Below are 60,948 nucleotides of genomic sequence, written 5' to 3' on the forward strand. Positions count from 1 at the left end.
TTTAGGGCAAGATAGATCTGAGTGTGTGATAATGAGAGAGTAAAAGGTAATAGTTTGCCTGTATTCCTATGAGATGGGGAGATCCAAAGCCAGGTGAGGTAGCCTAAAGCCATTTACAGGTCCTAATCTGGGTGGAATGAGCCGTGAGAGGAAGAAGGAACTAAAGTACGCTGACGAACAGGTCTCCCCTGACCCCTCTCCAACTCCCACTCTCCCACCTCTACTTTTCCTCTCCCTCGTTTCCTCTCTCCTTCCAACCCCGCTTTCCACCACTTCCATCTACAAAACAAAGTTGCCTGGCATTGACGGGACCCTAGAGGCAGTCAGCGAGGAAAGGTGGAAGTCACCCTTATCCAAGAGAAAGAGGTAAGAAAGGGAATAAGGGAGAGAGGAAGAATGGTAAGGGGGGAGTGAGGAGATTGAAGCGTTTCTAATTTAAATAAACCCTTTGGCAGACTGAAACTGGCAGTGAGCTTCCCCTTTGCTCGCAAGGAAAAGAGGGAGAAGAAAGGAAAAGGGGAAAAGAGGGAAGGCAAAAGGAAAGGAGATAGATAGATGGATATAGAGACGTCTCCATGCTGGTTTACTTATCCGCATGGGAGAGTTAGAGGCCAGAGGATGGGGAATGGGGGGGATATAGAGTGAAGTGGAATAAAAAAAGATAGGGAGCTAGATGGAGGAGAAAGAGAGGGGACCCAAATAATTGGTGAAAAACATTGACAATATACAGGGGTTACGGGAGGGGAAAATAGGAAAGACCTGTGAAAGTTAGGTAATAGAGAATTGTGTGTGTGAATAGATAGAAGTGTGATCCATCTATTGGGGAGAGTTCACACACACACACACACACACACACACACAAAGAGAGAAAGTCAAACAGGGTCTCTCGGCAGTGGGTCCGATCTGTCTCATCTCATCAAAACTTGGCTAAAGTTTTTTGGATGGATCCCAGCTCCAATCTACTTGAGCCGCCACACTCTTCTCCGTCACACTATCTCCCCCTGTCTGTCCCTTTGGCTCGTCACAGCAGCAGCCTGCTCACCGGTCCATGCACTCCTAATGGGCTGCCTTGAAGAGAGGAGCTGCAGCAATACAGGCTGTAATCTTAAGTCTCACTACTGAACGCCAGAGGATGCCCATTTTGTTTGTCTGCTGTTAGTTATGTTGGATGGGTAAGAGGTGACAACAGGCAAACCATACAGCTCGGAGATTCAGAGTGGAGAAGTTGCTTAGGACGGCCCCCCAAAACACAAAAAAACTACAAATCACAAATCAAAATACATGATCTAATAATAAGGGTTGTCATGTGATTTTTATCAGGAGATAAGTTGATTGGCATCAAACTAATGAAAATGGACTAATATAGGGTTTATGTTGTGTGAAGGTCATCTAGAGCCTTCTTTTTTATTTCCTACCATATTACTTAACATAATGTTTGATTAAGTACCGTATCATATGCATATAGACCGGCTATTCCGGTATAGAGGGAGTCAACAAAAGTATCAGGGTTAGACACGCCTGTTTACAAGAAATGACAAAATGTGATTACATAGTCTCTGGATTAAAGGTGCGTGCGTGTGTGTGAGTGAGTAAAGGCGGACACGCATGTTGTGTATAGGCACACAGGTAGGGGCAAAGTCTATAGGATGGAGAGAGAGAGAGAGAGAGAAAGAGAGAGAGAGAGAGAGAGAGAGACACTCCCGACCCCCTCCTTCAAACATACGCACCAAGAACTGGCTCCGGCTTCGCTGGAGTGGGGAACCATAAATCTTCATATAGCGGCTGTTTTGATTAATGCAGCCGAGTCGAGCTAGGGGGCTGGACCTATCCCATTACGGCCTAATGGAAGATGGAGCGGCGCTGTCTCCACCACTAGGCCCCTGTCATTTGTTCCACTTTGCAGTCCATTTGGCCGAGAGACTACAAGCCACTCCATCAAAAATATTTTCAGAGTTAATTTCCGCCCGCTTAATTCGCCTTGATTCGGATTGCGTATCGAATGGCAGGATCGATTTTCGCCTGGCGTCTAAATTAAATAAAAGAGAGGGGGGTATACTTTAAGTCTGCGTTTTCTTTCTTTTCTCTTTTCCATTCCATTCTTCCACCTATTTTCCAGACATCCTTTACCGTGGGCGCACTTATTCTTTTTTTTACGATGCATCTCATTTCCTCCTTTCTCTCAGATTTTGATAGACCAATGTTTGCAGGGGAGGAGGAGTAGGCACAAATCTGATAGTAGTTACAGAAGAAGGAAAACCTATTGAAGAGGAGCTGATGTAGATGGATTAATGGATTTTGTCATAACTTAGAAACAGAAACATAAAGACTTGGAAATGGAGGAAACACTTTTTATGACAGGTAGGTTAGAAAAGAAAGAAAGTAAAAGATCACATGACAACACCACAACAGCCCCACAATGTGTAGATCCTGAAGAATAGATTTGGAAAACATGAGTGAAGAAGAATTGGACATGCCTACATGAGAAAAGTGGGTTAAATTAGGGGCATCGGGGTATTGAGGGGGTGAAAAATAATAGGGGGGAAAGTAGCAAAAAAAGAAATGAAAAGAGGCAAAAAGCACAATGACAAATTGGTCGAGTGTGTCGCGAATTCCCTTTTAGATTTAAAGCCGCGTGTAGCCTATCGTCATATCTTTCCAGAGTAATTTATTTTCTCATTTCTCTCTTTCTCTCTCCCCTCACTAGCCTTCTCTCTCTCTCTCTCTCTCTCTCTCTCTCTCTGTGTGAATTTATCTGGTAGTCACATGGACAGAGAAGCGGGGAAAAAGTCAATAAAAGTCTCTGGCGACAACTGTTTCCCCCATCAGTCTCTTGTCTCCTTCTTGCATTATCTCTCCTGCTTTGCTTTCCATTTGTTTATTCGCTGAAGCTGATTTGCTCCTCCCTATTTCCTCCTCCATCCCTGTGTTTCCTGTTTCAGAACCTCTCTCATATCATAGGACTACAAGCTATACCTACTCCTCTCCAGAGAGGCCTATTGATTTTATTCTCCCACTAACAGCAAGCCCCACGCTTTGAAATTACTAGATCAGGAAGCTGTAGGATCTATCTCTTGTATCCACCTCAGAAATGCTTCAATAAGTGTCAGAAAGTTCTCAGAGGCTTACAAGTTGGAGATGAAGGCCGGCAAGCTTTGGCCCGGAGACATGAAGCCACTTGTAAATTGCACAAATCAACAAAAAAATGAAATTTGAATCAATAAAGTTTTATTACACTCTGCCAAATCTATACGTCCATCTACAGCCCTAACAGGCACGTAGATCATCCAACACATGAGTACTTAGGAAGATCTGACTGAGGAACAAATCCTGAAACCTGCTCTCCACTCAGCACAACCAGTTTCCTCTCCGGTTCAAAACCACACACGATATACTGTAACCCTCACAATCTAGAGCCGGACAGATGCTGTATTAAAAAAAACACGATGATTTTTGGCAATATTTTGATATTTGACAATATTATTCTTGCTCAGATAGTCTTAATATTTCAGAAAATTGTATCTACAACCTTTAACACCACAAAAGTAAACAACATTTATACTCTCAAGTATATTACAATGACCAAAATACTAATTGAAATACTTTCATACAATGGTGGGAGACATATTCAGATCCTTTAGGAAAAGAAGCACTACAAGTGAAAGTATTGCATTCAAACTTATACCTGAGTAAAAGTGCATTATGTACTCAAAGTATTAAAAGTAAAAGTGCTCATTATGCAGGCAGAAAGGCTCCAGACGTTGCTTTTTTCTTATACCAATCGGTTTGTTGTATATTGATACAAATGCAGTAACTGATAATCCCCTCGCAATTGCAAAAGTGTGAGGACTATTAAATGCCAACTTTTTAGATTGACCAGTTTATTTTCCCACAAGTAACATCAATGTTTAGAAAAATTTCACTGCTCATATATCACAAAATTATTTAGTACTTGTGTGCAGCGATACATCTAATTTTTCAATCAATATCAACCTCAAAAATCCAGTGTCAGTCAGGCTACATATTTATGAACAATGCATCTTATAATCAAATAGGTTTTTAAAGTCTTAAAGCCCTCATTACTACATGTCAAATAAATTAAGTGGAGTTAAAAGTACAATATTTGCTCTGAAAGTAGAACTCTATAGTAGAAACAAATTAAAGTACAAATAGATTAGACTTAACTACATAGTTCCATACACATATGTGTGCCAACACTATGTACAGCAGCTTCTAAGACATGCTACTGAAGGGGTTGATACAGTTGAAGGGTCTCTGGGTATCCTTGGGGGGTTCTCACTTCCACAGCAAACAGGACTGATGGCCAACCCACCCGGCAATATGACTTATTCACTCAGCCCCTCCAATATCAGTGTCTCTATTTCAGTCGCCACATCTGTTATTGTCTGATTCTTAAGAAAAAAGTGGCTGAGCAGAGGATAACGAAATCAAAGCCCAACACACACAGTCAACAAGCCCCTGGTAAGAAACACACTGTGTCAATATTAATCTCCCTGACAGAAAGTCGAAATATGGCATCTGTCACACATCATCTTCCCTCTCTCCTGTCTTTCTTCAGAGTGGAAAAGGATGGCGAGGAGGTGGTTTTGGTGGGAGTGAAGAGGGGGAAGTTGTTGGAAATTGAGCACATGGACCGGAAAGGGCAAAAGGACTTTGGGATTTTCAAGAAATAGTTTGTTGTTGTTTTTGTCTCCTTTATTTGGTATTGCATGCATTTGGAACATTTAGGCCTTTAGTAAAATAAAAGATATAGTCAAGGACAGCTGTAAGAGATGGCATGTCAGGGGAACTTCTAACAAAACAAAGTACTTGACAGGGCGACACTGAAAAAAAGTAGCGACCGTTTTCATTAGTGTTTGAGCAGATATCAGAGAACTGGAATAACAGTAAGTATGTAAAAGCTCAAAAACCATAAGTTGCAGGTTTTACGTCCATCTTTGTGACAGATCTCTTCGACTAAGACTCCGAAAAGCTAAATTGATTTGCTTGCCACTGGGGTGAGTCAATAATCAATATGCAGTAACTACTGTATGTCTCTCAATAATCAAATACATCTTGTGCATTGCCATCGGCTGCAGCTTCAGTTTTGATACAAAAAAAAAAAATCTGCCATTTTATTTGTGGACATCTGTAAAACATGAAAACAATAGATGCAACATTATTGATTTATTTAATTGCAAAGGATATATATGCATTTTCTTTATTGTCAGAAATCTTGTGCATTTGTTTCACATATGTTTTGAAATTTCTCTAGTATAACTGTACAGTGTTTTGTTAATACTGACATTTTTAAATGCACACAATTCAAGGATAGGTCTGGTGATATTCTATATTCTTATTATCAACAAATCCCATGAAAAGACTAAAACCAACAATAAATTATTTAACAATTATTCCCTGTGCAGCCAAAGTCTGGTATAGTTTGTTCCTCAGTGCCATAGAACTCAATTCTTGTACAAAACTATTAAAGTAAAATAGTGAGCCACGCCGTTGTACTGGGTGACATGTTCCTTTATTACAATGGACATGGGCACTATAAGTTATTTTGAACCACTCCCCATATGCACCAAATTGGTGTCCTGAATACTCACTAGAGCACCAAATTCATCGCTGAAAATAGTTTACTTGAGTTTGAGTATCGTTTGCTAATAATTACAAATGTAATCTTTAGTAAGAATGAATGGGCTCTTCGTCATTGTGTTCGACTCTCAGCCTGAAGGTTTTTTAGAGGCTAGCACATTGGTGGTTTTAGACCTTCCATGGGTTCATGAATAACTCTTACATAGCATGTAATGCTAATTTAAGTTTAGAAAGCAAATACATTTTCTCACCTCATGCCTAACTGGAACTTAAACTCTGATGTGAACAACTGAGTCTGAAGTAATGATACATAACCTCCAGATCCAAACACATATCCATATTTTATGTATGTGTGATATATGTATGTGTGGTGTAAGTGTGTGTTCTGAGGTCTATAAGAGTAGATCTGAGTACATGAAAGGTGTGAATATGACCTTTTCTTATATTTTATTTATTTGGTCAATGTAAATTTTACTATTCATGTATGTATGATGTATTGTGTATTTTAGTTAAGATCAGCCTGCCCAGGGACTACGGGTGAAAATTAGCTCTTGAGCTAAAACCTGGTACACATCTCTCCCCTTGGGGTTAATGGTTATTGTACGCTGTCCCTGTTTCTTTAAATAAATAAACTAAACTAAACTATCCTATAGTGCATATTCAAGGTCAAAATGTGAAAAGCAACAAGTCAAAGTCAGACATGAGCTTCCTGACCGTAGGGCAGCAAAACTAATGTTGCTCTCATAACAAGATGCTTAAGGGCAGCGATCACAACACAAGATCTCTTGGTGATGAGATAAAAATTGTCCTCGGACATTTTATCAGTTTTCCCATGCTTGAGGTTTCTCCTTCCCATGCACATCTGCTATCCTTTATTTATCCTTCAATCATCCAGGACTCTCTTCCCCTTTTCAGCCTGTTATCTCTTTCTCCCACTCATTTCACCCAGAACACTTTCCTTTCTTTCATCCTCTTTCCATCTGCTTCCTATTCCTCCCACCTCTCTTCTTCCTACTCTTCCTCTCTCCTTCTCCTTCTTTTGGACATTTCTCTTAGTCCTTTTTGTATCCCTCCACCATGCCTCTCCACCCTCTTTCCCCCTCTCTTTCCCCTGTGATGAATGAGTCTGTCTGCTGGGTGCAGTTCATATTTACTGAGCAGGGGAGCGCACACTGTCAGTCTCTCTCGCCCTCCACATCTCTATCCCTCCACTAAAGAGACAGAGAGAGCAAGAGGTTACAGTGGGATGGAAGGAGGAGGGAGGCTATGGTCAAGAGATCCACTCCAGGAGTCACCACGATAACAGCTGGCTTGGTGGGGAACATGTTAGTCTTGACCAGCAGTGCAAACATTAGAGGTGGTTGAGGAAAGAGAGAACTCTTCCTCAACCTGTCAATGTGGTGATACTAATAGGGAATAAACAGCGTCTTTCCATCCCTTTATGTGCAACTCGGCAGACCACTCTCGGCACTCAATGCAACACAATGTAATGGCGTTTTCTCGCTCCTTCCTTTGTGTGAGCCATGCTTTTAGGCACATTTGGCTTAAGAGGGAGAGAAGTAAGAGCCGCTACCAGCTGCAGCTTACCAAAGGCCCACGAAATACCCGGTTTCATCTACGCCCACACACACCAGTGTGTTGCGGGGAGTCAAACGGTGTGTTTTGACCCGTGTGTTGACCCCTTCATGAATAAGAGTAGTAGATGTGGGCCTGCCGAAGCCCAAAGGGACAGGCCAAGAGCCGCTGCAAAGCCCTGCAGAGCCACCATCTCTTCCCACACACTGACCTCTGAGGCCAGCCAACACCAAAACCACCGTAGCGTGACGACACCAGTGACACCCAGCGCCAACGCACACAATGTGTTCCTCTGCTAAATTGACAAAATATAGACAGTAAATACAGGGAAAATTGGATAGCTCAAATTACATCACAAAAAGAAAATCCCCTCAACTGGACTTTTATAAGATTCAATATGGGGTAATTCAATTCTCAGACTGCAACCTAAAACACTACAGACTGTCTGTCAAAGGGGGCAGATTGAAAATGTTTTTGCAATTTGGTTCTGCGACAGGGAAGGCTGAATAAATGTAAGGTTTTAGGTTTCGATTTGTGGCTGATTCGCAGTAGACTCTCAGCCATTGTAGTGCATTTATATCTGCGCTGATTAAACATTGTCACTTTAAACATTCATATCATGTAGCTGTATGTCAGACTCTAAGGAGGAGAGTGAAAGAGTATCGGGGAAAATAGGAGCAGCAGAGGAAAAGACTAGAACGCTGAAAGAAGGGAAGGAAAGCATCATGCCATAATCATCTGAATATTAGGGAAAATTGGACACAGGAAAGGCAAAAATTGGATATGGGAAATTTCTGAGGAGGAGAGAAAAGCCTGAATGCATCAAATGTGAAAACAATGACCAATATCAAAACGGATGGATACAAATGTAGGCCCCTCTGGATAAATCACTGCTGTAAAATATCCTTTTGGAGGTTCTAAAAGCCATCGTCTGCAGACAAATGACAGGGTCAGAGGTCAGAGCACTATCAGCTGGAACAACACTATTTATGATGGAGGAGGAGGTATGACATGATACTTTACAAAGGGACAAAACATTTTTTTTCTATATGCAATGCTGACCACAGGCTCATTCCATATCATAGTTCTAACAAATTGTCCGAACTTCTGAGTGAGAGACATTTCCTGAGCTCTCATATTCCCCGAAGCATCCTTTCCACAGCTATCCATTTCCCCCTGGTGCCTCAAGAGAGGAACTACTGCTGTTTCACTGCGGCCTTTCAGGGAGAATTCACCGGCCAACTCATCTGCTTTACAGCTGATGTAGGCCTCAAACTGTGATGTATCCGGCTATCACACCCCAGACGATGAGATACACGCATATTGCACGAAAAGGGTAAACAGTAACACCTTTATTTGTCAGGATGCATTTTCTGCTGCCCTGTGTTTGTGTGCTGCAGCGTCCACCCCCCTTTTCAACCTCCTCATCCCCGGATCATATTTGTCCATCTGGCTGCCACGCCGATGGAACATTCCAAAAACGGCTGCTGTGCAATCTATCTCAATTTTCCAAATCTATTAACTTTCTTTGTGTGGCCTGCCTCTCCTCGAGACCGATCTTTAAAAACCGTGGTTGTTCAACAATTATGATAACTGCAACAGGGGGAATTAGAGAATCCAACCATTCATCTCTCTGCCCCTCCTCCACACAGACATGACGCGGCTAAATGAAAAATGGACACGCTTTAAGAAGTATTGATTCCAGCTTTAAACAAAGGTACGGTCAATATTATTTACTCCTAAATATATCTTTGTTATCTGCTCTGGAGTCGTAGTTACTGCTCTGTCCTCGTAATTGCGGACATAAAAATAATAGACCAATTCCCACCGAATTGACCGAGACAGGTATGGTTGTGGCCCTTGTCCTAGTGATGCATATCCTGGGTGTAAATAAATGTGTGAGCAAGGTTTTCCTCTGATGACTGCCCTACTAGAGGCATATATATATATATATCCAGATCCGAAGAGGAAATAAAATGTAAAAGACATGGTGAGATTAAAGGAAAAAAAAAAATGACAATGCATTTCAAAGGTAATCTAAAACACAAAAAAATGCATTCATTTTCTTCTATAACAATTGTGTTTCCCCCCTCAGAGTATTGCCATCTATCTAGTTTTAGATTTATTTTTTTTTTTTTTTTTTTTAAAAGGTGTTTCTTTTGAGAAGACTCCTAGGATTTCTTTTCTCATGTGGAAAATCACACGTTTTTTTTTTTTATAACAGTAACAGTATTTAGTATTTTCGCACTGGTCACATTTGTACAGCCTCTTAGTGGGTCTGGTGGTTGGACAACTTGAATCAAGATGTTTTTCTGAACTTAATTAATTAGTGTTGGTAACTAAACATAACCAAGTAGTTTTTGTGTCTAAACCTAACCAAACTGAGATTATTTCACAATGCTAACGACGTGTTTAAAACTGGTTTAGATATAAGGTCATATTTCAAGCCACCGCTAGGGGCTCTAATTTAAAAAACTGCTGCCGTGGGATGTATTAGAGGATAGTAATAAACGACCGATATCCTCACATGGTTTGGAGGACTTGTTGAGACAGTTAAGTACTAGGGTACTTTGAGGACTGATAACTAGAGGGCACATTTTAGTTCTTTATTTTAATAAAACATGAGAAAGAAATACACAATATAAAAAAAATGCACAGGTGGGATGAAGACAAAAACATGAAGGCTTGTCAAAGGAACCCAATTAACACTGAAATGAAAGACAGCTATATGCTTGTCAACAATTTACAAACAAATATTTTCAAAATGTCTAAAAGAAAGAAAACAATACAATTTTCAGCAAGAAATACTAGAGATAAAAAAAGAAGAAATAAATAAAAACAAGGATTGCAATAACATATTTGCACAGCTTTTATACACTGTATCATTCCTCATTTACATAGTACTGTACCCAGTCAAGATTGTTGAATTGTGAAGTTGTTTAAGATCTGTTTTTTTTTTTTTAATCAGAAATGAGGAGCGACTGCGAAGTGAAGCAGAAAAGCGGTTTCATATAAGTGGACCTCTGTACCTAATTGAAAACTGGCCTACTGAACACTTGTCTAACTATACTATAGTGCTAATCCCAGTGATCATACTTGACATGCTGCTGCAGGAAACCAGACTCCGTGAATAAGATTGTGCAATACAATTTTATTAGTAGTATGGCATACTGCATATTCTTACTATTTCATATTATTATGCATATTTATATGCCTGTCAGGACTAATGTCAGTGCACTTGTATGTGCCAATGAAAGCATGTTGAAGTGTTATCTACAATATATAACAGCAACACTTGCAAACTTGTTCTGGTGTAAAATAGCTATTTACAAAAGAAAGCAAAGTTCATTTTCCATTTGAAAAAACTGGGCAAAGTTGCTTACCTGTTTTTTATCCAGTTGTAACATTTAAAAAAACCTTGGGATAGTAAAGTGATCATGAGGAGGTGCTTAAACCCTAATAATTCAGTTCTGATTTTTAATACGGTGCAACAATGGGAGCAGTAGGAGTTTTCTCCTCATGCAGGTTTTTTTTGCACTGATCACTTTTAAGGACACCATAACCCAACATCTCTGTCTAGCAAACATATTTACATGAGGTCTTGTAAAGACCTTGTGCTTTCCTTTAGGATTTTTTTTTTTTTTTTTAAATAAAGATGAACACCCATATATAATAATAAAAAAATTGTTAACAACAACGGCATCCTCAAAAAATCTGTACTGGTCCGAGGAATAAATGTATATTCTAATGGGTAAGAAAATAAGCTTAACAACTTCTTCAATTAAGCATCTAGCTGCACTGTAGAGGATTAGTAAAAAATGAGATGTGAGCTGGCTTACTTGTGTTGCTTTCCACTGCCTCTGCTGGTGGTGTCTCCTCATAGTGTCCAGTTAAGCATGGCTCAGTCCCTCCCTTAACAAATGCCTCCAGGCCTTCAAATTCCCAATTCCCAAACTTTGTTACATGGCAGATTTCATGTGTCTCAGGGTCTGCTGGCTCCTCTTCGACTTGTTTACAGTTGCTCATTACTCTCCTGTTCATTTTTCAACTCTTCTCTGCTTTGTGCAGTGCAGCATTTAAAGCGTCCTTGTCTTCTTTTTGCAGACCTGATCATGTTGTTAATAATGGACAATTCATTTTGTTTTTCAGGGGACATTCCTCCATAGTAATGCTTTGGTTTTGGGGCGTCCTCTTCTCTTTCTGATAATTGACATGTGGGAGAGTCAATTATAGTTTGTAGTTTGGTTTGTGGGCTGACCAGATGACTTGGGAAAACAGATTATTCTACTGGCCAAAGATAGTGGTTTCTCATCCCCTGATATGGTTTCAGTCTTTTTAGGGCGACCTGGTCCCTATTCGAATGAGCGGATCTTTATCTTACCAACCTCAGTTCTGTCCTCCGTGCGTGCAGCTGTTTGAGGATGCTCATCTTACCTGCTGCCCTCCTCTTCAGTGTAGAGGAAATCTATAGACCTATAAATAGAGAAAGCAGAGGCAAATGAAAGCTTGTCTGTCATTGTAATGGCATTGGTAAATATTTACATTGCTGAAAATGTTTGACTAACATTTTGTGCAAACACACCAAGGCTGTTATCAGCACTTGAAACAATTTTAAACCAAAAATCGTTTGGGAATAAAAAATAAACTGTATTTCTGTGATTAAAGGTCTATCTTCTCCTTGATGTATCTTTTTTGCCTAAACAGCACTAGAGGTCTCTATCTTTTAGCGTGATGAAGAGTTACTATTGTAACTATACAAGACAATATGCCAAATCATGCATGCAGTTATGAAGGCCACTCTGGTGAATTGTGGAAAAGTGCAAATTAAATGTATTACTATTTTGTCCGAATGTGTCGCATCCCCTCAATTCATTTTAAATACACAGAGAAAGATATTGATTATATGACAACTACAGTGGCAAATTCACTGTAAACATGTGATGCACGTCCACATACTAGGACATACAAAGAGAGAACCTTAGACTTGTTTGTAATGTATATAGTGGAATGTATAGATAACAGTCATGTATTATGATTGAAAAGAATTTAAGTAATATCTAGCCTAATATAATGTAGAGGGGTAAACTGTTTTGAAAATAAGATTTGAATAAGAAGTGTAAGAGGTAAGCACTGTACATTTGACATACTGACTTCCCTAAGCCATAAAACAAACTGTGTACAGTCTATTATAAAGTGAAACCAACCACTTGTCAACTGTATAATTTGCCGAAGGATATGAGAAAACTAAACTTACTTACGAACCATGTTTTTGGCGTTCCTTGAAGAAGGGTGCTTCATGCAGTGCTTTCGGCGTGCCTTCACTTTTAAATTGAATTTAAAACTTGGCCCCGAAGAGCCCCCCATGTTCAGCTTGTCAATACGGTATGACAGCGCTGCTTAAACTAGTTTTGTTGTTAGCTACGTTAGCTAGTGTTGGCGCTGCATCAGCCTTTCAGCCCAAGTAACGTTACATGAGCTTAATCTCAGTTCCAAACAGTCGCTATGGTCCAGTCGCGTGTGCCTGTGAAGTTATACATGTTTAAACGTCTCCGAACACAACACTCACTTGTTTTAACCCTTGTGTTGTCTTCGGGTCAAATTGACCAGTTTTCAATTTTTGTTTTATATCTGAAAATATGGGACGTAGAAATAAGCGCTGAAAATGTGTAGAAGAAAAATTTAACAATTTAAAACGTGTCAAAAACGTCGGAAAAAAAAGGTTGACGGGAAGACAACACAATGGTTAAGATTAAAAAAAGTGACAATTTGACAAATGTTGGACTGTGTTGACTGTCTTCGTGGCTACACACACAAAAAAAAAAAAAATCACCTAAATGAATGTGCGACTGCGCATATGGCAAAGTTTCACGTGCATCCTCTGCCCGCTTAAAAAAAAATGTTAGGCAGGTTTTCACATCCGCCTGGAGCTTATATGTTAAACACAATGCTACGAAAGGGTGATCCGCCCCCCCCCCCCGGAATACACCGTGCCATGCATCAACGCTCAGTTGACTACAGTGTAAACAAATAGAGCAGCATGCAACATTTTTCTTCCCGCAATTCTCATTCCTCCTGCAATTAAAAAAAACACAATTCATAATATGAGCGTTTCATGAAGCAGAGGTTGACTAAATAAATCCTCAACAGCTCTTTTTACCTAAGTCTCCATTCCAAAGTTCTACTCTTCACTGTTTCCAAGCTAAATGTATCAACCCTGCTCTTCAAAGCTGCCCCAGGTCTGTCTTTAACACCTATTCATTTTTTTTTTTAAGCATTTCTACAAGCCATTTCTCGTTTTCAGTTTCTGGTGAAATATGGCCATCCTCATTGTGGGCATTTAACACTTGTGCACAAATGCTTCAAATAATCTGGTCTCTCCCAGTGACATAACACACAGACACAGCATCATCACACACACAGAGTTTATAAATTCATCAAATAATAATTTATTAATTTGTTTTTACAAATAATACAGCAATGATCTGTGGAAAAAGAAAATCAATTATCTGCATGTCCAACTAAGCACTGCCTCTATCCTATAGCCTACATTATAGAGAGCTACTCTGCACAAAAATGATACAAGGACTGGGATAGTGCTTTAAAAATTTTTTTTTCCATGCAATAACAAACATGACACATGTCATGTGTTCAATTCACTTTTCATAATAAGTTAAAACAGTCATTTTAGTCAAGAGGGTTACAGAAAGTTCATATAAATATTTGTACACAGATGAGTTTGGATTTTATAGTCTCGTGAGACCGTCCTGATCTCACGAGCTCCAGTTTTCCACTCGCAGATCAGTCTGGCATCTTGAGGCAGAGAAAATTTGGAGCCGTTAGCCAAACGACCGGGCCAATCAGCGTTGGTTTTGAGGTGGGTTAGGTGGTGATAGACCGATGGTTTATCCAATCAGCTAACCAGTATTATCAGCCAGCGGTAGCCCTAATTCTGTTAGCCGCTCGCTAATGCTTTTTTTCTCTTGGATCCTTCTTTTGGAATATGGTCCGGGAACCTGAAATGGTGCCTTTTCTTCCTAAATTCTCGTTACACAAACGGCAAATCTCCTTTACTGACATGTTGCTTGCATGCTGAGCTTACGAGCTATGCTTTGCCTGCAGCAGCAGGGGCGGGCTTGTGGTTGTATTTTCATACGCTTCGTGGATCTGATTTGTTGATTTGGCCCGTCTATCACCAACATAGGTGATAGACAGATGGTTCATCCAATCAAATAACCAGTATTCCGCCCCTTCCCAAAAGTTCTCCAACGGAAAGTTCCCAGATGGATATGCCGAGCAAATGCGAAGCAATCCATCTGGCGGAGTCAGGTTAAGGGATTTTACCCCTCCATTGAAAAACCTAGCAGAACACTAGCCGGGAAATCCAGACCCAAATCCGAAAGATTAAGGTAATGAGTAATGAAAATGGCCCAATTTGAGGGGCGGCATCAAGCATGCATTTGAAAATCTCACTGCACGCAATTGGATAACACTACGACCAATCACAACAATACATGGCGTGACGTATCCAGAGCGTACCCATATGCTTAGCTACCAGCGGAGCTAACTGGTAGATTAAACTATTGCCGTAAAAAAAAAACATTTAAGCGCTGTCTTCTGTTCCTTTTTTAGATAAAAAAAGCCAAGTGTAACTCGTTCATTGTAGCAGCCAAAGCCTTTTCAAACAACTGGTGTTCATCCATAGCCATCTTGCAATGTTTACTAATGATTTCGATGTTGCAGCGCTGTCGTCATCTGTTTTGTTCGCCTCTGGCCCGCCTATATCAGATACACCGATGTGATTGGTGCAGCTCGGCTACAAGGGCATAGTTAATGAGCATCATTACTGAATGCCTGAGTGACTCGCTGAGCAAATTCAAATTGTGCTCTTGCGAGAACTCTGGATTTCCAGGGTAGCAGAACACTATATACAGCTCCCATAGTTACCACTTCAAAATCAGCATGACTATTTACAGTCCTCTCATTAAAAGGCTCAGCGACATTTAGCCACATGCCCAGAGAGATGGTGAGAGCGAGCAAACCGGCGGAGGCAGTTGGGGCAGGAATATGGCTTCTCCCCCGTGTGAGTTAACATGTGAGTTTTCAAATGGCCTGACAAGCGAAAGCTTTTGCCACATTCTTGACATGTGTAGGGACGCAGGTTGGTGTGACTCCTCCTGTGCTTGCCAAGATCACCAGACGAAGTGTAACGATTGTGGCAGTCTGGGCATTCAAAGGGCTTTTCTCCAGAGTGTATCCTCTTATGCTTCACCAGGTCGCCAGACTGAGTGAAACTCTTGTCGCATTCAGTGCATTTGTAGGGTCTCTCACCAGTGTGGGTGCGTTGGTGGTTTCGCAGATGTGCAAGACGAATAAACCTATTGCCGCAGACCGTGCAGTGGTAAGGCCTTTCTCCAGTGTGTGTCCGCAAATGTATTTTCAAAGCCCCGAGATCTCCGATCTTCAGGCCACAGTCCCCACACTGGTGAGCTTTTTCATTGGTGTGGAGTTTGGTGTGAACCCTCAGGTTTCTCTTTGTGTTAAAGTTCTTCCCGCACACATTGCAGTGGAAGGGTTTCTCACTGGAGTGCGTTCTCACGTGGAGATCCAGACTTGACTTGAATCCAAACTCCTTTCCACATTCAGAGCAAGAATATTCCTTCTTGCCGGAGTGTGTGGTTAAGTGGCACTTGAGGTGGTGGGATCTTAAAAAGGCCTTCCCGCACACCTGACATTTGTACGTCTTCTCCCCTGTGTGTATTTTCATGTGTTGCCGCCAACCGCTGCGCTCCACGAATCTCCTGCCACAATCCTTGCAGACAAACGGTCGGTCACCTGTGTGGGTGCGCATGTGATCCTCCAGGCTTTGAGGTGTGCCCATCTTCTTGCCACATTCTGGACACTGCACACCAATGTCCAGACAGATTGGCTTATCCTCCGATTCTGTGTTATGCGGTTCATGACACAAATGAGGCCCTTGGCCCCAAGTAGCTTTGAAACTCTTCCCACAGTCTGCGCAGCTGAGATGTCCTCCTCTGGTAACTACAGACATGGTGTGCCAGCGCTGACAGTGATTCTTCAGATTCTTCAGGTACTGGAAGCTGCGTGCACAGGTTGGGCAGGGGTAAAGCCTGCGGGGAGGTGCAGAAGGGTGGGCTTCACGTACATGGACCCTAAGGTGTACTTTAGATTTAAAGGTGCTGCTGCAGACAGTGCAGGCGTGTTTAGGGATGAGGTTAAGTGTGCGGCTTGAGAGGCAATTTTTCAGCTTGGCAAGATACTGTTTCTGATGGACCCATTTGACATGTTTCTCCAAGAAGTCCAAGTCAGTAAATGAGACAGTGCAGTGAGGACATGGATAGACATCAGACGATGACTCTAAGTAGGAGAGGAAGACACACACACACACACACACACACACACAATTTGTTAAGATGTTAGTTGTTTAATTTAATCTAATGACTTAAATATATTTAAATATTTGTAATTGGAATGAAATTAAACGGCAAGTTCCATAAACTACTTTAACTGCAGTGCTTGAAAGTGTCACTTACAAGGTTTTTGACTGTAGAAGCATCACATCAGGTGGTGTAACTGGTTTGTGTCAAATGGGGTAACCACTATTTTTCTTGAAAATATGATAATGTGCAGATAAATTAATGTTTGATAAAATGTAATACTCTACTCCACTGTAAAAACAAGATTTGTCCAAGATTTAGAAAACAGAAGTTGTTTCCAGCACGTCTACCACTTGATATTGCAATAACAAATATCATTTAAATGTAGAAGTAATCCTAACAAAATCTATTTTTCTGTAAAATTTTGAAATAGGAGATATATTTGTATTCAAATAATGTAGTGGATGAAATATTAATCATTCCTTTGTGGTTACACCACTTGACGTGGTGAAAATTATTACTATTTCAAATGAAATAAAATGTACAATAACACAAAATATACATTTTAACCAAACTCAAGGATGCCTTTAAAAAAGCTTTTTCAAAGTTTTTGAATGTTCTCATCTTGCCAACCCTTTTTCGTCATTGACCCAAATACAAATGCAGGTGCAAAACAGCAAATGAAAAAAAAAAAAACACTAGATATGCTTTTTAAAGCTGAAAATTGGCTAAAACCTTGCTGGTGTATTAGTGCAACCAATACAAACACTTAGTAAAAACAAAAAGCACCCAGGGATTGTATGTTTTTCACAAACTACTTGCTCCTACCTGTGCAGACCTCTTCTCCATTTTCTTCCTGGATGTTGCCTGATGCCTCCTGCTCACTGTCTCTCTCTTCTTTAATCCAACTGTCTCTCTCTTCTTTAATCCAACTGTCTCTCTCTTCTTTAACCCACAACTCGGACTCCTCCTTGACAGCAGCTTCAGTAAAATCATATTCTGGCGGAGGGTCAGAGTCACACTCGTCCTTTATGGGTCCCTGTTGATGGTGAGCATCTGAACTGGATGCCACAGTCTCAGGCTTAGTGTCTAAACAACTTGATGAGTCGACGTTGTGCTCCTCACTAATCTCCTGTGAATGTGGTTCCTCCTTGATTTGGATGTTAAGACCACCTCTGTTAGTGTACACTTCCTCTACTGCACCCTGCAGCTCTAATTCAGATTCAGTTTTAACTCTGACCACATCGTGTTGTTTCCCTCCTCTCTTTGCTTTGCTTAGCAAAGACTTCTTGGCAGATTTAATCTTCATGTTGACACCATAAGGAGTTCGTCTCTTTAGTGTGCTGCGGACCAGAGGAGCACATTGTTGAGGCAAATATCTTGAAAGGCAAAGGCAGCTACATACAAGTCAATGCAAGCAATACAATATAAAAACATCTAGCGTCAGCATCATAGCTAAGCTACACCAACGGCAACGTTAGCCTAGCAGCAGCGTTAGCACTGAGGATTATTTACTGCCGTTTTCTTGTGGCTATGCAGAGGTCAGTCTCATCCAGCTTTGTCTGCTATAAAGAAAAGACTTACCGTTGAAAATTACGCAATTCAGCCAAAGACTCCTTTCAAATATTTAAGCTAACGTGTACTAACTGGCTACATCGGACTGTGGGTGTACACCATAGACAGTATAAGAGGTGTACACAGGAAGAGTACCACACACTTCCTCGTTCTGGCCAGATCAGTGATGTCCAGGTTACATCCGGTTACATGCGACAATGTAATTAAAGTGACAGCAACAAAATAACAAAGAATCAATTGACTAATATGTTACTTTTATTTTATTAGGAATAGCTGAAATAAATATTTGTTTGAAAAGAATTTGGAAGCAGATCTTGAGAAGCTAAACCTTTTACTTCAAAATACGTAGGCTTATTAAAGGTCCCATGACATGGTGCTCTTTGGATGCTTTTATATAGACCTTAGTGGTCCCCTAATGGCGCTTTTCCATTACATGGTACCTACTCGCCTCGCCTCGACTCTACTCGCCTTTTTTGGTTTTCCATTACGAAAAAAAGTACCTGGTACCTGCTAACAGGTACTTTTTTTAGTACCTGCTCAGTCAAGGTTCCAAGCGAGCTGAGGCGAGCCGAGAAGGTGACGTGAAACCCTGCAGGCTGCTGATTGGTCGGAAAGAAGCGTCACTGATCACTGCATTGCTAGCGAGAGACGGCATTTTTAAATAGTTTAGCCAGCGGTGTTTTTTTGCTGCCGGAGGCTCCACGCAGAGCTTTCTCTGTAGCATACAAGTGGCCTGATGGTTATACTGGTGCGCTGGTGTGTGCATGTGTGATGTGTGTGTGTCGAGTCGCCGTATGTGTGTGTGTGGGGAGCTAGTGAACGAGGGAGAAGTGAGAGAGTGACGGCGATATCTGTGAGAGAAACAAAGCGAGTAGCGACTCTAGAGTCATATATATGTGACCACGGTGGGAAATCTGGAGCAGTAAATGTTAACTATCTCTTTGATATCATGTTGTTTACAGAGACGGAGAACCAGGAAATGCGTCGGGGATATGTCAATGGGAAAGCAAGCTACTAAGCCACGCCCATGGCAGTCGCTATGACGACCAGCCACGCTGAGGCGATACTAAAATCTGCAATGGAAAACGAACGCACAGCGAGTCGAGGCGAGTCGAGCAGGTACCATGTAATGGAAAAACGCCATAATACTGTATCTGAAGTCTCTTTCCCGAAATTCAGCTTTGGTGCAGAATTACAGCCACTAGAGCCAGTCCCACAATGAGCTTTCCTTAGTATGTGCCATTTCTGTGTCTGAAGCTATTGAGGAGGAGAGTGGGAGGGGCAAGGTGGAGGGTAAAGGTGTGGCCTTGACCAACTGCCACTTTTCTCATTTGAAAGCCATGATGTCTCTCTCTCATGGGTTGGCCAAATTCTCTGGGCGGGCAAAGCAGAGAAAGGGGAGGTAACCTTGCTTGTTATGACCTCATAACAAGCAGATTCCAAAACGGCCCATCTGAGCTTTTATTTTCTCAAAGGCAGAGCAGGATACCCAGGGCTCGGTTTACACCTATCGCCATTTCTAGCCACTGGAGGACCATAGGCAGGCTGGGGGAACTCACATTAATGTTAAAAAACCTCATAAAGTGAAATTTTCATGCCATGGGACCTTTAATGTAACTGTTCCACATACACACCTCTGACTTCTTTAAACGTAGTTACCAATAAGACATCCAAACATCACATAAAAATCCACTGAGCCTTATTCTATTTTTTTAATTTACCTTTTTATATTTAGTTTTTTATCATAATCACTTTTTTGTCATGTTTATCTATTTTTTAAAACAATTCAATTCCCCTAACCGTTGTTCAAGCTGTGATGTCTGATTAATATTTATGTGCATTGGATTTGTTCATAAAGATTAAAAAACATAACAAACAATAAACTGCCACAAGCCATTACAAATGCTCTTCAAAGACATACATCTTTGTATTTTACGATCTGTTTAGTAGCAAACTGTCAGATTCAATTGATACTCGTAATTAGTGTTCAATAAGAAACTGGTGCACTATGGAGAAGCAGCATCAAAGGTTTGGACAATACAGGCCTACAGTACTTGAGTTCTGTTGTCTGCGCCAGGTGATACCAATTAATGAGTAATTAAGATGTAAGCTTTTTTTCTTCTTCAAATAGACCTTTTTTCACAGCAGACATGTTGACATAAAAGCACAGGTGTATTCAAAACCATTAATGATGGCTGCATTCCACTTAGGCGAGGCCCTGGTATTGTGCATGCTGACTCACTGAGATAGCTTACTGGGACACTTAATGGAATTGAGCCATCGTTAAGGTTATCAATTTCAGCTGTGCTTTTCCTACTATGACAAGTGGAAATGTCCGCTGTGAAAAAGGGCCATAGAGTAAATCTAGGTTAGTCTCAATAAAAAAGAAATTCAGAATTTTAACCCAATTATCTAACATTAAATTATTTTTAATTAAATATTTTTTGTCAAAAATGAAATATTGAAGTTATGGCAGCATACTTTGTATTAACACCATTATCTTATAGGTCTCATGTCCTAATTTTCTAGTCTGGCTATCACCAGACCTTGAACTGCAGGGCGAAATCAAATCGCCGGCAGATCGGGCTGGGTTTACCCAATCAACTAATTTTCCTTTTTTAATCAAGAAATAGTATTAATACTACTAATTGCATGTTTTTTTCCCTTCTGTACAAAACACACTCACAATCATGTTCATCAGACTTTATTTCAGCCGGCTCCGGACCGAAAATCTTGACGCAATCTTCTGTACAACACTGTTCCCTTCTTCAAAAACAAAACAATTAACAACAAAAGTTATGTACAAACATGTTAAAAAAGAACACACAAGGATACAAGACAAAAAACAATAGTAATGCTTGTTTGTGGAGGGCGGTTATAAATAGTGCCAGCATTTATTTGAGCTTTAGTTGGCTTAACTATGCTGCCATTATTCAGTTCATTTTGTTCATTCGATTAGAAGCCAGTAGCATCATTCTGAGTTCATCCATGACACTGTGTGCCATCTGAGAATGGATGACATCCCCTCTTAGTGTTTCACATGAATAATGGGGCTCATTGCCTCCATGCAGTGCAAAAAAGGAAAACAAAGAGAAAACAAAGAATAATAACATCAACACCAACCAGTGAACAAGTAATTCAGTCTCACTGAAAATAAAAATGGTGTCAAATGTTCTTGAAATATCTCACCAGGAGAACTCTTTCCATTATCATTGTAATTTCAATAGAGTAACATTTTCCAACCATACTGTATTTTTTTTTTCTTTTCGCATCCAATATTTTTATATATCAAATTGCAGCTATGATTGGCTAATACAATCACCTAAGCAGACAAGTTGCCTGAAAAAAGCAGTCCAGCAAAACTAGCCAAACACCAACATACATTTCATCAAATTAAAATCATTCAACAAAATGTAATGAAATGTTTTAAATGGACACAATTTCTTCACTTTTTATGGACGAGTTCTGTTAAATTATCATAGTGTTAAGAAGTGAAGACTAATATTGAAAACATTATCCTTCTTTTTTTTTTTTTTTTTACAAAAACAACTCATGAAACCAAAAGGAGAATATGTTATTGTTATTAAGTGTAAGTAAGCCAGTCGACTCACACACAAGGCAAGAAGTGAAGGCCGATCAGAAGCACAGAAAAACAAATAAAGGTGTAACAGAGCAGGTGAATGAATATGCAAAGACATACTCAGGAGTCTGTTTAACATAAACCTGTAGCTTAGTAGCCTGCCATATACTGAGTTACAATTATAAATCACTTAAATTGACTATGATATAAAAAAAAAAAAAAAAAAAACATCTCACAAGCAACTTTGACTTTTTTACCTGCGCTGAGCTGACAATCAAAATCTTGCACATTATGCTGAACCAATTTAAGTCTTTGTTCTCAATGGCAAGTTTGATTGTCACTTTTTGGGGTATAAAGCACATGTTGGTTCCAAAGAGAGCGGTTGTATTTTTAAAACCTCTGTTGATCAGTGAGAAGAATTTTGGCAACAGTCCAGCTTCAGTCTTTGTATGAGACTGACTGTCGAGTGTGCTCATACCTCTTTAGTGATCACAGACAGGATGCAACATTGTTTTGTTGATACGTATAGCAGTTGTAGTGCATTCTAGACACAGCTCGCTTGGTCACGTGAAGCACTGAATTACAGTACAGCAAAACATAATACAATAAAAGACACTAAATAATTCATTATACAGTGTATGTACAACTCTGTTCAAAATGCTCATGTTAACTGACTGTATCATAACTCTTTATTTTGGACTTTGCTTTTGTCTTGCAGCTTTCAGAAAATTAATTCATCAAATATCAAACACTTAACAGATATATCCCATCTCTTTTATCCCTGTCCTCTTTAAATTCTATTGTTTCTTCCCTACATAGCCATAGTGGTCAGGTGTTGATGCCCTAGCAGCCCTTTGCGCCCTGCTCCCGCCCCTGGGTGCCCCCCTCCATTGCCATGGCCACAGTATTCTTGCAGGTTCTGACGCAAAGTAACCAGTGCAGAGCCCAGACAGGCACGATTTGGAGCCAAGACACCCCCAGGCAGCTGGAAGAGGACAGTGGCCACCCCAGCCATGCCGTCATCTGTGGGCTCTAGGGTGATGGGCCCTACTTTAAAGGTGGAATAAGAAAAGCCCATGAGCTGAGAGAGGAAGGGGTCAGAGCGGCAAAAGTGCTGGTAGCCGCTGTATGTTGATGGGTGGTGATGGTGTGAGGCCGGGGTGCCAGATGTGGTGCTGGCATAGTGGTGGGTGTTCAAGTAGTGCAGCGGCAGGTGCTGGCTACCGTTGCCCCCTCCACCCAGGGTGAGGTGATGGTGGGCTGTGGGTCCAGAGCCTGGGTCATGTTTGTAGGAGACAGCTCCTGCCCTGCCCCGCTGGCCCACCACCACTCCTCCTAACTTGCTTGTGCGGGCATGAGCAAGCGATACAGTGGTGCCCCCCACCCCTCCACCAGCTGAAGGCAGGTAGATGAGCTGAGGCTCCTCCGGCTCAAGGTATATGGTGAGTTTAGCAAAGGGCCTTGACGCCATCTTGGTCATCTCCTGGATGTGGCGACGCTGCTCCCGACGGAAGTCCAGAAACTGCTTAACCTTCCATAGGAGGACGCAGACCGACAGGAAGAGGAAAAAGCAGGAGAAGAAAACTGAGAAGAAGACAAAAAGATCGATGTGGGCTTGGTCCTGTCGCAGAAACAGCAGGCCCTGGGACTCTCCCTGTCTCTCGGCAGTCCCCACACCTCTCAGAGCGATGTAGAAGCGGCTGGATTTCAGAGAGTGCACCTCATGGGGGAAGGTGATGACCACACGATCTCGAACACCACGGACAATCAACACCGTCTGTGGTTTCCACACAGTGATGTAGGTGATGAGTCCTTCAGCCCGCGCCTCCGTAATTTCTCTCTCTGCCCCTGTGGGTTTTGCTTGCAGCTGCAGGGGGTTTTGGGAGAGCACGGGACCCCCGAGACCGGATGAGGCATTGGCAAGCACCTTTATAGGGGACGGAGGTGAATCCTTATCTACACCGGTCGTTGTCCCCCGAGTTACTGCTTCTTCCTCAATCCTGATGGTGTGAATCCCTGTGTATCGGTCTACATCCACAATGAAGATGTCATGAGAGTTGGACACATACACTTCCACCTCACCAAAGGTAACATCAATGGTGACCCGAATGTCCACATTGGTGAACTTTGGCTGTGCAGAGAAAAACACAGTGCGCCCCTTGGGCAGGTTGCGAATGGTGGGATCGTGGAAGCAGTTGGTCTGGGATGTGGGGTCAAAGCAGCACTCTGTGTCAACGTTGAACTGACGATAGCACTGACGCCCATTCACCGGTGTGCCATTGAAGGAGTCTTTGCACTTGGCACACTGAATAGAAGAGCACAACAAATACAACTTGAGCAAAACCCGGCAATGGATAGGACAGGGTCACAAATGTTTCTCTCAATTCTAAATTTTGCTTTTATCAATGCAGAGAAAGAAAATCAAACATTATATTGTGACCAGGGCCACCTTCTGTGTGGAATATAACTTTGCAAAGTGAAACCCTTCTTCCATAATTGAAGTGCATGTGCATACCTGTTGCCTGTAGCAGTCTTTCCGGTCACTCTGAGGGCTGCTGAGACAGGAGGAGGTCTCGGTGTTGTTTTGGCAAGGGCAACCTGTACCATCGTGTTCATTACATGTGTCTGCATGGCCATTACACTGACACCTGCAAGGAAGAGGAGAAAATACACTAAAAAGGAGAAATACAAATACTAAAGAGGAGAAGAGAGAGCTTATTGAGCTAATAAGTCTGTTGCTTCTAGAAGCATTTATACTGATTGTCTTTTTTGCAACGTTTGCACATCTTATTTATCTAACTTATAGGAAGGGGTGGGGGATTTTCATCTCATGACTAGCATTTTTTTTTTGTTGCTGTAAAAAAAAAAAAAAAAATTCCCTCTGATGGCATGGTTAGTTTAAAGAAGCATCAGCATTTAGTTGCATCAATATACAGTAAGCACTGTATATTGATGCAGATTATATCTGAAAGGCCTGGCATTGTGTCAACCCAAAATAATGGTAATTGTGGACACTGCCAAAACATTCAGTATAAAGTAGGGGTGCACCAATCCGATATTAAGATCGGATATCGGTCCCGATATTGACAAAATAGCTGGATCAGGGATCGGAAAAATTAACAGATCCACGGGCCGATCCAGTTTTGTTAGGTTTTTTTCCCCTCTGTCGCACGTGTGTCGCATGCTGGAAGAGTTGAGTGTACAAATAAATAATAATTCAATACATTACATCCATGTTATTTTGTCCAAGTTAGGAAAGTAATGTTTAGTTAGGAAAGTCTGGTGCTGTTAGTCTCTTCCACATGGTGGAAGGAAGGTATAAGGTGAAAGGTATACAGTGTATTATTAATTCAACAATGGTATCGGATCGCTATCGGGTATCGACAGATACACAAAGCCCAGGCATTGGTATCGATATTGGGACTGAAAAAGTCGGATCGGTGCATCCCTATTATAAAGCCCATTTTTAAAACATTTAAAAGCTTGGCATATAACATATAAATGCTTTGTAATGTTGGTCACGTCATGAGAATCCATTGACTGCTGAGCAGCAAACATTACTCACTTTTCACATTTCCCCGGCAGCAGGAAGAAGCCGCTGAGGCAGGTATCACACTTGTCCCCCACGCTGTTGTTTTTGCAATTCACACAGACAGCATGCTCTTCTGTGGGACCCTCAGACACCCAGTTCTGAATCTGATAAAGGGACAAAGAGAGATACAAGAGTAAGCACAACTGGTGGATTTGTTTTTAACATATAATGAAGGAGAAGGCCACAAGGACAGCAGACACTTACGCTGTTGGGGTCCAGAGGGAAGAGCCGTGGATTCTCAAGGGCCTTCTTAAGTTCATCTCCGGATAAACACACAGCACTGTTTCCCCTGCAGAACTCCCGACATGGACGACAAGTGCCGCCCCCCTTGGCAGAGCCCACAAACAGGGGCTTACACTTCTCACAGTGCTTTCCCTGAAATTTTATGAAAAATTAATCATCCCCAGTGGGCATGGAAAAACTGTGTTCACAGTATGTGCATGTGTTTTACTATGAGCACTTACTATGGTGTTATTGTGGCACTCAAGGCAAACATCTGGTTTGCTGACACCAGCGCAGTTGCTGTGTTTGTTGCAGCTGCACTGAGAGGAGCAGTTTTCTCCCACAAATCCAAAGTGACACTGGCAAACTCCTGGGGACACACACGTCCCGTTCACACAACCTTGTGCACAAACTGGCTCACACTGACCAGAAACCCTGTACAGCAAAAAAACAAAAAAAGAGAAGAATTTAGTAAACCTGTACAGTTACTATGTAACGCAATACATTATTTCTTTGTAAATATCCTTGTGTATTCTGCGCCTGAGTCATAAACGCTAACTCCTGATCCTACCTGCTGAGTATGTAACCCTGTTTGCAGGTGCAGTGATATCCCTGGGGTTGGTCGTGGCAGTCCTGGGTGCTGTTGCAGTGGTGATGGCCGTTGGCACACTCATCCTCCTCTGGACAGTGGAGGAAGGACCAGCTGCTGTTTCTCAGGGGGCAAACGCCCTCACTCACACCTGGCAGACAAGAATAGAGGAAGGTGAGTGAACCAGACATGAGAAAAGCAGAAATTATGATTAAGTGATAAATGTAACGCTGGACTGGTTACACTCCACAATGCTGAATTTCTTGAACGCATCAACTGAAGATATTTCTCACCATCAAGTCCTCCTTGTAAGCAGCGTCCAGCCCCATTGCCCCCCCGAGTAGCACACCAGCCACACTGAGGCCTGGAAATGCACTGGGAGCACTGTGTGAGCTGGGAGCACTGGGGAGAGCAAGAGTCCCCCCCAGAGAGCAGACGACCGCACTGACCTGCCTCACATCGCAAGGGCACGAAAGACGGGCTCATGCACTAGCGGAAGGGGAGAAAGGTTAGCTGTATATGAACATGATCTTATTTAAAAAAAAAAAAAAAAAATCTCATACAAAATACACTGTAAAGTTCTGTAAAGTCTTACCTGCTGCAAAGCCATGCTCCACACACAGTGCTGCCAGCCCCCATCAGAGCCTCTGGAGCCCAGACAGAGGCTGCAATTATTGAGACTGTGGCAGGGTGGAGGGCACGGCATAGGGGGAGAAGACTCCACCTGCATTGGGGAGACGTTGAGCAGGGCGTAGCTGAAACACGTCCAGTCATAGGTGGGGTTCACACTCAGGATGCGCCTTGTCTCACCTGAAATGATCACAACTCAGTCAACATGTTCTAGTGGAACACAGCCAACATTTAATTTATGATCTCCAAAATATTCATTCATCCATACGGGTGTGATAATCATAATTACTAAATTACAATTTCTAGTGTATTTGATGTTTTTTCGTACATTGACATCTTATTTATTTTCAGGTTTAGACTGAAAATTTAAACAAAAAAGCCTATAGGAAATTCATAATTTCCTCAACGCTCTTCAACACTATATTGCCCATACCTGTGCGTTTGAATTGGCGAGTCCACATGCATTTTCCAGAGGCAGTACACTTGGGGCAGTCAGAAGCCTCACAGCTGGTCTCAGTGCAGTTGCTGGACAGGAAGATCTCTCTCTGGTTGATCCGACAGTCATGTTCAGACGTACAGCTAACAGAACTGCTGATACATGCCCCCTCTGGACAGTTTGTGCACCACTTACACTGAAGAGTAGGCTGGGAAATTCAGTAAGGAACAGATTTTAGTTGATAGAAAGTAGTCATCTCTGTTTGAGCTAGTGATTGTGTTACAGTAGGGGTGTTGTATATTACCTGTGATGTACTGGAGAATGTTTTAGGGTGTCGGGCGAGGCATTCACTGCAGGTCTTCAGTCTGCGACACTGGTCTGGCTGACGAGGGGTCGGGGAACAGGGAGACTGGCCAGTGAAGCAGCCCATTCTGACAGAAAGGGAGGTGGAGAATTGAAAGTTTGACACATTTTATTTAGTAGCTGCACATAACTTCAAGCTCAAGAACAGAGTGCTATTTATTTAGAGTTGCTTCTAGCCAATGTGTTACCTCTCAGCAGTATCAGAAGAAGCACAGGTTCCCCTACACCAGACGCAGCTGCCTGTGGTGGTGTTGCAGGCCTCTGGTGTTGGCAGCAGTGCACAGGGGTCAGAGGGCACAGACAGGGTTAGGAGTCTGCCCAGTGTGACACCATTGAAGCCCCCTGACAGGAAGAGACGGCCACTCAAGCTTGTCATGGCAAGGGACACTGAACTATTTACTGGATCTCCTACAACTGAGACTGAAGGAAAGAAAAAAGTGATTAGGTTTTGGTATGGAAAATTTAGGATTTAACCATAAATGAATCTGCAGAATGACACTAAGATGGTCACCTGGTTGTATCCAGGTGTTACAGTTGATCTGGTATAGAGACACAGAGTTACTGTAGTCTTCAGCTTCTGTCCTTCCCCCGACAATGACCATGGTGTCTTTGATCATGGCTGCTGCGTGGAAGAAACGGGACAGGGGCTGCAAAGCAAAGAGATGACACAGCAAGAATAGATAGGTTATTTATATGCAGTGGACTGATAGAAGATAAATGCTTGGCTTGTCTAATTTACTGGCCTGTCACAGGAGGGTAGAGACTAGATGAGGTCGGCCTCTTACCTTATTACCCTGTGAGGGCACCAGCAGAGACCAGGTGAGGTTGGGGTAGTACAGGCTGTAGAGCTCGCCTGAGGGCTCCACAGTCTCCACGTGGAAGCGGTAGCCACCAAAGACATAGATGGCATCAGTCTGCTCATGGTAGACTGCTGAGTGGCCATATAACCCTGATTGAAGAACACATAAGGAGAAACAGGTTAAAGTGCAAAATTAAAAAGTGCATTTTCAAAATGCAATAGTAATGCAATTATCTTTGAGGTTGACCAATACATTAATTATGTTTGTACTTTAGGGGTGTGACGAAACGCTTACTCCACGAGACGAGACACATCACAAGATTGGGTTCACGAGAACGAGACAAGATTTCTCGTCGAGGTGAAAAGTTGTCTCATGAGGCGATGTGATGTCAGCGTGATGGAGCGTGGAATTACTATTGAAGATCCCCCTGCCACTTTTAAATCATTTGTGTGGCAACATTTTGGTTTTCCTGCGGAAATAATAATTACGGCTAACACGAGCACTATGCAAAAACACTTACAGCACCACCACAGCTCTCTACTAACTACTGCACCCGTGACTCGCGGGTGCAGTAGTTAGTAGTACGGCATTTTTTTCTTACAATGTTTACATATTGCGTTCGTCTTGTCTGTCACTCTTTCGCCGTTTATTATTTCCGCAGGAAAACCAACGTGTTGCCACACAAATGATTTAAAAGTGGCAGGGGGATCTTCAATAGTAATTTCACGCTCCATCACGCTGACATCACATCGCCTCACAAGACAACTTTTCACCTCGACGAGAAATCTCGTCACGTTTTAATCTCGCGCACACCCGTCACACTCTCGTCACACCCCTAATAAATAAATATATATATATATATATATATATAAATATAATATATATATATATATATATATATATATATATATATATATATATATATATAAAGTGGTGCATAAGTGGTGCATCAGTCAATAAGTTATTGACCAAGTAAGAACTATGTTACAACACATAACAAAAACAAAAGGCCTTAAAAACCTGTAGGTGGTGTGCCAGTGTGGGGGGCAATGGTCCAGTTTCCCGTATGAGGGCTGAACTCCAGCAGATGGTGGTTGAAGCCGTTGTCTGGAGAGTAACCTCCAATCAACAGCACAGAGGAGTCTCGACGTACAGTTAAAGTGTGGCCCGACACCGGGGGCAGCACTGTGCTCTGTCAGAGATGGAAGAAAATGTCATTTACTAGGAGGTATAAAAACACTTATACACACACAATATTTTGTATTTCCACAATAAATCTAATCCTAACCTTGTGTTCTCGCCAGACCAAACTGCTGAGATTAAGACTCCAGGTATCCATGGCAACACCGTTTTCAATGACACCGCCCACCACCAACATGAAGTCGTGACTGGCTCTGTGGCTTCCAGAGCCAGACTCATGACTGGTCAGCAGTGCAGAGGCGTGGTGATAGCGAGGACTCGGAGTCGAGCCTTCTTCCACAGAGCTTGTCAACATTTGGGTCCAACGGTGCTCTGACACAGAATATCTAAACAAACCAGGAACAAAATGCATTATTACACATATATAGACATTACTTATACTTATACACACAGTAGAACATCAAAAATGTTTTGTGAAATTCATACTACTCAGAACACCCTACCTGTAGACATTTCCCAGAATGCCCTCTGACAGAGAGAGTCCACCATACATCCAGAGGTTGCCCTGTGGTCCAGACACCAGAGTGTGGCCCATCCTGTGGAGAAACCTGTGGGCCTGGTTCTGTGAAGCAACAAAAATGAATGTGTGTTTGTGTGTGCTGGATGTGTAAGATTCATGAATTGTGCAGATAGATTTTTTTTTTACGGTTTATGTTCTGCCCCTACCACTGTCAGTTGTGTGTCCAGCAGTGTTTCCCAGACCAGACTGTTGGAGTCCCGAGAAACAGAGCAGTCTGAGCCAGCCCAACTATCTGAGCACACACACACTCCCAGAGACTGAGACAAAAAAATATGTTGGTTAGCAATCTAGGAACATTTGTAACATGACTTTTATTAGACACAATATCTCATTTCAGATTATCATGAACACATCACAAGAAATCTAATTTAATAATTCCCAAACACGTCTATTCCTAGAAATAAGTGATCCCTGTGCCCAAATCAAAAGTAAAAATTCTAAATATAAATTGTCACAACTCTTACTATATTACAAGCCCCTCTTCCTTCTGCTATTCCACAATCCTGAGGGCATATGGGCCGGTTGCACTGGGGTCCACCATATCCCTGAGGGCACTGACAAAGCCCCCCATGGCACTGGGCTCCAGCTGGACACACAGGTGACCCCTCTTCACCCTCATCAGAGCTCTGGTGACACCGCCGCACCCAGAAAGATGCATTGAAGCCTTGAGGTTTGTTTGAGGAGACGTTGGCCTCAAAGTAGACAGAGATCACACCTGGTAGTAAAAGAGAAAATAGAATATAGTGAGAGTGACATGGTGATTTTCGAGTCTGTGTGTGTTAAATGCCAACTATAACTCCATTACTTCAAATAAGTAGATGTGAGTAAGAGTTTGTATACATGTTTCAATGGTTGACAGCAAAATGACTTACCCAATGCCATGAGGTGAAGTAATCTGCTAGGTAATTAGTGGTTAATGTGTTCAGAGGAAATACCATTTTAATAGCTCAACTTTTGCTGTCTGCCTGTAATGGACAAGCAGATTTATCCAGGCAAAAACATGTTCATTATTGAATGAATATATGGATGGATACCTGAGGTGGCCTCCACAGTGATAGGTTGAGTCCTTGTGGTGCCACAAAATGCCCCAATCAGGTTGTGATCTGAATGTACAACTCCATTGGCCAGGAAACGAGGGAGGCCGTCAAACACATAGACAAAGGAGCTCTGCAAAACAAAACAAAGGAAATTTAAGGGCGATAGTTATACAGGTAGGAATACGGACAATGGTTGATGCTACAGCACAGCTAACATGTTCATTTGATTGTGTGTATTATCGTGTCATGTTTGTACTCACTTTACAACGTGTATGGGAGTCTGGGTGTAGAGTGAGGGCTACAGGGGGACACAGCTGTCTGGGCAGACAAGGTGCCAGGTTCTCAGTCACAGACAGGACCCACAGGCAATGAGAAAGTCCTCCGTTCCCTTCTGTGCCACTTCGCCAACCCAGAGAAGAGGAGAGAGGCATGGCAGAGGTAGAGGAGAGCAGTACAGAACGACCCTGGCACTGGCGGTAGCATGTGCCATTGTTCCTGTTGGAAAGAGAAAGATATCAGGATAGATGAGTCAAGATGAAAGAATCAGAAGAAAAAAAAAAAATCATAAATCACTTTTTGCTTTTATCAATACCTTCTTGTAATCTCCACTCCTTGATTTCAGATAGTTTTCAATCAGTACATACACAAAGAAATAATAAGTGTGCGTTACACTCAAGTTCTAAGACGAAGATCTTCTTACCTGGGGTCTCCGTAGTAACCTGGAAGGCAGGACTCACAATGTGGTCCCTGAGTGTTGTGGGTGCAGTAGCACTGGCCTGTCTGGTTGTGACAGTATCCTCGGAGAGGGTCGCCATGGCCGTTACACTCACATTGCACACAGCCGCCGCCACCAGCCAGTGCTGAACCAAAGCTACCTGGACGGCAGTGCTCACAGTGGGGTCCTGTAGTCCAATCTAAAAGACAAATTTTAACAAATGCAGTTCGACTTTACCGCGTAAATTGGCCTTGTTCAGTATGAGTTTAATACAAAAGATGACTGAGAACAAGCTATTGAAACAAGCCATATATACAAGTCTCACCCTGGCATTCGTCACATATCCCTGGTGCAGTAATACAGGTGGAATGGAAGTTGCAGCCACAGTCAACGTCGCATTCAACACCACTGAGAACCAGAGTGGCGGGGTCAGACGTCCAGCCAAGGGAACATTCACACTCAAACCGCGGGCTGCCACTACATTGGCCCTCACGGCACTCATTATAGCACCTGTGGAAATAGGAACAATTATGTTTGGGTGAAAATGTCCTTTAAAAAAATTATGACTAAATGGAAAATATGAAGATTTTTTACTCAAGAGAGTTGAAGGATGAATAAACAGAGGAAGATCTTACGTCTGGTTGCAGTGCAGCGTGCCATCCCCTGTGTATCCTCTCTCACAGTGGCACTCATAGGAGGTGGGAGTGTTGATGCAGGTGGCGAAGGGGTGACAGTTGTGGAGACCCAGCCTGCATTCCTCTACATCAGGGCAGGTGGGGTAGGACCAGATTGCATCTTGCTCTTCGTTATCCAAGAGCTCCAGCTCCATCTCCATTTCCAGGGGTCGTGGCGGGGCCGAGGTCTGGGGCTCGGGGCTGGAAGAGTAGGACAAGGAGAACTGAGGTTGGACAGGTATACTATATCCATCTATATGTCCAGCCACTGTGATATGCATCTATTATGTAGAAGTTCTGTTTGAGTTTGGCGGGCATTCTACGGTATGTGAAGGTTTCAGAAAGTAAAGATCGTAAAGAAACAAAAAGCCATTCAATCATTTTTTCTCAAATGGATATAACTGATAACATTGAAATGTTTTCTTTTAATACATAGACTGGGACAAGTGGATTTTATAAGTCTTGCAAATACATTTTGTCCTATCCAACTTGGAGTAATTGTATTGTAAAAAAAAAACAAGTTATGGACCCCTTCCTCTTCAAAAAAGTGAACCACCACAAATACATTTACAACCTGTGAAAAACACTCCATCCATAATATTTCATTTTAAATTACCAATATAACAAAAGCCCTTACTTACAAGAAAAAGGCACTTACTTACTGCATCAAGTCATGAAAGTGTAATAAGAGATATCTTACTTTGCAGCCTGCGCTTCAGCCACAGCCACACTACAGTTATACACCAAGGGGTCGTCCATTCCTGCCCAGTCTCCCCTCAAACATCTGAAAAGATGAGTAGAAACCATGAATGAATACAAGAAGACAATGACTATTAACATACCAGACATTTTATAACAAAAGAGAATTATCAATAAGTACATCAATCTGTACAGAGTAATTGTCAAAGTATTTGTTAGTTAAATGTGTGCCATACTTACTTTCCAATTGTGGGATTGTTATAGTCACCACACCAGCCACACTGGAATGTCCGCAGGCAGTCTGTGCACGTGTTTAAAGCTGAACATTGCTTACACTGGGGAACCGAATGAACACTGACAAGTAAGAGAATAAGAAAAGAGAATATTAGATTAATGATTTAGGTTAAATTCAACTCACTGACAAAATATAACTAATTGCACTCAAAAGACGTTATATTTAAAAGTTCTGTCAGTTCTTTGTCTTATTTTTGGTTTACATAATGGGAGTATAACAGGAAAGCAGTTAACTGTATGTGCAACTGCAAATAGTTATGTGTATCAACTGTCAGCTGAAAATAAAACAAAACAAGTCTTAAAAATGTCTTTGTTTTACCTGTCGTACCAGTCCCTGCACTCTCCATAGGGGTATTTTGTGAGGTAGGCAGCAAAATAGAAGCAGGCCTGGGCTGACTCACACCATGCACACTGGCTGGAGTTAGAAAGGCACTCACCACACGTCCTTCTCCTTTGCAAAAAAAAAAGATGCCAGTTAAGGTTCTTGTTACACACAAAAATATAAACAACATATGAAAATATAGTTTTTCAACTTACTGGTTGCAAACTTTAGGACAACCCCTTGAGTCACGTATGGATCCGTCTAGTCTTCCCCGTCGACTGCATTGATAGTCGCCTTTCTTGCTGGAGTTTATTTGCCACTCGCAAAAAGGGTCCTGCAGGCCAAATTGAGCTTTGCATGAGTCAGGAATACAGCAGCTCCAAATTAAGTTATATAATAACATCAACAGCATAGTGACACTTTGTTAAAATGAGGACGTGTTATCTGTGATGTACTTGAGTACAAGCAGAGCAGTCTCTGTACTCTTCACACAAGGTGCAGTGCTGGGGTGCCAACAGCAGATGGCGCTGACCATCTCCCTTGCCTTCCCTGTTCTCTCCCTCAGGGCAGGGCTCGAGGTCTGGGTTGTCCCGCAGCAGGCAGCGGGACAAAGACGGGCACCAACCACAAGACTGATCGGACAGACAGGCCAGACAGGACATGTATGCTAAGCAGGAACCTGAGCGGTAAGGCTCCAGGAACAGGAAGGAGATCTCCTAAAGGGAGAGCAAGTTATGAGGAAAAGGGCATATTAGGTAAGAGTTTAGCTTTTCTTTTATTACTGAATGAAACCCATTGTTTGGAAAAATTACAGAACCACAAGCTACAGTTTCTTTTACTTTCACTGCTTATGCAGGTTAAATCTCTTCATCTCTTCTAAAAGCACAGGTTTAACTGTGCCAGTACTCACACTGCCTCCAGGCAATGTTCTGTTCCATATCAGGGCCATCTCACTGGTCTGTCCTGAGCCAGAGTTGTTAAGGTAGCCCTCAGCCTGAACAAGGTAATGGTTGCCCCTGGTTAGGTTAGAGAACAGTCTACTCCCATCTGTGCGAGCCAGCAGCTTCAACTCCTTCTCCTGCTGGGCTGCCCAATGACCCACCACCTCCTGCTCCGATAGGTTAAAGATACATAGAGAATTAGAGAGAAAGAAAAAGTGGAAAAGAGTTAAGTAAGGCTGGCAATAAATAAGTGCTGCTAATTTAAAAATCTCTCAGTCATTAATATACAACAGGATATTTAAATTAAATTAGCATTCCGTAAATGTACATAATGTAATATTCCATTATGAGTCAGTGCATTTAAATAGAAAATGTACACATCACAATCTAATGCAATATTTTTCCACATTCCAATACACTATTGTGGGTGTTTAATTATTAGGAAACTTCAGCAGCAAAACTGTCAAAAAACATACATAGATTTGTCAAGTAAGGTAAATGTAATTTCTAGCAAGACAAGGTCCTGCACTTATTACTCCTGTGGGGATGCCTGCCTTTCCAACAGTCACAATGTTATTCAACATGGGGCTAAAATTACTACATTATGTCTAGTGAAAATAATATTATAAGACACGTGTTACATTCTCGCATTGACAGTGCTCTGGTTTATTGCCATTTTTTTAAACCAATCACAATCATCAAGGGCGACGCTAAGCTCTGCACGGAGCCGCTGCAAAATAGCCGTTAGACGTTCAAAAGTTGTTTTAGTCGTGCAACAGAAAACTCAGATTGGACAGATAGTCTAGCTAGCTGTCTCAATTTACCCTGAAGAGATCTGAGGAACAGTTAACCATAGTCTTCATAAATCAACGGAGTTCAAAATTCCAAAACAAAGAAAGCAGAAGGAAAAGGACATTGGCGAAAAGACGGCAGAATTTCATGCGGCACCAGAGCAATCGCGGAGGTGGAACGTCGTGGATATAGACTACTTCTAGAACAAGCCTGTCAATACTTCCCAATTTCAAATTTATTTTAAAATAATTTATTGAATTTATAAAAACACAAAAAGTGTTGACATGCACTTTCCCTCACCAGTTGGCTGGAGTTGGGCCCTGAAGCCATTCGGGCCTCAAAGTGGAGCCTTTGGATGCGAGCCCACATGGAGACAGACTCGGTGGGAGGGGGTGCAGGTGGAGGGGCCCCCCACAACGGGTGGATGAAGCCCCTGAACTGTAGGGCTACATCCATTTCTGTGGTGGGACTAAGGATGATGGTGGTGCTGCGTAGGATGGACACCTGGCGAAGGGGTGAGGAGGATGGAGGATAGGGGGAGGACGGATGGAAGTGGAAACACATCAACAGATGGACTATTCTCTACAAACTGCTTCTTAAGTTTGACAAACTACTTAAAAAAGGAATGTTCTCTGTGAGCGCAATAAAACACAACAGTGGAAAAAGAACAAAAAAAGTGAGCATTGAAGCCAAGAGGTTGAAAAGCCAAAAGCACAAGGTAGAAATTCACAATAAAACAGAAACGCTCATAATATTCAAGTTGGACAACTACAGTGCAGTCAAAGTGTCAAAGCAATGTTGGAGGAAGGAAGGAAGGAGGGATAAATATAAGCAGAAAAGGGAAGTAATTACAACCAGTACAGTTAGCACTTGAGATTTGGACTCCGTACCTTGTCAGGCTGGGAGTCGTTGCGGGGGTGCTGGAAGGTGAGCAGGTGCAGTCCCGGGACATAGTTCTCGGTGCGACAGGAGTGGAGGGAGGTTAGGAAAAGGGTACGCTCCCCCCACCAGCCGTACGCCCCTGAGATCTGGTCCACACGGCACGCACTTCGCTCTGTGAGACCGAGAGGGAGAGGTCAGCATACAAAGAACACATCTGACCTCCACAAATATCGTAATACAGCCGATTTCTAAAGTGTTCTACTGTACTGACACAAATCTGATCTGTGACTTTTGTGTGACGTGTGTTCAAAAAGAGTAAAATGACATGACCTCACTGCACCAAAGGAAGGATGTGATTGGACAGGCAAGTCAAATCATGGTCTGACTAGCCTGTACAATCTCAGCTGGGTGTTGTCACATCACTGTGCTCCATCTCTGAAACACGCCCAACATAAGTCCCTCCCCATGTCATATTTTTTTCAGTCTGAGGCTTAGCCCTTATCTTTTGCCCTCCTTCCTCCCTCATTGGGTCTCACCTGACACTGGTAGGCAGGACTCATTCTGAACACACCAGCCAAATTCACCAGGGGCACGGGCCAGAGAAGCTAGAGTGCCACTGAACACCAGGCAGGACTGGCAATCAGACAGGAAGCGAGCCAGGCCCAGGCAACCAGTACTGCCACACTGTGAACACAAAAGAGGGGTTATAAAATTGCACTGGTAATCCTGACAAATATTCATACAGGAACTTCAAAGTGAAAGAAATATTTTAGGTGTCACAATGTAGTAATGGATATACAGTACCAATAATATTTGTATGCTACATTTCTATGAATAAGTCAAAGAGAGTAAACCACAAGGCTTGCTGAGGAAAGTGTTACCGGATTAGTTGGCTGGTACTCTCGACAGCGGCCTTCACACCAGCTGCACTCTGGGTTCTTAAGGCACATACTTTCGTCTAGCGCCTCAGCACAAACAGCGTCCTAATAATGCAACACACACACATACATAGAGTTTCACAACAATTTAGTTATTCCTAGCTGCTCTTACTCAAAAAAAAAATGTTCAGCCTTTCCAATGATAGGACTTCCAGTTTTCTTGTTTTATGGCACTTTCACTCACCCTGTCACCTTGATCGCTACTGACGAACAGTGGAACTTTGTAAGCCACCAGGTCTCCACGGGCAACGCCACTGTAACCCCCAGCAACCAGTAGCACTCGTCCCTCCATCACAGCAGCAACATGCGAGTAACGCCCCCTCACAGAATCCCCTCCTTAGAAAAAAATGAAAGTTTTGTAGGCAATGTACGTGTAGATGCTTAAAAACCAAAAAAGAATCAAGCTGTAAATGAAACTGGACTGTGTGTGAGAGTCTACGGGAACTCACTAAGTGACCATCTCTCCCCAGCAGACACCCATTGGTGACAGCCCAGATGGTAAAAGAAGATCTCCTGATCAAAGCACTTCTCCTCTTGGTAATGAATATGTACATTCCCCCCTGAGAGAGAAAGGCAGGAAGAAAATAGATAAATATACACAGGACAGCTCTGATTAAAGAGAATAATGTTAATTTACTTCATGCTTACCGTAGACCACCATGTAGTTTCCAATGACGGTGGCTGAGTGGAAAGCTCTCTCTCTGGGGCCGGTTGCTGGGAAACGGGAACGGAAGGATGTCCAAAACCGCCTGTCCACGTGGAACACGTCTGTGTTGTTCACCCTCACACTAAACCTTAAAAACAATATACAACAACAAGTGTACTTTCAGAATCTATAAAAGATGCTGTACTGTATATATATATATATATTGGTATTCAAAATGTTGGGTAACTAACTTGTTTCATCATTTCAAACTACTTCTACTATTCTTATCTTAACTTATATTTTTTCTGGAGTGCCTTAATTTAACAAGTTTTAAAACAGAAATCACGTTTTATCTAATCACAAAAGGACAAAAATAGTTTACAAGTAACTTGATGTGTATGTGTACAGGAATAAACAAAAATATGACATGTGCAATCCCCAAACAAAAAAAGATACATTCCAAAACTAGACAGCAAACTGTTCCACTTCCTCATTAGCAACCACAAATAGAAAAGTGTGTACAAAATGTTTCTACCGGCTGTGTGTGTGTGTGTGTGTGTGTGTGTGTGTGTGTGTGTGTGTGTGTGTGTGTGTGTGTGTGTGTGTGTGTGTGCGTGTGTCTGTGTCTTACTGTATGCCTTATGCTAACACAAAAGAGGGTGTGTACCTGGCAGTAGTAGGCCTGTGGCCTCCGTAGACCAGCAGTGTCCTGGATGGGCTGTGGAACACCATGGAATGGCCGGCAGTGGCCGGGGGCTTCCCACCGGTGGGCTGAACAGTCTCCCACCGTCCAGAGCCATGCAGGCCGAACCGATACAGAGAAGAGGAAAACATATCCTCCTCAGTGCGACCTGGGATATTTGGAAAATACTGCTTAAGTACGATTCATGTTTTTAAGGGATATATGTATTCCAAACATAGACTGCCACATGACAATAAAATATGAAACCCACCTCCAAATACATAGAGATAATTGTCTACTACAGCTGCAGCGTGATTGGCCAGTTTAGGAGACCCACGTGAATTTGAAAAGCCATGCTGTTGCCAGTCATCTTGAAGTGGCCGGTACATCCAGACATCACTGGCCAGGGAGCCGTTGGCTAGCTCTCCTCCAAAGATAACCATATTACCCATCCACTCTACTGCTGTGTGGGAATGACGAGCCGCCTGACAACAGAGGAGAGTCACAGTGCAGGAATGAAGTGAATAGAAATGTAAAATAATAAATGGGAGCACTTATATTCACATTGAATCAGGCACTTGGGTGAAATCAGGAAATAGGAGTAGACATTTACATGCACTGCAATAACCTGATTACGAAAAAAAAACTTCATTTACACACTTTGACAGTGATCAGATTTCTGCCTAACCATGTGTTTTAACCACACATTTTTTGTGAATTTGTCATATGACGCTGTGGGATGGGGAGTGGGGAGTTTTGCCAGGGTATCTGAACTGAAAACATAGTAAGAGGATAGGGAAACAGGCTTAACAGTGAAATCATTGAGCATTTGAACTATACAAATGATCTACTGTTCAGCTGTGGAAACCCAATTTGTAGGACTTCATTTTAGCTTGAGTTTAATGCTGATAGTAATCAGTTCAGTTGTGCGCATGGAAACACAGTATATGGAGGTGCAAAAGTTAGCAAAAACTGTGTGTGTGTGTGTGTGTGTGTGTGTGTGTGTGTGTGTGTTTTATGCATGCGTGCATGCGTGCGTGCGTTTATCCAAAAACCACTTACAGGAGAGTGACCATAAGACCTGCTTTCCCATTGGTTGGATGTGAAGTTATATTTGATCAAGTCACCAAGAGCTCTGTTCAGGTCAAACCCTGGAGGAAGATAAGTAATATTCAAACATGATGTCATTAATCAAACACACTATCGGAGACTAGAGAAGAATAAAAGTCAAATAAGGGACTGCGGCTAAATCAAATACAGCAATATTGACGTTGGTTAAAAGCCATCCCTTAAAAGAATAGGAATTCTATGAAGTGATAAAAAGTGTTACAAGTTAGAATTGAATTACTCTGCCAAAGAATAAAGGACTTTTAACTTACAACAAGTGTGTTAAAAAAGGGGGTGGAAGGTGGGTTTGTTCAATTAATATGAAAACATCAGTGGAAATTAGGAGTATGTCACTCTCACCGCCAAACAAGTACATGGCTCCAGTGGAGGACAGGTACACGCCAGCAGAACCCGTCCTAGGAGGCGTGTAGGGGTTTTCCTCACTCACACGCCACCACTGCCCTGCCCCACTATCATCATGGAAACCAAGCTGGCAGCTGTGACCCAGGAAGCCTGGGTTACACAGACAGCGCTCTCCTTTCTGAGAAAAAACATGGAGAATAAGACTAAAATGCACACATGACAAATATAATTAAAGCGTATTCAGGGAAGGATGAGTGACTCTTTAGTTAAAGACTGCTTTGTGTGTTTATAAAACATTCCCCATCGCTTCTCTTACCTGGTCACACTGGCCATTCACAGAACAAGCCTGGGAGCAAAGAGGGGTTGTACAAGCTGCATCTCCCCAACCCTGATGGCAGTGGCACTTTGATGTAGAGGAATCACAGCGGCCATGACCACCACAGGCTCCAGGGCACACAGAGAAGGTGTAAGTTGCATTGAAGCCAAGGAGGTTGTAATTAGCATCACTGAAGAGATGAAGCAGCATCTGGAACAAGGACATTAAGTAACGGTCACAAAGTCAATATTTGCCACAGTTAGAATGCTTCAGAGTTTCTTTCTTCATGTCTTAATTGGTTACCTTGCCAGACTTGGCTTCAATGGGTTGAGGCAGAGTGTTGCCACTCAGGCTGGCAAGTAGAGGGCTCTGGTAGGAGTCTCCATCATACACAAACAGGTAATCATAGGTACACTCTGTGTCCATGAAGGTGAAATTTAAGACAATGCGGTGACTGTTGCTGGGAGCTGGAAGATATTAAAAGTTGGGAGATAGCTATATTAGGGAGATTAAATAACAGTCTATTGGATACTTATTTGTTTTATGGTCAAATTTCCTGTGCACAAGACAATATCTTGGTTCATTATACCTTTGATAAGCCACTCGCAGTTCCCATTGACAGAGTAGTTTCCTGGTCCATCTGTGACATAGCCTGGTGGGCCCCTCAACACCTGCCTGTGGCCCTTGCAGTCCCCTGCGTGGCACGCAGGCAACTCAGCGAAGAGAAGAACCACCAGGATGAAGGAGACAGGGCAGGAGGAGGACATCACTGGCACCGCCTGAATAATGGGAGGCACAAGGTGAAAGAGAATAATTTGGTGTGGGTCCTAACAGACAGATTATCACCAAAAATATGTAGCAGCATTGTGCAGCAAATGGGGACCAAGCACCTACGTTTCAGTTGATAGACCACTTGATTTACAACACAAGACAAAGGAATTATGCCAGCAGGATAGAGAGGATTGTTTCTATAGAAATCCAAGTCATGTAGCCTGGTGGTCCCATAAGACTTCCTGTGGCCCGTGCATCCCCCTGGCCGTTAACGTAATTCTCATTTTGCTGTTAATTCCACTTAAAGTTTACCCTTCTGTAAACTGCAATGGCATTCACACTGCTTAACTGAACAGACCTGAAGGTGCAAAATGGCAATGCTTAATGCGCATTACGAGACTCTGAGGTAGTCTCTGGGGAAGAAATTATTCTGATCGAGCTAACATGTTAGCCCAATGTACAGTAGCATTAGCTAGCTCACTAACGTACCAGTGCACCAATCTCACAAACATAACAGTAACGTTACGCGAAGGTTTTTACACATGTGGCTTTTATACAAACAATGATAGCTACCAACACATCGTGTACTGACTGTATGTCTTACATCCAACTAGCTTAAGGATAAAACAACTAGCTAGTATCAGCAACAAGGGGCTCTCCTCAGGCTATCACAACAAAGCTAACGTTGCTAAGCTAAGATAGCTAGCTGAATACCGTTCAGTCAGAGGCCGTTAGCTGGCTAGCTAGTTGGAAGGTTACATTTAAATGATACCACTCACCAGTTCCCGTCTCTTTGGCCTCATGGTAATTTACATTTTCGGTGACCCTTTAACGCGAACGTTAGCTGCTACATGAGCTAACCTATGGCTAGTGGGTGCTCAAGACTGACAGCTAGCTAGTAGCTAACGTTACTGCCTTGGAATCAATGCAGAGGGCAGTCCTGACTGGGGGTACAGCAGAGAGGTCTGCAGCTGGTCCGTTAGCTAGCGGTAGCGGCTTGGTTAAATCCAGATGCGCAATCGTCAGTGGCTGCAAAATCTACCAGGAAAATTCATACTTGAGAGTAATTTATCATAATGTAACTTCGAAATAATGTTTCTAAAACTCGGCCGTTACACTAGTTTCACATAGCTAACAACAACATCTTTTAACGGCATCGACCTGATTCCTACAGGGACAGATGTCCCCGTTGTTTTGGTGTTTATGGCTGTTAGCAGTAACCGGTGGTTGCCAACACAAAAGACAGCACCACTAGTGGCATGTCCCACCACTGCCATCCAGCGGAGAGGAGAAACAACGTTTAAACATCTGGAAATTATAATGGAAGTATTCAGATCCTTTACTTAAGTAAAAGTACTAATACTCTGTTAACAGTAAAAGTCCTGCATTGAAAATGCTACTTTAAGTAAAAGTATGTAAGTACTAAAAGTAGCCTACTCAATGCAGAAACATTCTCACATTTTTGAAACTGGAAACGATCCAAACAGTTCTGTCAGTTAACTAAGTGTTTAATAGGATCATTATTTAACTGGACTTGTAGGCCTGTATATTGTTGGGCAGTTTAATTTATAATAAAACATCATATTTTATAAACAACATGTTTTTTGTGTGCAAAACATAATTTGTAAAGTAACTAGTAACTAAACCAGTCCGATTAAAAATGTTCCTCTGAAATGTAGTGGAGTAGAAGTAGAAAGTGGCATGAAAAGAACAGAATCAAGTAAAGTACAAGTTCCTCAAATTTGTAATATGTACAGTACTTGAGTAAATGTCCTTAGTTACATTCCACCACTACAAACCACACAAACAATAGTCTGAAAGATTGGCATAAAATACTTTTACATAGTTTCATTATCCAATTAAATATAATTCCCATCTCATCTTTAATCAAATCTGTGCCCATGTGCAGCATTTACTTTAATTGTAATTGGCGAGGAATAGTTTATTTGGTTTTAATCAACTGAACAAAACACATTTGATTTTAATGTATTCAATTTTGGTTTTATTTGTATAACAAGTGTTCATATGGAGACAGCACATTCAGATACTTGCATATAGATTCAGAGCTGTAGTAGTGGTAGCAGTATATACTTCAAAGTATTGGCTACAATTATCCTGAAGCCAACAAACCCACACAGATTGTCAACATTTTAGATCACAATATTTGAGCAGAATCAACCAAATTATAAAAAAAAGTACAACAATTAATTAAAGCACATATCCCAAGCGTAAAGGCAGCTCATTCAAATTGATTCCTCATAGAACTGAAATACCTCAAAATGGAATATTAACAGAACTACTGCCATAATAGCCACAAAAGTTAGTGAAGCAAGCAGGCAACTTAAATTACACTCACATTCCCCTTTTTTTCTTTTTATTGACCTCTCAGATATTAAGAGCTGGATGTTGCAGATTTCCTCCAGCGCAAAAATACATCAACAAACTGTTTAATTCACTTTTCAAACTTCATCCGTATTAACCACCAGCATCAGCCATGCTGCCAGTTATTTTGGTGTCATTTTTTATTCTGTCAATCCATTGTAAAGTGATGACAAAAGACTAGTCAATCCAGTTTCCTCCAAGGCACATCTTAATGATTTGGGCATCATTACACACATTCACATCTCAGTTTCTGCAATTTCCTGTTCACCCTCACAATTCAGAAAGACATTTCTCATCTCCCCTCAAAGTTATGCATCATGCAGCAGCAAGGCTTTTAATGAACTATATTTCTGACATACTGTTATGAGATTTTTCCTGACATAAGTCCCTTATGCCAAACTTTAATGTTACCCGTATCATTTCAATCTTTTCTTGAAACTTAACGAGTTTAGTTTATGTACTGTGTCTTATATTCTTTTAGTAAATCCAATTTTGGTATATTTCCTGTCCCATTTAACATATTCATCTATAATCTCATCATCTTCCCCAATTGTAATATTCATTCTGTCTTATCTCTTCCCATTAGCAAATTTAAATGTTTGTTTTGCTACACTGATTTGTAATTCATCCCTATTTGACTAATTACATGATGTTAAATTTATCTTGCTTTTAAAAAAGGTTTTTATTTGAAAAATAAACAAGAATCCCTCTGCAGTTTATACTGTACTAGCTTATCATGAGGTGTGTACAGCTATTTTTCCCGGAGCCAGAATCATTGGCGTACTATGGAGCCCAGGGCCAAAAATAGGATATATCTCTTCATCAAATTTGTGTGTCAATGTGACAAGGTGCTTTGCTGTTCCCCCATCCCAAAATGACACCTCTCCCTTATCTATATTCAGCTTAACGCGGATCCTTTCGGGACGCTGCTGCACCTGCAGCTCTGTACGCTCAGGTGTTGAGACGGTATACACCCCTTTGCTCAGCCCTATGGACCACACACCACGGTTCGTAGAGACCGTGAACTTCTTTTTACGGGGCACAGACTCTTTGCACACTCCCACAATCCACTTGGGGTTGTCACCAACAATGACATCCCACCTGTGTTTCCCAGATGAGTAACCTTCAGCACCCAGGACAAAGACACAGGGATCAAAGCGCTCCGGGTTGTCTGGGGTGGTCAGCCGCTCTGAGCTTTCCTTCACACTGGACAGGTCAGCATTCAAAGACAGCCATGGAGAGGCTGTGTTCGGGTTCAACACCACGGGATCTGCACACAGGAAGAGACAAGACGCAACTATGTTATATTGGTAACATTTGTTCAGTCACATATAATGTTTACAGGTCTGAAGAATGGTGGTATTTAGGTCTTCAGAAACATTTCAGGTGTCAAATCAATATTAAAATATAAACAAAAATTGGTCTAATTCCGGTTAAGACCGCCAGTACTTACTATATTTGATATGGGCCTGCATGTTCTTCCAGATTTTGAAGCTTAAAGCACCAACATGCTTGCCCATGTTCAAAAGAGAGTCGTAAGGGAGTCGAGGTTCTTCACGAGTCCACTGGGCTCTAAAGCAAAGATGGCAATATGTGAAAGTTAGCAAGAGACATTAGTGAACCCACAAAACACAACAGAAGCCTGGATAAAGCAGATATTCGGAGTTGAAAGACATGCATGTGTAACTATACAATAATGCAAATATATGGTGAAATGTACTTCCCAGTTTACTTAGCAGAGATACAATATTTGCGATTGCAGTGAGTTTTGCAGTTACTTACTCTCTTTTTAACTTCTGGAAATTCTAAAACATAAAGAGTAATTGAGATTAGTTTAATGTTTTTTTTTTATATAAGACAGACAAAACAAAGTACACAAGTCTCGGTAACACTTTATTTGAAGGGGTGTTGACTGACATGACACCGTCATAGTCATGACCAATAGTCACAGTAATTGTGATTGTAATTACTCACATACACGTTTTGTATGTATTGTTTGGACCCCAGGAAGACTAGCTGTCGTCTCGGCGGCAGCTAATGGGGATCCTTTTAAATAAACAAATAAATAAACAAATAAACACCGTCATTATTATGACATGACATCTGTCATGAACATGAAGGAGTCATTTTGAGTGTTCATGACTGTTAAAAATTATGACACTTTTAATGCAAAGTTAGCATTGTCCAAGATGTCGCTGTCATGACAACTTGACATTAACGAAGACAACAATCTCTGTGTTATGACAACTTGACATTAAACTAGACAATACAACTGGTCATAAATATGTCATGACAGGCCCTATTATCAAACTTTAATAAACTATGTAGCTTTATGTGTTAACATATCATTAAGAGGTCTTGTCATGAAGTTTGCTAGATTTAGCGACTTTTCTGACCCCCCCTTAGCGACTTTTTTTTTTTTTTTTTTTTTTTACAAAAGCGACTAGCGACAACTTTGGCGACTTTCTGTAGAAAAGACGCCAGTATTGTCCAGCGAGCGTGCAAGGTATTTCTCTCTTGTGGCCGCCAAAACAGTCACCTCTCTTTTCTGTTCTGTGACTAAGGAGTAGAGGAACAGCCCCTCCCCTCTCTGCTCATGTGCAGCAGCTTTGCACGGGCAGGTTATAGGGGACGTGGGACAGGGTGCGGGGGTCGGTGTAGGTACGAGAGACAGCTGGACGTGACGGGAGAAAGACGCCACTGAGCTGGCCTGGCCCTGGGCAAGCCGGCCTTCTTTGAGAATTCTTTATCGATCTTTCTTCCCCCCCCTTTGTAGAATTTATTTTTTTACTTCAAAGATAGGCTCCCTAACTAATAATTATAATGTAATATTAATTTCTGTAGTGAATTTGTGATTTTTTGGCTAAAGATTTCTATTTCTTTCTATCTATCTTGCTGACACAACCACTAGGCTTTATGCAAATGATTGCGTAATGACGTCACAAATACGCAAATGACGTCATCTAGCTACTTTTAGCGACTTTTGGAGCTGGTGCTAGCTACTTTCATTGGAAAAGAGTTGGCAACACTGGGAGTAGGGCGGGACATGTCTTCACTATTAAATTTGCTCGGCATTAGCCGTTAATGGAGCGATTGGCGTCAGTGACCACGGCTAGATGGATGCGACCAAACACAGCGGAGACCAGTTTTTCAACTGAGAATACACTACCGAGAGGGTTTTCTTTCCAGGTTTGGCTCTTAGCAGCCCTGGGATGAGTCAGCTAATTTAACAGCTGTACAGCTAACTGAATTCACTTGGTAGCTAACGGCAGCTAACTACAGTTAGCGGTTACTTTAGTAAGCTGCTGTAAGCTAGTTTTAGCAACAAGAAACTTTAGCCTGAAGCTAACGTTATCTCTTAAAAAAATTCATTAAATCATCTCGGTACTGCATTCACTGTCGTAAAACTGGACTTATAACTTTTTTTCTTTACATGAGGTTATAGATATTATTCATGACACCGTCATATAAGCATTTGATGATGAAATTAAACTTCATGACAGGTTCACATTGTTTCACTTCACTTCAGGTCAAGGAAAAATATTCATGACACAATTATGATGTTCTCATGACAATGGAAAAACCAACCTCTTAATGACATTTTAATGTAATTTTAACACATAAAGCATAAATAGTTTATTAAAGTTTGATAATTGGGCCTGTTATGTTGTCTTGCTTAATGTCAAGTTGTCATGACAAAGACATCCCAGACAATGCTAACTTTGCATTAAAAGTGTCATAATTGGGTGCTTGGTTAGCTCACCTGGTAGACGGGGTGCCCATATATAGAGGTTTAGTCCTCGACGCAGTGGCCGTGGGTTCGACTCCTACCTACTTGCTGCATGTCTTTTCCCTTCTCTCTCCCCTTTCAAGTCTAAACTGTCCTATAAAAATTAAGGCCTAAAAAATGTCAGTCATGAACACTCAAAACAGTCATGAACACTCAAAATGACGAGATGTCATGTCATAATAATGACAGTGTCATGTCAGCGTTATGAACACCCCTTCAAATAAAGTGTTACCCAAGTCTCTTATGACTGTGAGGACAAGCTGCCTTCTCTTTACCCGTAGGAGGGGTAGATCCTCGTTGCCCATCTCTTTCTTCAGCGTATCAGTGAGCTTGTTCAAAGCGTCAATGTCATTGTTTGTGTCGTCAATCAGCTTCTGTATGGAAGCAATCTTATGCTCCTCGTCGGTAGCCAGGGCTTTTAGACGCAGAGCTTCCTCTGTGACAAGAGCTTTGTGGAGCCTCTCAAACTCCATCTTGATCTGCTTCTCTGCCTGCCCAGCTTGATACTGCGTTAAGAGAAGAGAGTTTCAATTTAGAGTATGTACACACAAACATGAAGAAGACATGTGCAGTCCGTAGTGTGTTATAGGTCTTGTATTATCTCTGCTGAACGAGGAGGTGTGAACCTGGGGTATCTTGTTCAAGGACTGAAGATGTCTGAAGGTGAAGAACCAGTTTTGCAGTTTGTATAATAATAAACTAGTTGTTAGATTATACACAGATAAATGTAATATGAGCATGTGAGACGTGTCAGTAACTTTACCTTGATGTACTCCGTTGCGTTGCTGAGTTTACGTGTCACTTTCTTGTATGACTCCACTTTCTTTTCAAAAATCTGGACTTTGAAGCTCAGCTCCCTCTGTAGGGTGAAAAAAAATCTGGGAATTAGGTAACCAAAAGAAAACAGTGTCATTAAAATATGTTTTAGACTAGTAGTGACTAGTGTTGTCTGTATTCCCAAAACCTGTATCCACATACGCACACGGTCTTTCGTTGTAAAATTATTGTGGTGGGGAAAAAGGTTACCAGAAAAGGTGGATCTAGATTATGTTTATTACTGGGGCCATATAGTTATGGGAATGTGGCTGAAGTTTGTAGGGAAAAAGATCAACGGAACAAACGGAGCTCGTACAGAGCCACCCCTTCACCCCACCCCTTAGTCTGATTTGAAACTCATGTTGATTGTGGTGAAGCCAAAGACAATTTTCCACATTATGGACAATAACCTTTCTAACTAACATGACGTTATGGGGAAACCGTGGAACTACAGTATTTTTTATCCTCACGTTTCAGTATTTCAGTCTTTTCTCTCACTCAGTCAACAAAAGGTGAAATCAAGCTGTTCTTTTCTTTCCCGGTGGAAAACTGAGTTTAAGTGCCATCAAGGAAAACGTTTTTTTTTCTTCTTTTTTTCTCAAGAGCATAGCTACATATTTTGGGGCCAACACCCAACTGAAACCGGTGGGCGTACTTTACCTTACACAGTGGTGCCCCTTCTTTCAGCGGCCACAGCTTGTGTGTGTTGTGTAGAGTGACACAGTCCACACACACGGGCTCCTCGTCCTTCTCACAGTACAGCTCCAGCGGCTTCAGGTGCAGGTTACAGGTGTCCTCGCTGGGACGTTTCCGGTTCGACCGGCTGTTGGACTGTTTGAGGAAGGACTCACACGCGCTGCTGAGCGCGCGGTTGGAGATGGCCTTCCCTTCCTCAAACTCGTCCCTGCACAAGGGACACTTCTTGTTGTACTGAATACTTTTCTGCAGACACTCCCGACAGAAGCTGTGGCTGCAGGGCAGCAGCACGGGGTCCTGGAAGATGCCCTGACACACGGGGCAGGTCAGGTCCTGCTGGAGTGGTAAAGGCTCCTCCTGCACGTCTTCGTCCATACTGTCAGCCATGGCTTCACGGGCCCGCTTCAGTTTACTTTCCCTATTGAGGAAATCCCAAACTGACGCATACACAGAAAAAATACGCACTCACTTGGCTCTGTGTAATATGTCAAGGCTTCACCAGTTTGCTTACGCATACAAAAAAAAAGAAAATAATAGTATCGGCGACAGTTTTAGAAATAAAAAAAACAACTCAAACGGCTCGATCACAGCGGAGTACCCGTCGAGTTGGTTTCTGCTTTTTCCGTGTTTCAGTGACAGGATGCAAACCTGGTCGAGGTTCATACTACACCGCCCTCTAGTGTGTGGAGGTTGTATCGGAAATGATCAGTTCTTACTGTGGAAATGTGCACATCTGCACTTGCTACATTGACATTTGAGAATGTGCTGCCCGATTTCCGCCACCAGATGGCGCCCGTGTGGAGTCAAACGTTTAGCTCCGCCCATATTTAGCCCAACCCCGATCTGCGTACTGCAATTGTACATAGCAGAGAGAGGGGAAATAACATAGAAATTAAATTAATCCTTCTTTTTTTCTCATGAAAAACACTCTCTCTATTATAATGAATAAACAGACATAATGGCCTGGACAGGTGCTATGGGAAGACACTTAATTCCACACACCACGGCTCATACATTTAATAATTTCTTTAGACATTGACATCCAAGGTTATATCTTTTTATTTACTTTGCACTTAATTTGAATAAATACAAGTTTTATTAAACTTGATGAACCCATAAACTTGATGTCTTGTGGAGATGTTTTGTTAGTTTGTGTGCCCTGGTAGTCCAGCTCCATCCCAACAACATCACTGGCCTTGTGAATCAGTTTGTTGAGTCTGTGGATGTCTATCACTCTCAGCCTGCTGCCCCAGCATGCAACAGCATACAGGAGAGTGCTAGCCGCCACAGGCTCGTAAAATATCCTCAGCATCATCCAACAGATGTTGAAGCCTCCTCAAAAATAGAGGCGACTCATGCAGGAGGTGTAAATTTTAACTAGACCGTCAATGTAAACAAAGATATTGCGGGTGCTGGAGACAGGTTATAACCCACTACTGTTATGTTAGACGCTGACCTGAATGAGGGGTACCACTGTCTCAACTTACACAGCACAAGTTCATATAAGTTTACTGGAAACTCCACCACACAGACATGGAAGCTACAGTATCTCAGTAAAGTGCTCTTAACCATGCTCTCATATACATTTTTGTAGTCCTCTTTTAAAAATACAAATCATCTCATTGACTTTTTTTGTTTAAAAAAAAAAAGTCAACTCTGAGTGTTCATAATACAACAAGCATATCCAAAAGATGGAGCCACAGTGCCATAATGTGACACCGCATTATGACCATCCTGCTACAGTAAAGTTGCTAAAACACATCACAGTCAAGCTCACCATAGTGTGATGTGTGGCGTGATGTGTGGCAGATGTGGGCTCTTTTTTTGTCTATCCTTTAAATTATCTTTGCAACCATTTGAAATAGAAATCAAAACACTGTATTTGAGCAGCTTTCAGCTTCAGGCAGCCATCAAATACCATGTATAAAGTACTTGAAAGCAATACTTGAGTAAAAGTGCAAGTATCTTACCAGAAAACGCCTTTGGTAGAAGTTAAAGTCACCTTTTAGAATATTACTTGAGTAAAAGTCTTAAAGTATCTTATATCTACTGTACTTAAGTATCAAAAGTAGTTGTCTGATATTAAATGTACTTAATTATTAGAAGTAAAAGTAAATCTTTGATTCTAAACTTTATTGTGGCTTCCTTATAGTAAAGCATAATATTCAGGGTTTTCACACCTTCCTAAACATCAAATTCAAAGTCGGACATTAAAAAAAGAGAAAAACAGAAACAGAAACAGAATTTTCATTTTTTGTGAGGAAGAATCTTTCACTCCAACGTACAAAAAATATTTCTTGCAAGTACCGAGTAACGAAGATGCTTAGGTGAAATGTAGTGAAGTAAAAGAATACATTTTATTTCGTAAAAGTAGTGGAGGTAAAATGAAAGTTTCCAGAAATATAAATAAGTTAAGTACAGATATGTGAAAATTCTACATAAGTACAGTAACTGGGGCAACCTCTAGCTCACCCAGTAAGAGCGTGCGCCCCATGTAGGCTGAGTCCTTTGCAGCGGCCCGGGTTCGAATCCGACCTGTGGCCCTTTGCTGCGTGTCATCCCCTCTCTTTCTCTCCCTCTTTCTTGTCAATCCACCGTCACTGCCGATTTAAAGGGACAAGCCGTAACAAAAGTAACGACGTATTTGTACTTCGTTACATTACAACACTGACAGTAGTGTATGTTAATATGACCTACGAAATCATTCAAACTTACTAAAACACCCTAAAATACTGTACAGGACTAAAAAAAGGAAAATATTGTTTCTAACCCAAGACAGACCTTCTCTCTGACATCCCCCCTCATTTTCCATGTTGTCACAGAAGGAGCAGGAGTCAGACTGGAGGTAAGCGAAGCTGAACTTTATTAACACATTCCAACAGGAGGAACAGAGAGCAGGTCAACAGGCGGAACTCCGACAGGTACAACAAGTAATGAGAGCGAATCTAAGTGTAGTGACACAAACAGAAGACCAGACAAAGAATGAATGTGCCTCTGCTACTTAAAAAGATGGACTGATGAGGTGCAGGTGGTGAACTGATGACGTCGCATAATGAAGTGCAGGTGTGAGTGATCAGTGGTCTGATGAAGTGCAGGTGTGAATGATGAGTGCTAATGACGGTGAATAGGAAAACCAACTGAAAGTCCATGAAAACCAACTGAAAGTCCATGAAAACCTGACACATGTATTCTATGAGTTTATATATTAGTGAAGCATTTCCAGCAGGTGTTCAAAAACACTTTTTTTTACCACATTTAAATTTATTTTTCGAACATGTAACAAATAAGTAAAAACAAAACAAAAACCACAATTATAAATATAAACATAATAAACCCCATACATAAACAACATAATATTACATGTCCAAAAAGGAATAGTAAGAAACAACTTATATATAGATATATGATATACTATATACTATATATATGACACAACAACTATCCCAATTCTATTATGTACAACCACATACAACCTGTACAACCGTCATGCCTATACCTCTTAAAAAAATGTATTTATATTTGGACTTCAGCTTCACCAAAACATCACAAGTTGGCATGACAGCTGTTTTAGTGTTACACATCTGGTCTCTATGCCTTACTTTCCAGCCACAGACACCTTGTACTCATGGACTGCATATGTGATTTCACCCTGAAACTATAGTAGGATAGGGCTTTTCAATGGTGCAGTTCCAATATAAATTGCATGTTTGATTATAAATTCCCATTTTATGAAATGTTAAGTTTATTCCTTTCACAAAGTAATACATTCAGCACACTGTCAACACAAAATGTGTGAAATAAGCTACATTTCTGTCATTCATGTTTATCATGTATGTTTCTTTCTATAAAGCAAATATCTCAACTGTACATGCTGCGCTGATAAAATATAAAGGGCAGTCACAGCAGCAAATGTAACACAGGAAATCCACAAGGGTGCTGTGCAGTACTCCCTTGTTACAAATAAAGCTACAAAAAAATCACCTGTGTTTTATAAAGGTTTCGACTGCTCAGCTTCACAGCAAGGGGCTGTTTGTGATCCTAATGTAGTAAAACTTTAGGGCAACGGCTTCACAGATAAATCAAACTGACAATGACACTGACAATTCATCTCAACTGAAGAAACATCATTATAAAATGTAGGATTGAGTGATATGACAATATAGCCTGTGAGACAATATAAACTTGTCAAGTGTCAGATAACACTTTTTAGACCCAAGGTAGTTATCCCTCTAATATATCTGGATGTATTAGGCCATTGTGGGAAATGTTGCAAATCAATGAATTGACTATATCTTGTTTATCTGTATTGCAATATCAGCTCAAGGCTGGACAAAGGAGTGCAGACAACACATAAGTGGTATCTAATTGTAAAATAACAGCACACACACACAAACACACACACACACACACACACACACACACACACACACACACACACCCCACACCCCATCTTGTCCACTCGTTAGATAAAACGTGCTATTGGAGGAAGCATCTTTAAGACCACTGAGACATGATTATAGTGGGTATGTGTCTAGGTGAAAAGGTCAGAGCAAAAAAAACATGCGGGACAGTTCACAACATGACACATTTAAACAAAAAATATACCTTATCCTTTTATATGATCCTTATACAACACAAAACCATTTCAAAATGAGCTCTAACAAAACCGAAAAGGTTTTAAAAAACATTTTTGAGTGTGTCCCACTTTCTATATAAGCCCTAATCTTCAGGCAGGAGTTGTTACCACAATCTAATGGAGGGGAAAAAAATAACCACACAGCTTAAAACCAAAATCCACGCTGTCACATGAATTGAGTCTTTCAGTACATCATCAGATGATGTAACCATAACTGCTGCCATAAATATAGGGCCTGCAATGTTTGGGTTCTGATGTTAGTGACATACTAACCTACAATCTGGTGAGACTACTTTTACTCAAAACCAGAATCTGCAAGAGGAAGGACCAAACCATTTCAGCAGGTGTTCAAACAGCAGTGAAAAGGAAATATTCTCAATATCAAGTTATCTCTTTATCAACAACATGAATAATTAATAAATCTTCCAAAATATAGTTTCTTTATCTTATAACAGCAATATGCATCACACCACCATCCTGACAGAAAGTTAAATATAATACAACACTGAACTGTCATTGTAATTGTTAAAATAATACACTGGTTACAACTGGTTGTGTAAAATGATTGGTTGCTATGCAAACTTAGCAACATGATAGGCAACACCATAGGACAGCGTGGACAGGATTATAGGAATCAAAACTAGAATGTGGAAAAAATTATTATATATATATTTGTATTCTTTCAGTTCCTCAAGTGACATATGTCTCCTTGGTTTCACAGTGGTACTTTCAAACCAAACAAAAATTTAGGGGCACACTCACAACCTAACACAGCTTGTGAAAAACATAAGTACTTTTACTTTTTCTCACATTACATTCTTAAAGCTTTTGTAAACGAAAGTGGGAACATTTAACTGTTTTTTCTTCTTCGCATAGGCTAAATAAAGATATTTCCACCGTAAATTGGTGCATGAAAGTGTATCCAAATGCAGGAAATTAAGTCTTTGATGCTCAAAATATCCCTTGGGGAGGGCACCCAGACCCCCCACTATAGTTGCTTTTCCATTACATGGTACCTGGTCGATTCGCCTCGACTCTACTCGCCTTTTTTGGCCTTTTTTTATGCCCCCCCTCCCCCAAAGGCAGATTCTGGCCCATATATATAGGCCAATATAAGTACAGTATACCCACTACAATACATTAGACCACTGTTGGTCTGTGACATGCACAGACACTTCAACAGGTAGTGATGTAAATTATAAACCCTTTTCCTGTCTAACACCTCTTTAGTTGTACAGGAAAGGCCTATGACAGTGGGTTTTGTTTAGTTCTAAAGTAAAAGAAAATCTTAGAAGTAGCCACACAGAACTGCAGTACATTCTCCTGCAGATATTCAACCAAAATGTACAGAACTTATGTTTGTGGATATGAAAATGAAACACTTCAGTGTCTGAAACTAAATTGATGCTATCAAGATGTCCATATCTCATTTATGCTTTCAAATTTATAAACCATCCTTTTTCAAACATCTGAATACTGTAATGTTATGTTTTAAGCCTGCAAGTCCAACACGCTGCATTTCACAGCTAAACCATACAGTAAAACTCCAGGCGTGAATGCTTTTCCTCTTTTACGTAAAATGGTCAGTGAAAATCACAATTTCATTATGTTCCTGCAATGTTTGTCCCTGGTTGTGGGCTGAAAAAATCACTGGTTTGACTACTTTCATGGCCAGTTGCTTGCACTTCCATGAAGCCTCTCTCACCACAAGAATTGCATTTAATGTGCAGAAACAGAAGAGTGAGAAGGTGTGAAAACAACAGGAACATGCTCTCTTTGAACCTTTTGCGCTGGAGATGGGCGAGGGGAAACAGACAAGACACTTAAACCAAGAGCTGTCACAGGTGTTATGTTTGCACGGTGGTGAGCTAGTTTGCATACATATGAGCAATTCTGAGAGTACAAAAAAAAGGTGCAATAAATATTTTGCATCTATGAAATGGTTAGTGAAAATGATTTACGGTGGGATTTTACACTGATATTCAACATATAAATAGTATCAGGGTTTGTTTTGATAAGGCAATAAAAGGTGCAATTGGACTTATTTTCATATTCTGTGTATTTAGTGTATCCTTGAGGTCTAACAAATGTGTTGAGTGCATTTCTTCTGTCTTAAAACATTTGCCAAGTATTTAAAATCCAGCATTACTCACAGCCATGTCTACTAGCTTGCATTCTTCTTCTTCCACATCTTTGCTGGCACATTGCTTTGCAACTACCTGTTGATCAGTGGACTGGTGTGACACCATTGGGAGGACTGTGTGGTGTCACCCGCTTACATGTTCTTCCTGCACAAGATAAACAAAACACAGCTCAATGGTCTACAGGCCACAGGATATGCCCATTAAACAATATGTAGAAGTTCATTCATTAGTTCCACTATTATTTTTCATTCATTCAGATTACACATTGAAGTCTATAAACAACTTTATATCAAATGTGTGAGTTGCTGCTGTGTTAGTCTTTCAGTACATACTGTTCCAATACATCTCTGTACACCGCAACAACAAACCTCAGTTTTTCCTGTAAATTGGTTTGTAAGATAATAAAAGTGAACAGCATGACCACAGGATATTCATGTCACTGCTCTTCGTATGCAGTTGTACAATTTTTACTTGTTCTATTTACAGGTAGAATTCAAAATTAGATGAGCTATCACATTTGCATTTAATGCATTTGCAAGTACTTGAATCTGTATTGTATTTTGTATTTTTGGGTGCAGCACTTGTGATCGTCCTTTTATCTATTAATTGCTCAATTGTAATTACATTGCTTTTAATATAGTGGCTAAACAGGCTCCTAAACTATACTAATGTCTGTGTTACTGTTACTACTGAAGTGGCAGGTTCATATGTTGTCTGCTGTGTCATTTTGTCTCCTTTGCTATTGTCATTGTGAATGGACGCCATATCTGGGGTTAATAGAGTTGTTTAATCTAATCCAAATGTGCAGTTCAATAAGTTATTTAATTCAACTTCCACATCTCTATTGAATCCTATGTTAAAAATACCGTTAAATACTACACATGCTAATACTATATAGCATGGCCTCAGGAGACACATGATGAATGAATAACTTAGAGACACATTAGAGAAATTGAAACTAAAAAGGACTGGTCACATGGCATAAGGAGGGTCTCTAATTTGGTTTATAAAGGAAGTTGAAGAGCCTGTCTGTAAAACAAAGTCTAAAAGTATAGTCCAAACTACACCTGAAAGTAAAAACGTTCTGCATGCTTTTGTGCAATGACTAGAATAAATGCAGATGTTTTCCTGAGGGTGCCAGCGTCACGCAAATGACAATGACCATACAATAATGTCACAACATATATGCACACAACATATTTTACAAAGTCAGCATGATGCACTTTAAATTATAATAACTGTATTTGTATAGCACCTTTAAAAGCAATGGTTTGCAAAGTGCTTTGACAGTGGAAACAAAAGCACATAATCAATACATAAAACATACATTTCTCTTCAACACCAACGGATTTTGAAATGAAACTTAAGCAGTCGGTGTATATTCAAGAAATGTTATTCATCAGTTTCTATGGAAAGTGTACCAGCCTACTCAAATGCAGTGACATTTCATACATTGGTGTAAAGTCCCTTCATTAATACAAGACATAGGGCATCGTAGAGAGTAGTGATTTGTTTCCAGACCTTTGAATCACCATCCAGATCTCAAATTATTCAGTGTTTCAATGAATAAAGTAAAACAATTGTTTTTGTCAACGTGAGGTTTAAATCACAAATACTCTTTATCACTGCACCAGTTTCACTAATTTTCCCTGAAACATGAAACCCTCATGGTTGTGTTTTCTCATTGTAAAAATGCTGAATGTTTACTTCATGCGTGACTAGAGGCGGGTTTCTTGTCTCGTCTCTCTGTGCTTCCTCCGGGGTGGCTCTATAGATGCTGTCATTGGTGAAACTGGATCACTAGAGCTAATTTCTGCTTGCCTTGTGAACCTGCTCACTGAGGAGACTACAATATCAAAGGATTACAATTTGGTAAGTTATTACATTAAGTATTATTTTTTAGCTATAGCATATATCTAGGAAGATTTTAACATAGCATTAGTTGTTATTTGATGATTTCAATTCACATCTATGAATCCATGCATGTACTTCTTAGATCTTTTTTTTTGTGCATGTGATCTTCACCTTATTAACTAATTACTGATAAACATGAATGAAATATTGAATGTTGGGTTTCTTTTATCTTTGTTCACCCTTTTTTTTTTGTTGCTTTAGTTCACAGTATGAGACCATAGACTGTGATGTGGTTTGTAGCGTGATAGTGTGCTGTTAACATCACAGTGCCATTCAGTAAAAAAGTTGCAGCATTTTGGATCGTGCAATAAGACAATGATGGAGCTACAGTCAAATTAGGCTTTTGAATCATTCACTGTGAGCAAATGATAATTTATGAAAACAGTTAACAATGCTAATTAACATTGTGATTAATATGTTGGTGCATTAAGGCTCTTAACTTGCTGCAAACTCTAAAACGGAAAATACACATGCTTCCTCTTTGACATATGCATCAATTTGTCTTCCCCATCTGCGAGCATAAAGCGATTCTGTACGTACCTTAGTACAGTGTGATTGAAATGGTACCTCTTAACCATACAAAACCTTGCATTGTAACACCAGTAAAGAAAATGTAAAGTGGTATTTCACCCTTACATTTAAAATACAACAAGAGTAGATAAAAGTGCTCTTCTTTCCCATTCATGATGGCCACTTCTCTGTCCAGAGGGAACAGAATGACTACTTTTGTCAAAGACAAAGGGTTAGAGTTAATGCACTTCTTTTTTACTCTCCCAGAAAGTCATTAGCACAGATACAACTTGTCCAGAATACTGCTGTGAGAGTCAAGGCTTAAATAAAAAATAATAATAAGAGAATTGTCTTTTTCTTATGTTCAAGATTATGTTTAATTGACGGATTGCAAACAGGCCATATTTCGCCATTACTGAAATGCTTATGATGGTGACTAATTAAATGTGGTCTGATTGTGTCTTGTTTGTTCTTTTATTGTATTGCACCGATCATTTAAATGAACTTGTGAGAAAAGTGCTTTAAAAAAACAGATAGAGCAGATGGACAGATTTGTGTAAAACTACACAGCACCACCATGTGGTCGAAACAGACTATGCTTGTCAAATACTCAAACCAAATTGATGTAAATATTTTTAATTTCTTCTTCTTCTTTTTGTGCAGAGTTCACTGATGGAATACTTTGGCAAGATTACATTGGACGGGAGCTTCCTTGACGGGCTTGATGACTTATATTTGAACTACTCTGATGATGATTACAATTGTTGCAAGGGGGGTGATGTGTGCGACCTAGAAGACGGCATGCATTTTGAGGCGATGTTCATCCCAGTTCTGTACTCTGTGGCATTTGTTGTGGGTGTCCTGGGTAACGGAGTGCTGCTGGGAGTTTTGGTTAAGAGCAGGAGGACCTGGAGTGTGACAGACACCTTCATTCTACATCTGGGGGTGGCAGATGTCCTGCTGCTGGTGACACTACCCTTCTGGGCTGCACAGTCCGCTCAAAAACAAGGATGGACCTTTGGCACTCCTCTCTGTAAGATCACTGGAGCTGTTTTTACGGTAAGAGGTGTGCAGCAGGAAAGGTGCACCCAAACTGCATAAAAGTGCAAGATATACAGTGGTTGCAAAACGACTTCTCACTTGTCTCTGATTTATTTTTATCCTCAGATCAACTTCTACTGTGGGATCTTTCTGCTGGCCTGCATCAGTCTGGACCGGTACCTGTCTATCGTCCACGCCACCCAGATGTATTCCCGCAGAAAGCCCTGGGTCGTTCAGGTCAGCTGCTTGGCAGTGTGGCTCTTCTCCCTGCTCCTCTCGATCCCAGACTGGATCTTTTTGGACGCTGTGGTGGATGGCAGACGACAAAAAACAGAGTGCGTTCCCAACTACTTTGCCTTCAACTCTGAGTCAGTAAATGACTGGAGACTGGCATCACGCCTGCTCTACCACACGGTGGGCTTCCTGCTGCCTTCAGTCGTCCTCATCTTCTGCTACTCCTGCATCCTGCGGCGGCTGCGGTGTGGCTCTCTGGGCCTCCAAAAGCAGAAAGCTTTTAAGGTCATTGTGGCCGTGGTGGTGGTTTTCTTTCTCTGCTGGACGCCATACAACATCACACTCATGGTGGACACACTTCATTCCAACAACACCAGCGGGGGCTGCGGAGTCAGATCATCTCTGGAGAAAGCCAAGATAGTCACCTCCTCCGTCGGTTACCTCCACTGCAGCCTCAATCCCATCCTGTATGCCTTTGTGGGTGTGAAGTTCCGGCGTCAGCTCCTGGACATCCTGAGGTCTCTGGGTTGCAAGCTTAAGACAACTGCTAAACTGCAATCTGTTGGTACCAGCAGGAGAAGCTCCATTTGGTCTGAGTCTGCCGATACCTCCAACTCCATTGCTATCTAAGAGAGACACAAACATATCGACAACCACAAGTACAAACCTGACAAAGCTTACAAACTGACTTAAACTGACAGAAAGACATGAGCAGCTAAGTCTACAATGTGTTTCTGTAAATGTGTTTTGTTATTTAACATGTAACAGTTGTTCTTTCAATGCCCTGTAGTTTGCAGTGTAACATGAAAATGACTATTGGACAAAAATAACTGTGTGGGGTCATACACCTATTCTTGTAGGCAGCAGATCTATTTCTCTTGTAGTAAAATAGTAGAAACATAACATTTCCCTTTTCTGACTGCAAAGCAACATTGTATTTTAACATGTAATACTGCAGTGTTTATACTGGAGCTACTGTCTTAGATACATACTATTTTTTACTTTATACATAACTTTTAAATGACATTTTATACCACAGTCATACTCTATGTTGCATTATGTTTATTTTTTTTTTACATGGATTGTTCACAAACCAAATAACATGTTATTTTTTTAATCATAACCAGTGTGTTTTCAACATTGTTGCAACAGGACCCCTTAAAGGGCAATCCTGAGATTTATTTTGACCATGATGTAAATTTGCAAAAAAATAAAATTGAGAGGTAAAATGAATTAAATTGATTTTTTTTAAAATAGCTAAAACTTTTTACAGTTTGGTTGGTGGCTAGTAAAAAAAGTTAAAAAAAATATCTACTCATTTGTTCAATGTTGACAATGACAAGTTGTCACTTTAATAAAATGAAGAAAAAAAAACTTAACATTAACATCTTTAATAAATACTGTATGTTGTTCAGGATGTTCACATGTTATGACTCAAGGTGACTTGATGTGCTTAAAAGTAATCTTATAAGTTTTAATTACAATTGTTGGATCATAATTGTTATTGTTATATATTCCTTCAACACTAAGG

The 60,948-nt window shown here is 41.2% G+C and overlaps 4 protein-coding genes across 4 annotated transcripts; 1 reads left to right on the top strand and 3 right to left on the bottom strand.

Annotated features, from left to right (window-relative positions):
- Nucleotides 1-15,023: 15,023 nt before the first annotated feature.
- LOC114557580 (gastrula zinc finger protein XlCGF57.1) lies at nt 15,024-18,303 on the bottom strand. Its single transcript, XM_028581125.1, has 3 exons — nt 18,153-18,303; nt 17,397-17,911; nt 15,024-16,548 (listed from the first exon to the last, which is right to left on the bottom strand). Exons 2-3 carry the CDS (start codon nt 17,875-17,877, stop codon nt 15,164-15,166), a joined length of 1,866 nt encoding a protein of 621 aa, XP_028436926.1. The 5' UTR covers nt 17,878-17,911; nt 18,153-18,303; the 3' UTR covers nt 15,024-15,163.
- Nucleotides 18,304-20,831: 2,528 nt separating this feature from the next.
- megf8 (multiple EGF-like-domains 8) lies at nt 20,832-42,510 on the bottom strand. The gene is made up of 44 exons (XM_028580089.1): nt 42,034-42,510; nt 41,073-41,262; nt 40,787-40,950; nt 40,484-40,693; nt 40,165-40,345; nt 39,760-39,848; nt 38,969-39,182; nt 38,683-38,866; nt 38,018-38,163; nt 37,819-37,929; nt 37,554-37,705; nt 37,313-37,414; nt 36,968-37,115; nt 36,440-36,603; nt 35,850-36,053; nt 34,727-34,924; nt 34,272-34,532; nt 34,032-34,150; nt 33,814-33,945; nt 33,441-33,554; nt 33,202-33,285; nt 32,463-32,702; nt 32,153-32,337; nt 31,813-32,026; nt 31,373-31,607; nt 31,110-31,242; nt 30,540-30,790; nt 30,222-30,332; nt 29,999-30,117; nt 29,644-29,881; nt 29,376-29,547; nt 28,341-28,504; nt 28,067-28,202; nt 27,744-27,975; nt 27,497-27,623; nt 27,190-27,400; nt 26,722-26,936; nt 26,420-26,615; nt 26,109-26,277; nt 25,780-25,972; nt 25,520-25,690; nt 25,289-25,419; nt 24,239-24,371; nt 20,832-24,028 (listed from the first exon to the last, which is right to left on the bottom strand). The coding sequence occupies exons 1-44, from the start codon at nt 42,055-42,057 to the stop codon at nt 22,535-22,537; spliced, it is 8,661 nt and encodes a 2,886-aa protein (XP_028435890.1). The 5' UTR covers nt 42,058-42,510; the 3' UTR covers nt 20,832-22,534.
- Nucleotides 42,511-44,099: 1,589 nt separating this feature from the next.
- trim35-28 (tripartite motif containing 35-28) lies at nt 44,100-49,615 on the bottom strand. The gene is made up of 6 exons (XM_028581647.1): nt 48,903-49,615; nt 48,190-48,285; nt 47,702-47,932; nt 45,419-45,441; nt 45,090-45,208; nt 44,100-44,906 (listed from the first exon to the last, which is right to left on the bottom strand). Exons 1-6 carry the CDS (start codon nt 49,323-49,325, stop codon nt 44,371-44,373), a joined length of 1,428 nt encoding a protein of 475 aa, XP_028437448.1. The 5' UTR covers nt 49,326-49,615; the 3' UTR covers nt 44,100-44,370.
- Nucleotides 49,616-57,510: 7,895 nt separating this feature from the next.
- On the top strand, nt 57,511-60,650 carry LOC114557291 (C-X-C chemokine receptor type 3). Its single transcript, XM_028580712.1, has 3 exons — nt 57,511-57,590; nt 58,806-59,201; nt 59,310-60,650. The coding sequence occupies exons 2-3, from the start codon at nt 58,815-58,817 to the stop codon at nt 60,045-60,047; spliced, it is 1,125 nt and encodes a 374-aa protein (XP_028436513.1). The 5' UTR covers nt 57,511-57,590; nt 58,806-58,814; the 3' UTR covers nt 60,048-60,650.
- The last annotated feature ends 298 nt before the right edge of the window (nt 60,651-60,948 follow it).

The sequence above is a fragment of the Perca flavescens genome, chromosome 6, assembly GCF_004354835.1.
Source record: "Perca flavescens isolate YP-PL-M2 chromosome 6, PFLA_1.0, whole genome shotgun sequence".
In the NCBI taxonomy this organism is placed as follows: Eukaryota; Metazoa; Chordata; class Actinopteri; order Perciformes; family Percidae; genus Perca; species Perca flavescens.

Excerpts from the sequence above, each read along its gene's own strand:
- megf8 (XM_028580089.1), bottom strand. The coding sequence starts at position 42,057 with ATGAGGCCAAAGAGACGGGAACTG. Across the intron at positions 34,925-35,849 it reads GGCCCAACTCCAGCCAACTG|GAGGTGGTGGGTCATTGGGC; the intron begins GTGAGGGAAAGT and ends CTATCGGAGCAG. Across the intron at positions 27,624-27,743 it reads TCTTCTGATACTGCTGAGAG|AATGGGCTGCTTCACTGGCC; the intron begins GTAACACATTGG and ends CCTTTCTGTCAG.
- LOC114557291 (XM_028580712.1), top strand. The coding sequence starts at position 58,815 with ATGGAATACTTTGGCAAGATTACATTGGACGGGAGCTTCCTTGACGGG. Across the intron at positions 59,202-59,309 it reads TCACTGGAGCTGTTTTTACG|ATCAACTTCTACTGTGGGAT; the intron begins GTAAGAGGTGTG and ends TTTTATCCTCAG.
- LOC114557580 (XM_028581125.1), bottom strand. The coding sequence starts at position 17,877 with ATGAAGATTAAATCTGCCAAGAAGTCTTTGCTAAGCAAAGCAAAGAGA. Across the intron at positions 16,549-17,396 it reads TGGAGAAGAGGTCTGCACAG|AGTCATCGTCTGATGTCTAT; the intron begins GTAGGAGCAAGT and ends TCTCCTACTTAG.
- trim35-28 (XM_028581647.1), bottom strand. The coding sequence starts at position 49,325 with ATGGCTGACAGTATGGACGAAGACGTGCAGGAGGAGCCTTTACCACTC. Across the intron at positions 45,442-47,701 it reads AGGATCTACCCCTCCTACGG|AATTTCCAGAAGTTAAAAAG; the intron begins GTAAAGAGAAGG and ends TTTATGTTTTAG. Across the intron at positions 45,209-45,418 it reads TTCCAGAAGTTAAAAAGAGA|AGCCCAGTGGACTCGTGAAG; the intron begins GTAAGTAACTGC and ends TCTTTGCTTTAG.